General features: G+C 39.3%; 4 protein-coding genes and 1 non-coding gene across 5 annotated transcripts; 3 read left to right on the plus strand and 2 right to left on the minus strand.

Moving 5' to 3' along the window:
• Window positions 1-6,199: 6,199 nt before the first annotated feature.
• Window positions 6,200-18,930, plus strand: tcp1 (t-complex 1). Its single transcript, XM_061886417.1, has 12 exons — window positions 6,200-6,357; window positions 6,787-6,872; window positions 9,660-9,788; window positions 12,588-12,685; window positions 12,764-12,874; window positions 13,602-13,783; window positions 13,997-14,123; window positions 16,946-17,121; window positions 17,193-17,316; window positions 17,390-17,582; window positions 17,686-17,849; window positions 18,603-18,930. Exons 1-12 carry the CDS (start codon window positions 6,285-6,287, stop codon window positions 18,814-18,816), a joined length of 1,677 nt encoding a protein of 558 aa, XP_061742401.1. The 5' UTR covers window positions 6,200-6,284; the 3' UTR covers window positions 18,817-18,930.
• Window positions 6,557-6,694, plus strand: LOC133542629 (small nucleolar RNA SNORA29). The gene has a single exon (XR_009804202.1). It is a non-coding gene; the product is annotated as a small nucleolar RNA SNORA29 (small nucleolar RNA).
• acat2 (acetyl-CoA acetyltransferase 2) lies at window positions 18,918-28,773 on the minus strand. The gene is made up of 9 exons (XM_061886418.1): window positions 28,613-28,773; window positions 27,159-27,293; window positions 26,886-27,067; window positions 23,507-23,624; window positions 23,296-23,439; window positions 22,953-23,075; window positions 19,678-19,832; window positions 19,495-19,605; window positions 18,918-19,437 (listed from the first exon to the last, which is right to left on the minus strand). The coding sequence occupies exons 1-9, from the start codon at window positions 28,659-28,661 to the stop codon at window positions 19,267-19,269; spliced, it is 1,188 nt and encodes a 395-aa protein (XP_061742402.1). The 5' UTR covers window positions 28,662-28,773; the 3' UTR covers window positions 18,918-19,266.
• Window positions 28,774-29,041: 268 nt separating this feature from the next.
• Window positions 29,042-40,169, minus strand: wtap (WT1 associated protein). Its single transcript, XM_061886511.1, has 8 exons — window positions 39,963-40,169; window positions 39,469-39,504; window positions 39,317-39,372; window positions 36,324-36,382; window positions 36,128-36,246; window positions 31,839-32,017; window positions 30,219-30,373; window positions 29,042-30,150 (listed from the first exon to the last, which is right to left on the minus strand). The coding sequence occupies exons 2-8, from the start codon at window positions 39,496-39,498 to the stop codon at window positions 29,522-29,524; spliced, it is 1,227 nt and encodes a 408-aa protein (XP_061742495.1). The 5' UTR covers window positions 39,499-39,504; window positions 39,963-40,169; the 3' UTR covers window positions 29,042-29,521.
• Window positions 40,170-43,300: 3,131 nt separating this feature from the next.
• On the plus strand, window positions 43,301-53,224 carry sod2 (superoxide dismutase 2, mitochondrial). The gene is made up of 5 exons (XM_061885757.1): window positions 43,301-43,531; window positions 46,081-46,286; window positions 50,156-50,272; window positions 50,396-50,575; window positions 52,870-53,224. The coding sequence occupies exons 1-5, from the start codon at window positions 43,497-43,499 to the stop codon at window positions 53,013-53,015; spliced, it is 684 nt and encodes a 227-aa protein (XP_061741741.1). The 5' UTR covers window positions 43,301-43,496; the 3' UTR covers window positions 53,016-53,224.
• The last annotated feature ends 18,865 nt before the right edge of the window (window positions 53,225-72,089 follow it).

Raw genomic sequence — 72,089 nt, forward strand, 5'->3', positions numbered from 1 at the left:
AGCGTTTTCCTGCTCAAATGAGCGGACTGTTGAAAATAGGAATTGGGGGATTACTTTTCACAACTAAGATTTAACATTAACATACTATTGGTTGTATTTTGTAAAAATAATATTACCACAGAGTTAAGCAGGAGCAAAGAACTACACTATGTGTACGTGAAAATCACAAAGAAATCTTCTGGGGGAGGATGACCCCCCTACAGGTATGTGGTTTACAAACTTTCAGGCCCACCTAAAACAAAATTCACCAGCCGCCACTGATTATGATGCATTCTCATTTTATTGTAACCACAGATAAGTCTTCAAGTAACAATATTCAAATACTAACTTTTTTGGGTAAGACAGAATTTGGTTTTATTCTGAATCCAGTGAAACAGATTGGTGGTTTTAGCTGAAATAAAGACTTTCAGGTGTTTATATATGTTTAAGTATTTGGCAGACACTTTTATCCAAAGCAACATACATGAAAAATACATACAAAACAAACACTGTAAACATGATCATTTAAGGGAAGAATGTAATAGAAAATATCAATACAAAGTGTCAAGACAGAATAAACTCTCTGCTGTTGCAGCAACAGAGATAAAGTCTATAACAGTGGTTCTCAACCTTTTTTCAGTGATGTACCGCCTGTGAAAATTTTTTTAATTCAAGTACCCCCTAATGAGAGCAAAGCATTTTTTGGTTGAAAAAAGAGATAAAGAAGTAAAATACAGCACCATGTCATCAGTTTCTGATTCATTAAATTGTATAACAGTGCAAAATATTGCTCATTTGAAGTGGTCTTTCTTGAGCTATTTGAAAAAAAAGATGTAAAAATAACTAAAACCTTGTAATGTTTGTAGTTTTAATACCCGAACGAAACACTTTATGGCATAACTTTCCTCACTTAGTCTTCTGTTGTTTGAGAGCAGTTCTGCTTGGTTTTCCTGCAATTTGATTGGGTGAATGCTGTGTGACGAAAATAACGTGGATGTAATTTGATTGGCTGTCATCGCACACATGTTGACAAACACGCGTACACAATGGAAGATACGGAGCGCTCCTGAATAACTTTTTAATCGTTGGGTTTTGGGGAAAGTAGCAAGTCATGTCAAGTCAAAAGGCTCAAGTCCAAGTCAAGTCACAAGTCATTGATGTTAAAGTCTAAGTCGAGTTGCAAGTCTTTTTACATTTTGTCAAGTCGAGTCTAAAGTCAACAAATTCATGACTCGAGTCTGACTCGAGTCCAAGTCATGTGACTCGAGTCCACACCTCTGGTATGTTGTAATATGTATATGTGCTTTGCTATGGATGTTTTTTTCTCACTCCGAACTGGGCCCCCTTAGGAGCCCAGTCTGGATTGTATTTTTTTACTCATCCTTCCCCAGCGTTTACCTTTTTCCCATCTTTTACGGGGAGCCTTATGGCGACCCATCAGCGTTCTTGTTCTGTAACCCTGTACACTGTTTCTTTGTCTAATCTTGAACAGGGTCGTGCTGAAAACAAAGTTTCGTTGTTCTTGTTGCAATGACAATAAAGACCTACCTACCTACCTACCTACCTACCTACCTTACACGCAACAAGTGACGACTGCTTTTATATATATATATATGTATATATATATATATATATATATATATATATATATATATATGTTTATACTCGCTGGCTTTCGCGTTACACCTTTATTTATCCCTAGCTCTCATGCTAGTAACTTTTGTTTTGCCTTTTTGTGCCCTTGTGCCAGTGTTTCTGTTCATTGTCTGTTTATTGGTTTAATAAATCTTCTTTTCTTACCATTCGCTGTGTTATTGCCTGAATGCATCCTCGGAAGAACAAATCTGGCATCACTATGCCCAGCAAGCTTCACAGTAGATGGCCCATCCATCCATTTTTCTACCGCGTATTCCCTTCAGGGTCGCGGGGGGTGCTGGAGTCTATCTCAGCTACAATCGGGCGGAAGGCGGGATACAACCTGGAAAAGTCGCCACCTTATCGCAGGGCCAACACAGATAGACAGACAACAAACCGTAGATGGTGAAGTCCCTAAATTCGTTGCAATAGCTCGTTGAGCAATGTGGTCCTTGGGCTGTTCGACAATTTGCTCACGCATTTGTTCATCCTTTTTTGTGAATGACTGAACATTTCATGGAAGCTGCTTTTATACCTGATCATGGCACCCACCTGTTCCCAATTACACTGCTTTCCCGTGGGATGTTCCAAATAAGTGTTTGATGAGCATTCCTCAACTCTCTGTCTTTTTTGCCACTTGTGTCAGCTTTTTTGAAACATGTTGCAGGCAACAAATTCCAAATGAGCTATCATTTGCAGAAAATAACAATGTTTCTCAATTCAAACATTAAATATCTTGTCTTTGCTGTCCATTCAATGACTATAAGTTGAAAAGGATTTCCAAATCATTGTATTCTACTCCACTGGTTTTGGGGTTTGTATATATTAATTTTAAGGAGTCAGAGCTCTAAGAGCCATTTTTAAGTTAGATTTGTTTTAGATATTTTCAAAAGAACCACAATTGATTACTGGTAATGGTGGATTATTGTGACAATGGTATTCTAAGGCAGTGTTTTTCAACCTTTTTTGAGCCAATGCACATTTTTTGCATTGAAAACATCCGGAGACACACTACCAGCAGAAATCATTAAAAAATGAAACTCAGTTGACAGTAAAAAGTTGTTGTTGCAATTTTTAAATATGACTTTAAACCATAACCAAGCATGCATCACTATAGTTATTGCCTCAAAATAGGTGTACTGTCACCACGCCGTGACTTATTTGGGGTTTTTTGGTGTTTTCCTGTTTTTAGTGTTTTAGTTCTTTTCTTGCGCTCCTATTTTGGTAGCTTTTTCTCTTTTTTTTGGTATTTTCCTGTAGCAGTGTCATGTCTTCCTTTGAGCGATATTTCCCGCATCTACTTTGTTTTAGCAATCAAGAATATGTCAGTTGTTTTTATCCTTCTTTGTGGGGACATTGTTGATTGTCATGTCATGTTCGGATGTACATTGTGGGCGCCATCTTTGCTCTACAGTAAGTCTTTGCTGTCGTCCAGCATTCTGTTTTTGTTTACTTTGTAGCCAGTTCAGTTTTACTTTCGTTCTGCATAGCCTTCCCTAAGCTTCAATGTCTTTTCTTAGGGGCACTCACCTTTTGTTATTTTTTATTTAACCATTAGACACCTTTTTACCTTCACGCTGCCTCCCGCTGTTCCCGACATCTACAAAGCAATTAGCGATCGTTTGCTACCTACTGATAATGAAGAGTATTACATGGTTACTCTGCTGAGCTCTAGACAGTACAGGCACTAAACAACAACACATCATTTGCAGACTATAATTACTGGTTTGCAAAAAATGTTTTAACTCAAAGAGATGAAATTAGATCATCCCTCACGCCAGACCAGACTGTATCTCACGATACACTAGTGTGCCGCGGCACAGTGGTTGAAAAACACTGTTCTAGGGGTGTTTAAAAAAGTATGTGTATTTAGTGAAAATACTGCCAAAACGACTCATCTATTCACACCCCACAATCTGCAGGCAAAAAAAAAATTATTTCCCACAAAAACAAGCCCAACCTCTAAGTTAACCTGTAAGTTGTTCCCTCTCTTCTGTCTGACATTTGACTCTCCACGCTGCTTCTTCTTCCTTGGTATTTTTGGCCAAGGCACCATGCATAAATAACAGTTGCTCTGACAGTCTTAAATTGACTCAGCAGCACCACCTGTCGCAGCAGAGTGCATATTACACGTGCTCCGAGTGCAAATGTGGAATGTTATTGCCAACATTTTTCACTTGAAAAAAATTGTTTTTATATTTTTTTACTTGCAAATCACTTTTAACTTGCTGATATTTTTTAATTGTGAATAATTTGCCTGACTGATTTTTTTTTTCATTTATTTTACTTGCGAATGAAATGAGCGCAAGTAAAACTGTTGTATTTTATTGTAATTTTATTGTATGCATACTCGAAATAAACTGAAACTGACTAACTGACCAACTGATTTGTGTGTGTTTTGGGAGTTTTAGCAGTAATTTAATTCAATAAACGTACGCTAAAAACTGTGTATTATATTCAATGATTGTCAAGTATATAAAAATATCATGGAATACAATGATCAAATATCTAAGGGACTGCTGTGTTTTTCTTTGTGTTATGCTAAAATGTGCTGTTTTGTCAATACCGGCGTGTCTATTAGTGCAATGATTGATTAAGTATCTAAAGAAATACAGAATGTTTGACACAGCAGTGCTTTCCTTTGTTGGTAAATCTTTTACTCAGCTACACTACATAAGATAACAATCTATTTCTAACAAAACTTTTAAGAAGTCAGATGGAGCTTTAAAATAGGACTACAAATAGCCAAAATTATCAGCAAAAATAAGTTTTCTAACACAGTGTTTTTCAACCTTTTCTGAGCCAAGGCACATTTTTGGCATTGAAAAAATGCGGAGGCACACATCATTAAAAAACGAAACTCAGTTGACAGTAAAAAGTGGTTGTGGCAGTTGTTGGATATGACTTTAAGGCATAAGCAAGTATGCATTACTATAGCTCTTGTCTCAAAGTAGGTGTACATAGCTGTCACCACCTGTCACATCACAACCTGACTTATTTTCACTTTTTTGCTCTTTTCCTGTGTGAAGTCTTTTACTTCTTGTCTTGCGCTCCTATTCTGGTGGCTTTTTCTCTTTTTTTTTTTTGGTATTTTCCTGGAGCAGTTCCATGTCTTCCTTTGAGCAATATTTCCCGCATCTACTTTGTTTTAGCAATCAAGAATATTTCAGTTGTTTTTATCCTTCTTTTTGGGGACATTGTTGATTGTCATGTCATGTTCGGATGTACTTTGTGGACGCCATCTTTGCCCCACAGTAAGTCTTTGTTGTCGTCCAACATTCTGTTTTTGTTTACTTTGTAGCCAGTTTGGTTTTAGTTTCGTTCTGCATAGCCTTCCCTAAGCTTCAATGCCTTTTTTTAGCGGCACTCACCTCTTGTTTATTTTTGGTTTAAGCATTAGACACCTTTTTACCTCCACTGTGCCTACGACTGTTTTCGACATCTACAAAGCCATTCACAACCTGCTGCCACCTACTGATAATGAAAAGTATTACACGGTTACTCTGCCGAGCTCTAGACAGCAGCGACACTCAACAACAACACATCATTTGCAGACTATAATTACTGGTTTGCAAAAAATATTTTTAACACAAATAGGTGGAATTAGATCACGTCCCACGGCACACCAGACTGTATCTCACGGCACACTAGTGTGCCACGGCACAGCGGTTGAAAAACACTGTTCTAACAGACAAAATGGATCAACAGCTGCACGGCCTAGAGCAGTGGTTCTCAACCTTTTTTCAGTGATGTATCCCCTGTGGACATTTTTTTAATTCAAGTACCCCCTAACCAGAGAAAGGCATTTTTGGTTGAAAAAAAGAAACAAAGAAGTAAAATACAGCACTATGTCATCAGTTTCTGATTTATTAAATTGTATAACAGTGCAAATACTTGCTCATTTGTAGGGTTCTTTTTTGAAATATTTGAAAAATATATATATAAAAATAAGTAAAAACTTGTTGAAAAATAAACAAGTGATTCAATTATGAATAAAGATTTCTACACATATAAGTAATCATCAACTTAAAGTGCCCTCTTTGGGGATTGTAATAGAGATCCATCTGGATTCATGAACTTAATTCTAAACAATTCTTCCAAAAAAAAAAAAGAAATCTTTAACATCAATATTTATGGAACATGTCCGCAAAAAATCTAGCTGTCAACACTGAATATTGCTTTATTGCATTTCTTTTCACAGTTTATGTATTCAATAAATAAAGGATTTTTGAGTTGTTGCTATTTATAGAATATTTTTTTAAAAATCTCACGTACCCCCTGGCATACCTTAAAGTACCCCCTGGGGTACACGTACCCCCATTTGAGCAGTGAAACTGTTGCAGTCGACGACTGCAATTATACGTAACAACCAGCAGATGGTGCAATGTCAAATGTAGAAAACAAACGAAGAAGAATTGTATTTTTAAAAGAAATGTAGTTCTTCAAAAGTATACCAAATAAACATACGAGCGCTCTACTTAAGTGTTTGCTTTCATGCAGCCAAGTCGAATTGCAATTATGTATTTGAAAATAAAATAGAAACGCTTTCATTTTTGTATTTGGAAAGGCATGGTAGCTTTTGTGTTCTCGAATTTTCCGATGAACCGGCTTACCCACAATACATTGCGGCACATTTTCCTTTCTTCTTGCTGGTGCGCTGGTGGTCCAAAATGTCGCTATTAGAAGGTCCGTTAAACGTGTTCGGCCAGAGAACAACCGGCGAGTCTGTTCGCACTCAAAATGGTGAGGCTTTTGAGTGTTTTTCCTCAATATTTCCAATTCATATCTTATAACTGTCTGCGCACTGTAATGGCCGCCAACAGAGCCCGTTCCTTTTTTCCATGTATCGCACACGTGCGAGGCTAAATGCTAAAGCTCGCTTGCGTCGGTTTGTGTTTATTTAGAACAACACTGAGATATCCACCAAGTATTATCTTTTCCCAATCCCATTTCAGTGCCTTCCATCCGTGTTGCAATGAATGGATGGCTAATCTTATGGGATAGAAAAACTCTTGTCATGGTCTGAAGGTGTGGCTACATCTGTGTTTCCTCACCCAATAAAATGACAAATAATGGAACTACAATAATGGAAACTGTCTTCATTACTGAATGTGTATGATTTTGTTTGTATTGCCCGTTTAGTTTGACGTAATATTTTCTTTGTCATTCCAGTCATGGCCGCAGCATCGATTGCTAACATTGTCAAGAGCTCCCTTGGACCAGTGGGCCTTGATAAGATGTTAGTGGACGACATTGGGGTCAGTTGCAGTCATCACACACCCTTTTTTAGTATTTTATGTAGGAAATATTAGTTCAGTTTCAGTTCATTTCGAACAGGGATACGATACAATGATTACATTGTATCTAGGGTGACCATTTCCATGACACCAAAAAGGGGGACATTATGCGACATATCAATAAATGACTATGGCGTACATAGGACTCTGGTATACTCTTATTTATAGTACAGTTTTGAGTGGTTTAAAGATGATGTTTGTGTGGCTGAATCGGAAAAAATATTAAAGTCAAGTGTTTAACAGTATTTGTATTGATTCAATACATTGTGGTGTCCAAAAAGCGACCACTGAGATTAATCTTTTTAAGTGTAGAGGTCCACAAAGCATAACATGTGTGGACTTAAATGTAAACAATTAACAGGTAACATATATAATGAAAAAAAAAATGTTTTTTTACAAAAGCCTGAATAACCTTTTACATAAACAACAAAAGAGATTGTAACAAACTTGCAGCTTTCCCCTGACTACTTACGTCGACATCACATCGACAAAGTGTGCAGAAGCCGTGGGATGAGTCTCGGCTTCTTTTCGTTATAAATTCGTGCTCTTTTAGGGACGTTGTGGCGCAGTGGTAGAGTGGCCGTACGCAACCCGAAGGTCCCTGGTTCAATCCCCACCTAGTACCAACCTCGTCACGTCCGTTGGGTCCTGAGCAAGACACTTCACCCTTGCTCCTGATGGGTGCTGGTTGGCGCCTTGCATGGCAGTTCCCGTCATCAGTGTGTGAATGGGTAAATGTGGAAGTAGGGTGAAAGCGCTTTGAGTACCTTGAAGGTAGAAAAGCGCTATACAAGTACAACCCATTTATTTATTCATTTTATTATTTTATCCATTCAGAATTAAACAAGGTCTTGCGTTTTTGCATGATGCTAACTTTCTGTCAATGTCATGCCGTAGCAGCACATGGACCCTTGTTTACTTTTTTAACCAATGTTGTTAACCAAATAAGTGTCCGGCTTGATGCTGCGCCGGACGCCAGACAGGGCATTAAAAATCCGGACTGTCCGGCCTAAATCCGGACACCTGGTCACCCTAATTGTATCGTATCCTGCATTGCACGTCCAAAAAGGAGCAGGAAGAAGCAGTTTATATAATCCTGCCTAGGGTTGGGCGATATAGCCTTTTCTTAATATCTCAATATTTTAGGGCCATATCGCGATACACAATATATATCTCGATATTTTGCCTTAACTTTGAATTAACACTTGATACATATAATCACAGCAGTATGATGATTCTGTGTCTACATTGAAACATTCTTGTTCATACTGCATTATGTGCTCAATGTAAACTTTCATGCAGAGAAGGAAATCACAACTAAGTCAGTTGACCAAAACTGTATTTATTAAACAGTTATTAAGCAGTGGCACAAACATTCTTGTCATTTCCAAAACAGAAAGTGCAAGATTGTCAAAGACATTTTAAAAGGAGCTATTAGTGCACTTTTGTGCATGATGTCACTAAGATGACATATCAAAACAACACTAAATTAAAACACACTTTTTGTACAGAACGCCACTACAATAGTTTAAAACAAATAAAGTGCACTTTTGTGCATGATTTTATGGGCGTGCTGCACCGAATGGAGATGTTGAAATGCGGCGTAAGCACTCTTCATTCTCGTGCAGGTGACTTTTGAAATTATGCTACATATTAACAGTAATGCTACTTTTTCTAGCAACGCTTTAGCCCCACACTTGACAAATTCCGGTTGTCTGTTCGACATATTCCCATTTGAAGCCAAACTACCGCTAGACGATGGTCTCTCTGCTGTTTCTTGGGAATTAATTATTCCTTCATTTGTTACCAGATTCGCACCGTCTTTCTCTCGCATTACAACTCGCACCACAGCTAACGTTACCCATACTGCTACTTCTCTGCTCCGCAAGAGGGTATATGTATGTGGCGTATGACGTGACAGTATGTGACGTATGTAAGAAGGTGCGCTTGCTGTCTGTGAGAAGGAAACAGGAAAGATTGAGAAGAGCCTGTAGTGTAATGCCTGCAGCGTAAAGCAACTGTGTGAGAAAGTATACTCGAATATCACGATATAGTCGTTTTCTATATCGCACAGAGACAAACCCGCCAAATATCACCCAGCCCTATTCCTAACCCTTTTCATACCATAGCAATTTAATCCAATTTCCTTGTTCTCTGTACAGAACAGTGAACAAATACTATAACATAGTAAGCTTACAAATATTATATACATAATCTTTCTCTCAATTTTGTCATTAAAGGGGAAAAAAGGTTCAGGATGTTCATAATTCTTGTTCTGTGTACTTTGTGAACAGTATAGTTTGGGACAGCCTCTTTAACTAAATCATATTGGTGCTTTGTTTCATTTCTTTGGTTAATCGGTTCTATAATTTAATTCCACATACAGATATGCTATAGGTTTTAAGTGTTGTACGTGCATACATATGATTTAAATTAGATTTTCCTCTAAGGTTATATTTCTCTTTTGTTGACAAGATTTTTTTGTACATTCTTGATTAGCAGGTTATAGTTTGCTTTGTACATAATTTTAGCTGTTTGCAAATGCACCAAATCGTTGAATTTCAATAATTGTGATTTACTAAAGGGTTTGTATTTACTCTATATCCAACATGATATATTATTCTTATAGATCTTTTTTGTAACACAGTTAGTGAATGAAGTGCACATTTGTAGTTGTTTCCTCATATTTCTACACAATAAATCAGATATGGTAACACCAGTGATTAATTATGTTAATTGATCTGCTAGGACGTGACCATCACCAACGACGGCGCAACCATTCTGAAGTTGCTGGAAGTGGAGCATCCAGCTGCTAAGGTCCTCTGTGAGCTGGCTGACCTGCAGGACAAGGAGGTTGGGGACGGGACCACTTCGGTGGTGAGTGACCTCACGACAGCCATTCACACATTGTTCCTGTTTTACTACTGCACATCTGCCGATTACCGCGGTTGTGTGGTTATGCTAACAGGAGAGATAAACTGCTCCCCATCTGTGTCTGAAGAGGCCAAGCAGCCATTTTTCTGCTGCCTCTAATGAAAGGATGGAACAGTATATAACTGCAATGTGTAGTATTGGCTGGGCGATTACATGATTGCGTGATTGTTAGGGATGGGAATTGATAAGATTTTTCAGGTTCTGATTCCACATTTGATTATGCTCAACGATTAAGTTCCTTAACGGTTCTCTTATCAATTCTTGTTTGGAGAAAAAGGTGGATTAGCATTAATTTTTTTTTTTTTTAATTTAGAGGTGAGGTGACCTAACATTGAGGTAAGGTACGTAGTATAGAAGAAAGTGAAGTGAATTATATTTATATAGTGCTTTTTCTCTAGTGACTCAAAGCGCTTTACAAAGTGAAACCTAATATCTAATTTTTACATTTAAACCAGTGTGGGTGGCACTGGGAGCAGGTGGGTAAAGTGTCTTGCCCAAGAACTTATCGGCAGTGACTAGGATGGCGGAAGCAGGGATCGAACCTGCAACCCTCAAGTTGCTGGCACGGCTGCTCTACCAACCGAGCTGATAAGTTTTGTAAACAAATAATAAATTATCTGTGTTGGCGTCAGGAATTTTCAAAATGGGGTCCCAGGCACCCCATCAAGTCATAAAAATGGGGTCGCACTTTTTTGTAACCATATTGAAAACAAATGATAAATGTATGCTTATGTAAATGTACACAGTTATAAACATACATTCACTTTCTTCTTTCCTTCATGGATCTAAACTTTACTGCTGCCGGTAGTTTTTTTTCTATACTTTATTTTAATGAGTTAGAGGTGTATTTATTTCAGTATAAAAGTTTAAAATGTTTTTGCTTCAGTCATGAAATGATGATAATGGTGTGTCAGGGAACACATGCATATGGCAAATTTGATTTGATTATTCTCACCTGTATGTAGTGATGGGTTGATGAGGCGTCATGTAGCGTTTCGACACATTGATTTGACACATTTTAATTTTCCTGAATGAACTCTCCTGAAGGAATCAATAAAGTACTATCTATCTACATTGCAAAACTGTATTGATACTGTGTCAATACTCTGTCACTAAATACTGACATCTGCTGGACATTAAAAATCCCTACAGGCAACCTATGGACCGACTCAACTGACACTGATTTTATGACCTAGTATATACAATAATATAAACCAAGTCATTGTATTTCATTTAGGACTATTTCATATTTTCATTTAAATTAAGATAGTTTTTTCATCTTTTTTAGATACAGTCAATAAATAATGTGAACATGTATCATTAGATGGAAATCTAAGAGAACGTGTTGTGAATGAGGATACTTGTGGACTTGTTGAACAATTATGCGGCAAAAGCGTTGCTACAAAAAGTAGCAGCACTGCTAATTTGTAAAAGTCACCCGCTAGAGAATGAAGAGTGTTTCAAACTGAATGTCAACATCTTCCGGCGATGTCACACCCACAAAATGCCAAAGCGACCATTTCCAGATCATTATAATAATACAGTATGAACAAGAATGACAGGGATGTCGTGGTTTGTACAGCCCTTTGAGACACTAGTGATTTAGGGCTATATAAATAATCATTGATTGATTGAATAATGTGTTAATGTAGACACATTGAATCATCATTCTGGTGTGAATATATGCATTAGGTGTTCATTCAAGGGTAAGGCAAAATATTGCTATATCTATCGTGTATCGTGACATGGTCCAAAAATATTGAGATATTAATAAAAGGCCATATTGCCCAGCCAGAGAGAGAGAGAGAGAGAGGGGGGGAGAGACTTTGGACACGCCACCATGTATATACATTTATTCAATGTATATACATTTATTAGTGGCAATCTGGGGGAAAGCCTGCACTAGATGTGCAAAGTTGGTAAAGACATACCTTAAAAGAATTGCAGCAAAAGGTGGTTCCAAAAAATATTGACTAAGGGGCTGATTAGTTTTGCACAATGGCATTTTCACTATTTTATAAAAATAAAAAAAACAATCATGTTTAATTTTCTTTCACCCTTTTAATTGTACATCCATTTGTGTTGGTCTTTCACATAAAATTCCAATAAAATGTAGTTGTAATGTCACAAAATATAGAAAAGTTCATGGAGGGTGAACGCTTTTCCAACGTGCCGTTTATCAATGCATACCCACTATATGGTAACTTCTCTACGCAGCATTATTTTCATTAATAATGACTCCTCTCACCACCTAAAACATGCACCTGGAGATAGGTTGATTGGCCCTAGTGTGTGAATGCGAGTGTGAATGTTGTTTATCAGTGTTGGCATTGCGATGAGTGGGCGACTTGTCCAGGGTGTACGCCGCCTTCTGAATGCAGCTGAGATAGGCTCCAGCACCCCCCCGCGACCCTAAAAGGGACAAGCATTAGAAAAATGGATGGATTGATGGCCTCGAAACAGGTTTTGAACAGCAAGATTATACCTTTTGAATCAATATTGCTATAAAAAAAATAAGATCTTTGTCGATTATTTTACCCAGCTATACTCACCATCTGTAACTTTGATTTGTACCGCAGTCCGTTTAGGCAGCAAGCTAATTGGGCCTAATATATTTGCCCACCTGCTTCATTTCGCCGATGTAGTGAAATCCATTAGTCTTTTTACACTGTTTACAGTATGTAGCTGTTTGATTGACATAAATATAATTCCTAATTGATTAACCATATTTATCTCTGCCAGGTAATTCTTGCTGCAGAGTTGCTGAAGAGCGCGGATGAATTGGTCAAGCAGAAGATTCACCCCACGTCAGTCATCAGCGGATACCGCCTGGCTTGCAAGTAAGGTTTCCTTACTGAAATAGCAGTCTCATCTTTTGCTGACTCCATTCTCTGACAAATGTTCATTTTCTTGTTCAGAGAGGCGGTGCGCTACATCAATGAAAACCTCACCATCGGGACAGACGACCTGGGCAGGGAGTGTTTACTCAACGCCGCCAAGACCTCCATGTCCTCTAAGATCATTGGAGTGTATCCTTTCTGCTATGTCAGATATGAAGTAGGGATGGGCGATATGGCCTAAAATCTATATCACAATATATATTGCAGCCTCCTGTCAAGATATATGGTTTGGTATGTAAAATATAATAGATTTCAAAACAGGTTACCAAGGCTCTTAAATTCAATGCTGACATATGCAGTAACATTTGCATAATTTCTAGCTGTAATATTTTGTCAAAACTATTTATCTACTTGCAAATGTTAATATATGGTTACTTTCTGTTACATTGGTTTTATCTACACGTCTGTTAAAATATAATAAGAACTTATTGTTATGTTTTAATACTTCACATTATTTTTTTGGCGGTACTTCTAATTTGTGTATCAATACAATACCAGGTAGTTAAAAGGGTCATATTGGTACTGATAATTAACTTTGTTGACTTTCAAGAGCTCTATCTTGCGATTAGCAGTTAGCATATCATCCTACAGCAGTGTGTCATGTTTAGCTATTTCTTGTCTTCCAGGGATGATATTTGTAAGAGGCCGTTGATTTGCCACCATGAAGGCGAGGATTGTTGACTTAAAACATGCATTATCATGATATAACAACAGGCATTATCATGATATAACAATAGTATTAAAGTCTATTGTCGGCCAAATCTATATACCATAATTTATATCGCGCAACCCTACTTATAATGTGTTACCTACAGAGTTAATGAGTGATATTTGCAGCCTTAATCCGGTACCTCAGTGATGCAGACTTCTTCGCCAGCATGGTGGTGGATGCTGCCCTCGCTGTCAAGTTTGTGGACGCGAAGGGAATTGCCAAATATCCCATCAACTCTGTCAACGTGCTGAAAGCGCACGGTCGCAGCCAGAAAGAGAGTTTCTTGGTTAACGGCTATGCAGTGAACTGCACAGTCGGCTCGCAAGGTACGTCTGCTCTGAGTTGTCACCATTCCCATTTTTTTGCTGCTATATTCAATACAGTGACACATGCAGTGATACGCGTGGGATACATTAAAATTGTTTTCAGGGTGGCTAGCAACGTCTCTCGTGGCGTTTCTTTTCAGACAAGTTTGACACCCTTTGTCAAACTTTTATAGCAAACTCTTAAATGCGCAAACTTTTTCCTTCTGTGCGAAGGCATGGTAAAGCGTGTTGTCAACGCCAAGATCGCCTGCCTGGACTTCAGTCTGCAGAAGACCAAAATGAAGATGGGGGTCCAAGTCATCATCAATGACCCAGAAAAGCTTGACCAGATTCGACAAAGGTTTGATAAACTTTTTTGCTCTTTAGGAAATCATCCCATTTCAATTTGCTGTGTTACTTAACCAATAGTTACACAGTGATACGCGTGGGAAAAAGTAACCACAGCCCCTTAATTTCAAAGGCAACAGTGTTAATTGTTGGTCTACTTTGTGGGGCTGTAACATTATACTAACGTTGGCAGCAGATTAGCTGTCAAATACAACTGGTGTTGTGAGACTAGTTGACTTCCAAGTTCTAATTTTAAAACATTTTTCATCATTAAACCTTAGCTGTTTTATGTAACATTCTTTGTGCTGTCAAGTGATTAACATGAGCAATTATGATCCGTAATCTCACCTAAAAAAATGCAGAAAAACACCCACAACTTTAGGTATTTTCATTTAAATTAATTACGTTAAGATAGGTATTTAAACAAGAAAGTGACTTTATAAATAATTTCATCAATTATTTAGTCTGTTTTATTTACTAAAATCAGGTCAAGATTCAGTCCATATAAAGTTATTTAATAAAAAACAATTTTCTGAGCAGTAAGTATTAGTTGTTGAACTTGTTACTTTAACTATGTTTCAGATAATATAAGATAAAGGTAGAAAATGGATGGATGGAAATACAACTGACGATACATCAGTGCATCAGTGCTAGCTTGTTACCAATAGTTCAAGAACAAATTTAACAAATTTCGTTTTTTGATAAATTTGTCACAATTAGATGTTAAACTTTGTAAAAACGGATCAGAAGAAATGCTGGCTTCAATTGCCTTTCCTGTCCAACACAGCTTATTAGTTCACATACATAAATGTGTGACATTATCTTGTGTTTTAAAACTTATTTAACGATTGAACATGAAGTTATTTACAATCTAATTTTGTCCACTAGGATACATGTGTGTGATTTATGATGCGCACGGTGGTTAAATACCATTTGTATTCATGTAAGTTAGATTTCATTGTAAATATAATGTACACATCATTGTACATCTATCACTATATTGATGCATAGATAAGTTATAATAGTATAAAGTCAGCTTGATGCCAGGCATAACACCACTACGCCATAGCTCATGTAATGGGTAGGAAAAAAAACACTACTTTATAACTTAAGTAATGAGTTATACTATGTAAAAGTTTGAGTCACTAGAGAAAAGCACTATATACATATATTAGGAAAAAAACATTTCCTGACAACTGAGGCCTCTTTCGCTGTGTCTACATATTTGTGCCGCATGGCGATATTGTTGTCAGTTCAGGCTAGGCGATATGGACCAAAACTGATGTCCCGGTATTTTTAGGCCGAATGGCGATATACGATATATATATATATATATATATATATATACCGTTATCTAAACAAAACGTGCGACATGCTGAAGGTTGCCTAAGTGTGTTAAGGCTAGATAACCAGTGTTGAGTACTCAGATTATTTTTGTTGTAAGTGGTAACATAACTTGTTAATTTTTAAAATAATTAGTTAGCCTTTACTATTTCAAAGCCGTTTTCGTTACATTTGTTCATTGTTAGGTTTATAACCTCACGCTTGTGCGCGGGGATGGATTTCTCTTCTACTCGCTTACTGCAGTGAAGGCCACTGACTGTTCGGTTTGAACCTACTCCGCCACCCAGCTGCTATATTAGGTTAGTCCAAACTTGCTATTGGGAGAGGAACTTTCAAGCCAAGGAGTCTGCTAAACATTTGACACACCGAGCGAGCAACAAAGAGGAGCTGCTGGGCTAAGTTGCTAAAATAATAATTAGTGATGGTCGTCACATGGATAGATATAGGTTCTAATACAAATGGGTGTATGTGTGACTAAACATTGCATTACTCAGGAGTTGAGAGGTCGGCACTGGAGCCACTATATTCTTTCGAAAAGCTTGTGTTGCGTCAGAGAAGCCTATGTAAACTCGCAGGGGCGTAGTCGAGCCAAAGCCGCAGAGAAAAGCAAACGGCCACAACAAAAGCACATCAAAAGATGGCGGTATTGTCTCAAATACATATATCTCTTTCCAAAAAAAATACGGGTAAAACAGCTATATTGCCCAGCCCCACTGTCAGCCAAGCACAAGAAGCGGGTGACAAAACTTGCCTCATTACAGTAACGTTATAGGTTAAAAATTTGATTAACACGATTTAAAAATGTAACACGCTAAATATTAATCATTGTAATTAATTCGACACCCATAATCATTTTATTATTTTTCTAAACTACCATATAAGCTTAACTATTAATCCATCTAATTTTTACCGCTTGTCCCTTACGGGGTCGCAGGGGGTGCCGGAGCCTATCTCAGCGGGGTACACCCTGGACAAGTCACCATCTCATGCAGGGCCTTTATACTAAAACGGCAGTATATACTACCCGTGTAAATGTTTTCTTTTACTTTATATTCATAGCTGTATGTAGAAGTGGCTGGCTGCATCAGCTCTGCTCTTTAAATGTCTTCAATGGGCTGTTGTCTTTTTGTATCTCACCTTTTTTGTAAGGGGCGCCGGAAGTTGGCAGACCCGTCAGCGATCCTGCTCTGTTTTTCTGATTTTGAATGGGATTGTGCTGAAAATTTAAATTTCCCCTCTGGATTAATAAAATATTTGTGATTCTGATTCTCTTTGAGAATGATTGATGAACAACTAATGGAGCAGAACAAACAACTTTGCAGAGTGGAACTGTCACCTAGTGGTGTTTCGTAGATATTGCTAAAAGAAATTGTTATAACAAGACGTGCTTAAAATTGATCAGCAGGGAAGTATTGACCTTGCCTGTAAATGCAAATAACAATTTAGACATAAACCAATATAAACTATTAATATATTTAATGTTTGTCCCAGGGAGTCTGACATCACCAAGGAGAGGATCCAGAAGATTCTGGCGTCCGGGGCTAATGTGGTCTTGACCACCGGTGGCATTGATGACATGTGCCTCAAGTATTTTGTGGATGTTGGTGCCATGGCAGTAAGAAGAGTTCTCAAGAGGGACCTCAAACGCATCGCTAAGGCTACGGGTGGTAAGAAGAGGAAATCTGCTTTAGTTAGCTGTACATATTTAGTGATATGATGGTTTTTGTGTGTCCCAAAGCCACCCTCTGTCCATCTCTGACTAACTTGGAGGGAGAAGAGACATTTGAAGCCACGATGCTAGGCCAGGCTGAAGAGGTCGTCCAGGAACGCATCTGTGATGATGAGCTTATCCTTGTCAAGAAGTAATCCTTCTAGTCTATACTGCCACCCAGGAAGTGTGAACATCTAATGTTTCTAACCTGTTGGTATTTTTAGTACCAAAGCACGCACGTCAGCCTCCATCATTCTGCGCGGTGCTAACGACTTCATGTGTGATGAGATGGAGCGTTCCCTGCATGATGCACTCTGTGTGGTGAAGAGGGTGCTGGAATCTAAGTCTGTGGTCCCAGGAGGGGGCGCTGTGGAGGCAGCCTTGTCAATTTATCTGGAGAATTATGCTACTAGCATGGTAAGCACCAGGACAATCTTGATGTCTTTATATCTCTGGACTTGAACAAATTATATTACTGGACTTGATCAGACATATTTGCAAATGTCTTTTGTTTAATTAGGGTTCCCGAGAACAGTTGGCCATCGCAGAGTTTGCCCGGTCTCTCCTCGTCATCCCCAAAACACTGGCAGTGAATGCAGCGCAGGACTCTACCGACCTGGTGGCCAAGCTGCGGGCCTTCCACAACGAGGCTCAAGTTAATCCTGAACGTAAAAATCTCAAGTGGTGAGTGTCTTCATATTTCTAATACAACACAAACTTTGTTGGTCAGCCTTTGTCGTTTGACTGTTGTATTAAAACATGATGTCCAACACAACATATTTATGCATATACTGTAGTAGCTGTGGAAGTTTATTTGCTTAACTGCAGAGTAGGGGTGGGCGATATGGCCAAAAATCTATATTTCCGTTTATATTGCAATTTATATTGTGGTATATAACAAATACATCACTAAATATTTTTTGGTTTATAAATGATAATAGAAGCATTTCAAAACCGGTTAAAAAGCCTCTAATTTGGCTGCTGGTGTATGTGGTAACATATTGTGCCAATTCCAATACCAATTAGTGGGTAGTATTGGCTATACCAGTACTCATACTTGAATTCATATTATCCCCATGTCAATAGTGTAAAATTACCAAACAAAAATAAAAAACACGTGTTTGTGATAATATTGATCTACTACATATAGGTGTGTATTATACTTGGTATTGTTTCTGTTGCTGCGTCAATCTGCCTCTTCAGTTTAGGATGAGCATGGCTTTTTGCATCCTACAGTGTGTAATGTAGCATGTATATCTATTACTGGTTTCCAGTGATCATTGCAGCCATGTTTAATGTGAGGCATGTAAAGATTCACAGTCCCCTGACAGCACCATCATTTTTTTCTTGGTGACCTGAGTGAGTGAGTGTTTGCATTGTTCGTGTGGGCTCAACTGGCCTCAGTTAGTGATGTATATTTTACCAATTGTCTGGCAGGATCGGTCTCGACTTGTTAAACGGCAAGCCCAGGGACAACCGCCAGGCTGGTGTGTATGAGCCCACCATGGTCAAGACAAAGAGTCTTAAATTTGCCACAGAAGCAGCCATCACCATCCTGCGTATTGATGACCTCATCAAACTGTTCCCTGAGCAGAAGGAGGGCGGCCAGTCGTACAGAGATGCTGTGCAGTCAGGATCTCTAGAGGGTTAGAGCTAACAGGTCAATCTTGTTCATACATTTATGGTCGCTTCAATGTAGGCTTCGCACTTTGCCTGTGTACTTGTCTCTCTACCCCCACTTAATAAAACTCCTTGACTGCTTTAAGTTTTATTGCTTCATTTCAGGCTATTTACAGGGCATTGTACAATAGAGACAGTGCTAACTGCATGGCACAGGAATCAATGAGGAGATCTCTTGATTTTTAAAGGTAAGAACAGACCGTAAAATATATTTTTTGTGTAAGTAAGCGCAGGGTGGAGACTTGATGCAGCCCCTCTTTTAAAGTAGGAGACATCTATCTATTCTACTGTTTGACAAATGCATTAAGTCACAGTTGCGTAGTGCACATTGACAAAAACAAGGTCACTGTTGTCAGGTGAACGTAGCAATATTTGGCACACCTCAGGTGCAAAGAATTGAAATGACCTAATTAAAGATCTGTCAGACCCTCTCCACACACATGGCTATGCCCATCCCTCCTCCGATGCACAGTGACGCCACTCCCTTCCTGCCCCCCGTCCTCTGCAGGGTGTGAAGAAGTGTCACCAGCACTCTGCAGCCAGACATTCCCACAGGGTGACCCAATGAGATAGCACCCCCGTTTACATTCACCTAAAACAGAAATACATGTTAATATAATTTGTGGACTTTGACACCGTCAGCTTTTACCTTTTCTTCTCTTAGTCCAAGTTCCTTAGCCACAGCAATGAACTGGGCAGCGAAGGCTTCGTTGATCTCAAACAGATCTACCTGGTCTAGTTCCCATCCTGCTTTTTCAATCTGTCAGAACAAGTTTGAAGAATGTCCCGGTCCAAACACATTTGCCGTTTTGGAGTGCATCAAAAATCTCACCGCTTTCCTGATGGCAGGTATTGGTGCAGTTCCCATGATGGCTGGATCGATACCAGCTTGGGCCCACGACACAATCCTGGCCATGGGTTTTATGCCTCGCTTCGAGGCTTCTGATAGACTCATGAGCACAGTGGCGGCTGCTCCATCGTTAATACCTAAGTATTACAACGTGTTAAATCAAAACATAATACACTACATTCTTTCAAGACTTCTTTTGGCCCCAATCATTCCCATTATAATTGCTAATTTTAAAGACTCATCCTGGAATTTGACTTTGCTTTCTTCCCATGCCAACTGAATTAATGTCAATTTGAAAAATATTTTAGGTAATTATGCCTCCTAACCACCAATGGTAAAATTCTAAGAGCTTGTAGCATAAATGAGTTAAACTTATTAAACAAAGGGTCCCCAATACTGTAGCTGTCAGCTTTAGTAGCCGAAGCTGACAGCTACATCCAGGCGTATAAAGACTCTCCATAACGATCCCATCAACAAACTGTGTTTGTGAGTCACAGTGAGTTTAAGACCTGAACTGTATGATCATATGTGTGTGTGTTTGTATGCACGTTTCACTGGAGGTGGATACAAATGTGTCATTTGTACAAAGAAAAATAAAATGGAATGTGAATAGAAAAATATCTTTACCAACATTGGTAATAAGGAAATTGAACGTAGAAGTACTGATATTATTTATAGTAGTGAATTGTGTAATAATAATTATACCCAACTAGACTTTTATGACAATATCATTTATAACTGTAAATTAAATGAGTTTGGCAGTGATATAGATCCAGATTGCAATCTTTACAATAATATTACCAGAAATTGTGAGTACTACACAGATGAACAATTTAAATGTGTGAATACGGACAAATCATTTACTGTAATACACTTCAATAGCCGAAGCTTGTTTAAAAATCTCGACAATATTAATGAATATTTGAGCCAGTTAAAAAAAATTAGTGTTGCATTCTCAGAGACTTGGCTCGACGATAAGTGCTGTGAAATGAGATTGGATGGTTATGAATTATTCACCACAGAGTTGAAAGAAGGGGAGGAGGAGTTGCACTTTTTGTAAATCAAGATTTAAAATGTTGGAAGATTGACAGCAAATCTACTGCTATTGCTGGAGTATTTGAATGTATAACTGTAGAAATCGAAGTAGAAAAATAAAAAAAAATAAACGTCAGTTGTGTCTATAGAACACCTGGATCATTTCTGGATACATTCAATGAAAAACTTGATTATTTATTTAGTAAGTCAAATAAAATCCATATTGTGTGCGGTGATTTTAATATTAATCTTATGAATCCCATGGACAGTACCAAAACAACAGATTTTATGACAGGATTGTACAGTAATAATTTATTTCCCCTTATAACAAAACCAACCCGAATAACCGTAGACTTTGCCACACTGATCGATAACATTTTCACCAATCAACCGGAGAATCAAATAACAGCAGGATTACTATTTAATGACATAAGTGATCATCTACCTGTATTCAGCATTTTCCACGATTTCTTTGATAGGAGAAAAGATAAAAAAGCTGTCCAATATAGATTTATTAGACATCAAACACACGAAACTATGGCAGCATTCAAGTCTGAGTTATGTGCCCAAGACTGGAGGGAGGTTTATACCTCCACAGACCCGGACGAGGCATATGAAACTTTTCTTAATATTTTCATAAAACTGTACGATAAGCACTGTCCAATTAAAAAACACAAACCGTGGATCACAAGAGGAATACTGAAGTCTTGCAAAAAGAAAAATTATCTTTACAGAAGACATTTAAAGAACAGAACCAAAGAAACTGAACACAAATATAAAACGTACAAAAATAAGTTAACACAAATAATAAAGCACTGCAAGCGAACATATTTCTGTAACCTATTAGAACAACATAAAAATAGCATCCAGGGTACGTGGAAAGTTTTAAATGGCATCATTAAAAAAAAAAACATGACACAAGGAACATCCTAGAAAATAATCTAACTATAAATGACCCTAAAGGGATAACTGACGCTTTTAACAACTTTTTTGTAAATGTTGGACCTAATCTAGCAAATTAAATTGTACAACCTGAAAACAGTGCAAAATTTAATGAACAAACCATTCAAAACCATTTAGAATTGTTTTTTATTTCCCCCGTTAATGAAAGTGAAATCAAAACAATTGTAAATTCTCAGGAAAACAAGAAGTCAACAGACTGCTGTGACTTGGACTTTTCTCTGATCAATATATATATATATAATATATATATGCGCAAAAAAAGTTGGGACATTAAAATGTCCTTACCTGAGGCGTTCCGAGGGGTGACAGTGCCACTGCTGTCCTTGATGAAACGATATGTGTATTTGTATTGAACCGTTTCGGTACGGGGGTTTCGGTTCGGTTTGGAGGTGTACCGAACGAGTTTCCACATGGACATATTAAGTAGAGTACCGCACGTTGTGTAAAAAATACACACTGAGGCACAACACACGACATGCTAGCAACTACTGGGCTACGAGAGACTGACCATACGTCCTCTTTTCACCGGACATGTCCTATTTTGAGGAGCTGTCCGGGCGGAGTTTCTTAAATGTCCCCAAGTGCCCGGCATTTTGACTTAGGGTTGCGTGTATTTTCAATGTATGTTCAGGGTTAAGAAGGGGTTAAAAACAAAACAAATTGTGTGCGCAGCAACATTCTTGAGGGAGGGGCAGAGACAGAGAGAGTGAGAGAGTTATGATAAACGCGCATGTGTCGCCAGGCTATATGCTTTTTATCCATATATTTATCAGATTTCATTTTTTATTATCTAAAGCAGGGGTGTCAAAAGCGTGCCCCGGAGGCCATTTGCAGCCCACAGCAAATGTCTTAAAGGCCCATGGCACATTCTAAAAATACTATTAAAATAAATAAAAACATAACAAAAGTTAAATAAAAAAGCTTTAATGTTAAATGTAATTTAGAAAAAGTTACAATGTTGACTAATAAAACATAGCTGTTTTTTTTTATTTATTTCAAACTGTCATTGCTCAAAACATATTTAATCAAAACCAATGCTATTATGAACTATTGACCTATCCAAGGTTCCGATTACTTCACATCAAATATTCCACTAAGAAAAATTGTTTTGGTAAAATAGTTTGCAAATTTGGTAAATAAATAACCAACAAATATATATTTTGTTGTTTTCTTACTGTACTATATATATATATATATATATATATATATATATATATATATGCGCAAAAAAAGTTGGGACATTAAAATAATGTCCTTACCTGAGGCGTTCCCAGAGGTGACAGTGCCACTGCTGTCCTTGATGAAACACGGCTTGAGCTTGGACATGCTCTCAAAGTTACTGCCATGGCGAGGAAACTCATCCACTGTCACCTCCACAGGACCTAAAGAGGAAAGAAAAAGAAAGTTGTCAATCACCACAACGTATGCCACCAGGTATGTTTTGGATTTTTTTGTGGGCCAAAATATAATGAATGTTATCGGTCTTCCAGACAGTTAATAGTAACAGCCACCGTAAATAATATACAGTACATGAATGACTAAAATGAATCCACCACAAGCTCCAGAAGTGCCCCACTACTGAGGAGCAGTGGGAGCGTGTACCTTTCCGTGACGGAACCACCACCGGAACAATCTCTTGCTGGAAGTATCCTGCTTTCTGTGCAGCCTCTACTTTGATCTGCGAGCCCAGCGCAAACATGTCCTGCGCCTCTCGACTGATGCCCCACTGCTTGGCCACATTTTCCGCTGAGGAAAATAAATAAATCATTGAAAGGTTTAATGAATTCCATTTTTCATCACAACAATCGCACACCTGTGATGCCCATGTGGTAGCCATGGAAGGCGTCCGTCAGGGCGTCGGCCACCATAGAGTCCTGGAGGGAGGCGTCGCCCATTCTTACTCCTGCTCTCATGTGGAGCATGTGAGGAGCCTGAGAATAAATACTTTATTTTGTATATTGAAATCAAGAATTATTTCATTTATATAAGTACCATTTATCTATAAATATGTTTTTGTGTCAGATATACCAAACAATCTAGGGGCATGTACTGTATATTAAAAAGGGAAACTGAAAATGTATGACGAATAAAAATAGCACAGGTTCAACAGAACTGTTCAAATATTTATTGTTGGTGGGCAGAATTCAAGGAGAACAAGAATGTTTATGTCTAGAGAATTTTTGTTACAGACTTTTAAGACCAAATAACGTGCATTTGTATTCATTTTGCATATGACAGTACGTAAATGCTAGTCATTAGAGGTGGGAATCGTTAGGGCACCTCACAATTTGGTTCAACACGATTTTCATAATATATTTTTTTGGTCTATAGTTTAATGATAATAATAATAGTGGATTAGATTTATATCGCGCTTTTCAATTGTTAGATACTCAAAGCGCTCACAGAGAAGTGGGAACCCATCATTCATTCACACCTGGTGGTGGTGAGCTAAATTTGTAGCCACTGCTGCCCTGGGGTAGACTGACGGAAGCGTGGCTGCCAGTTTGCGCCTACGGCCCCTCCAACCACCACAAATCATTCATTCATCATTCATTCACCAGTGTGAGCGGCACCGGGGGCAAGGGTGAAGTGTCCTTCCCAAGGACACAACGGCAGAGATTTGGATGTCAATACAGTAGGTGGGAAGCGAACCTGCACGGCCGCTCTACCCACTACGCCATGCCGCCCCCTAATAAAACCTTTTCAAAACAGACTGCGGGTTACAAAAGCTCCTCCAGGCTGCTGACTTACATATTCAGCGATTGCCTAAAAAGTGTCTTTTAAATATATATTTTTAAAACGTTATTTTCAACATTCACATAATGTAATTTTAATAAAAGATAATACAACAACCCTAACCCAAACCCCGATTTACAATACTTGGAAATTGAGAGCAGTTAAGATGTACAAAACTTAATTCAGCACTAAAGAAGAAAAAAAATTATAAACGCAACAGTATCAGTAATAGTTTAATCCAAAAAATTTTCATTAGTCGTCTGAAATTTTTTGAATGGATATAGGATCGGAATAAATAAAAAGCACGATTTGATTGTGAAAGAGCTCACCTACTATTCACAGAAGAGTAAAATGCGCTCTCTAGTGGCTATTTCACAGTACACACGGAAAGGTGGTGGCAGCAATAAAGGTGCTTTTTGAGCTCTGCTCAATGCCACCAAGCTTAAAGGCCTACTGAAACCCACTACTACCCACCAGGCAGTCTGATAGTTTATATATCAATGATGAAATATTAGCATTGCAACACATGCCAATACGGCCTTTTTAGTTTACTAAATTGCAATTTTAAATTTCCCATGACTTTTTTCTTGAAAACGTCGCGTAATGATGACGTGTACGCGTGACGTCACGGGCTGTTATGAATATGAGCGCTGCGTACACACACAACTAAAAGTCGTGTGCTTTAACGGCATAATTACACAGTATTTTGGACATTTGTGTTGCTGAATCTTTTGCAATTTGTTCAATTAATATTGGAGAAGTCAAAGTAGAAAGACGGAGTTGGGAAGCTTCAGCCTTTAGCCACACAAACACACAGTGATTCCTTGTTTAAAATTCACGGAGGTGAAACTTTACTATGGATCACAGCGGACATGGATCCCGACTACATGTTGACCAGCAAGTTTCGGTGAGAAAATTGTGGTTAAAAAGTCGCCACTTACCGGATATCAGCTGAGCTTCTGCCTCCCCGTACAGCTGCCGCCGACTTCCCCTGAGACACTGCGCGTCAACACCCGGCCGTGGACGCACACTTCTGACAATCAGGTACTGTTAAACTCACTAAAATACTAGCAACACAATAGAAAGATAAGGGATTTCCCAGAATTATCCTAGTAAATGTCTCTAAAAACATATGAATCCGTCTCAATGCAACGCGATTGCAATCGCGTTTAGTTTTTTTTTAACTTTTTTATTTATTTATTTTTTTTTTTTTTTCCTAGTCCGTCGCTATCAATATCCTCAAACACGAATCTTTCATCCTTGCTCAAATTAATGGGGAAATTGTCGTTTTAGAGGCCTGAATGGCACTTTTTGTTGGAGGCTCCCATTAAAATCAATGTCAATAAATGAGGAGCCCTCAACATGTGACGTCATCGTCTGCGACTTCCGGTAGAGGCAGGGCTTTTCTCCAGTTGCGAACTTTATCGTGGCTGTTCTCTACTAAATCCTTTCAGCAAAAATATGGCAATATCGCAAAACGATCAAGTATGACACATAGAATAGACCTGCTATCCCCGTTTAAATAAGAAAATCTAATTTCAGTAGGCCTTTAAATGTGATCATCCTTATTTATATATATTCATATTTAATATTTGTTAACATTACCACATTTTTGGGGGCGAGTTAATGAATTATTTGCTTCTTTGTCGCTGTTTCTACTAGGGTTGTACGGTATACCGGTATTAGTACAGTACCGCAATATTAATGAACCATATTCAGTACTACACCACCTTTAAAAATGTATGTTTATAAATTCAGGAAATATGTCCCTGGATACACGAGGACTTGAATTATTTCCGATGTATGATCCTGTAACTACTTGGTATCGGATTGATACCCAAATTTGTGGAATCGTCCAAAACTAATGTAAAGTATCCAACAACAGAAGAATAAGTGATTATTACAGTATAACCAAAGTGTAGATAGAACATGTTAAAAGACAAAGTAAGCAGATATTAACAGTAAATGAACAAGTAGATTAATATTTAATTTTCTACCACTTGTCCTTAACAATGTGGACAAAATAATAAAATGGAAAATGACACAATATGTAACTGCGTACATCAGCAGCTAAATTAGGAGCCTTTGTTTGCTTACTTACTACTAAAACACAAGTTGTCTTGTATGTTCCCTATTTTATTTAAGGACAAACTTGCAATAAGAAACATATGGTAAATGTACCTAAAGTTTTTTTGTTACAATAAAGCCAATATTGCATTTTTTTGTGGCCCCCCTTATTTAGAAAAGTATTAAAGTACCGAAAAGTATCAAAAAACATTTTGGTACCAGTGCCAAAATATTGGTATTAGTTTTAACAATATATCAATTTATGCTATATTACTTGTAAAATGTATAAAATATATTCATAAAATATCTGAGGTTTCATAACTTCATCATATATTCTATATTGTAATGAATTAAATTGCCCTCAAAAGAGAAAGGTCAGGCGGTCTTACCCTGCTCATACTTTCCATGCCGCCCGCCACCACCACAGTGGACTCCCCAGTCTGGATGGACTGAGCCGCCAGACAAACCGCTTTCAGCCCGGAGCCACACACCATCTGGCAACTCCACGCTGGCACCGAATAGGGGATGCCTGCTCCGACACTGGCCTGACGCGCCGGGTTCTGACCATGACCTGGCACACACAAGATCAAATGAAAAACAAATACAAGTGATATCATTTTTATATTTATTTGTGAGGTGTTGGACATCCATATCAACATTACCTGCCGTCAGGACATGGCCCAGGATGACTTCGGACACGTGTTCCGGCATCACCTCCGCCCGCTTTAGGACATTTTTAATCACCACTGAACACAGGTCCTGCAATGGTACTGTAGACAGAGAACCATTGAAGGACCCTGGGGAGAAAAAGAAGACCAACACATAAACAAACTATTCACACGTACAACTGTGGACAATTTAGAGACTCCAATTAACATAACATGCATTTATTTTTCGTTAAATTTGGAAATAATTTATTTGATTAATCACAGAGAAAATATTCAAAAATTAAAGCTGCAAGCAGCGATAGACGGGACCGCTTTGGCTGCTGCCCCCGCGACCCAAACCCGGAAAAGCGTTAGAAGATGGATGGATAGTAGCTACTATTAGCAAACAGGTAGACTTACCAACTCGGGGTAATATCTTAACATCGACAGACTGGCAAAAAATGACATTTTTTCGGAACATTTTGTTTTGAAGGGGTTTTTGCCAACTTCCTGTTGATTTTTGCTGAAGGATGTTAATTATTAAAATGCAGGTGTAAGTGAGATCTACAAAGAGGTTTTTGTTTCACGTCTCTCCGACATTCCGACCGGAAGTTAAAATCAGTTTTGTCTGTGTTTTTTTCCTAGGAGCAGTTTTGTCTGTGTTTTATTCTTAGGGGGCGCTAGAGCGCAATTTTGAGTTTTGGGGTTTGATTTTTTTATTAGATCGCAATTTTTGCCAGTCCTGATGTTTGTGTCCAGTTTGGTGAGTTTTGAAGCATTTTAGAAAATATTCAAAAATTACACTGGCGATCACTTTTCGTTACGCAACACTTCTAATATGGTGCATATAGTGAGCAGCCAATCAAATAAGGGCTCCTTGCGTGAGACGAGGTCAACCAACCAATCACAGCGCTCGAACAAGTCCAGGACAAAAACGCCGACCAATAGGAGATAAGCATGGGGAAACGTCATGAAATCACTCAATAACTCACATCGGCTGATATCAGATAGCTAATTTCCAATAGTTCTAAGCACGTCTTACATGATTTAACTTGTCTATAGAATGGGTACGTCATCGAAAAAAAAGGAGAGAACGGCGAACCAAAGTTTAGCTGTCAAAAAGACGAAGTAGAATCTTGAAATGAGAAGCTAATCAAATTTGCAAAGTGGGCTCACTTTGGTGGTGCGACGAACATTAGCCCTCGACCTACACTGACAGAAGTAAACCAATAGGAAGCCAGCATGCTAGAATTTCATTAAAGTACTGACTGGTGATTCAATTACGATTTCTTATTCTTACTAGCTCACTACCAAAATAACTATTTCCAAATAAAAAAATTACAGGTAAAAAAAAAGACGTCATGTGAACGATGAACCACAGTTCAGCGAGATTGACGCGGAAAAAAGCTGCAAACAAATGAAGTTGTTTTTTCTGAATGAACATGGTGTTAAATATGTATACACTTTACCAATTGGTGTCCGCGCAGCAGAAACGATGACAACAGGATTTGAGTTCATGTTCGCTGATATTCCGCTGCTGCAGCTGGTTGTTGTTGTTGTTGCTCCTGATGATGATGATCATTTCCTGCTGTGTGGAAAGTACTGCAGGTCCTGTTTCACTCACTCGCTCACTCACTCACTCACTGGTTGCTAGAGTGTAACACGCTAGCGCCACCTTGTGTCCCGGAGGAACAACTTGCAATGTTTAAAAGCGTTATGCTGTATTCATGTTATGTTTACACTTTTAACCTAGTTGAGAAAATTAAGATAAAATGTTAATTTCATTAATTCGTGAGGCTAAACAGTATTAAGATAAAATAATACGAGGAATTTTGATTTTTAATAAAAACTATCAATAATGTATTCATTGTTTTGAGTTGATCAAGAGTAATACATGGTTTTGATTTAGTATTAAAAATCTTTATTGGTATTTGGTCAGTACATGAAAAAGACTGAGTCAGAATGTGAACATCTCTTATAAACTACTCACAGAATCTTTCCAACTGAACTTTTTAAAGAAATTTAAAATTGAAAAAAAAATAAGCACAGGCCAATATCTAAGTGAGATGTAATTCTGTGACTTGAGCAACTTAATAAGTTACAACAGCAGATGGTCAGTGGCTGACTCAAATCAAGAGCAGAATGAAAGGTAGTTTTCAAATTATACACCACTTCAATGGATGTCGAACATCAACCGTACCCCAAGTTGTCCCCTGCCGAGCAACACTAAGGTGACAGAGCTTTGACAAGAAGCAAAAAGGGGAAAGGGTAGGTAAACTAAACGACAGCAGCGCTGCGTTACACACTAAGCGGTTGTCGTCTTGTTCTGTGTTCCGTATAAAAAGAAAAGAAAAAGAACATATGTTTTTCAGAGTACATTACAAAACCGCAGCGTCGCTCGTGGAGGAGTCCAGGCCGTTTTGAGCGTGCCGTGAAGTCCTGGTGCCCTTGGTGACCTGGGCGGCCTTTTCCTCGTGCAGGTCAGCGGTGGAGTCCGTGTCGTTCGAGTGCTGAGTCAATGAGGTCTCGCTGCCCGTCGGAGAATCCACACTCTCGTACCCTGCGCTCAAACCCATGGGTCCTCCAGCCCTCTTGGCTCCGCTCTGACTCCCTGACGCCTCCCCGGAGTGGTTGGACAGTTTGGTCTCGGCTTCACCGGGGCTGGACGCCATGGGGGACATGACAAAGTCTTCGTCGGTGCTGCTGACCTCCCGGTACAGGCCGGGTGTGGCGGCCTCGCTTCTCTGGGACGAGCCCCCCTTGCTGGGCCCGTTGGACACCCTCCCAGACTCTCTTGTCAGGTCGGACGGGGCGTCTGCGTGCTCGGGGAGTTGGGCCGCCGTCTCAGAGTCGGCAGGTGAGGTCCTGCTGGGTCCCGGTGCGGCCGAAGCCCCCGGGGTCTGGGTGAGCTGCTGGCGGGTGTCTTTGAGCTGCTGCTGCAGGACCAGGATGGTGCTCTGCATCCCTTCCACTTCCTCGTCCAGCTGGATGATAAAGTCATTCAGCTCTGGGGTGGGGGGGCACTCAGAAAGTCAAAAGCAGTTCAGCGGAGAAACAAAAAGCTTGCGTTCTCACCGTCTTGACTGCTCTTCAGCTCCTCGCTGTACTTCTTCTGCAGGGCCAACTCCGCCTCCAACTGGGCCACGCGCCCCTGGGACTGCTGCCTACCCAACTCCTGGTTTTCCTGAATCAGCATGCGACACTTGGCCATCAGCTTCTTCCCAGTTTGGCTGCAAAGGAAACAAGTCTAACATCACATGATGAACCAGGAGACAAACACGGGAGGCAAAGAGACAGATGATTCTAAAGACTCTTGTCCACAATCAAATGTCACCAGCATAGAAAATATGTTTCCAAAAGTAAGCTATGTATTCTATGGTGCCAGGACCTCAACACTGGCGACGATGGGATGCAGCTTTCAATACATTGTGTCAAGTAGTCAACAAAAACTCAACCAAGTAGCAACTAAATCACACAAATGTCACAATATTTTACTTTAAACCTGATGTTAAAAAAGCCAACTTTGAGCACAGAGAAACAATTCAAAGGTTAGTGAGCTACTTTCTAGAGTGAATACTAAAAAAAGAAAAAAGACTGGAACGTTATTTGACCACATTTCGCAACTTGACTTCAGACACTAGAATATTAAAACGGTGCATCTGGACACTCACCAAGTAGTAAATGTTTACACCTGTAGTTGTTACAAAGGTGAGGAAGTGAGTTCCTATCCATTAAGGAGCAGTGAGATGACTAAAGAAATCCCCGTAAGCATGAGCGATGGCGTAAACAACATGGGTACCATGAGGTTAAAGCTCACAAATAAAGACAGGAATACAAGTGATACATTGGTCATCAACTTGGGAGAAAACATTGCATTGACAGCTTGCAAACAGGACTCATGTGGACGTACAGCAGTGGGTTTGCTACAGAATGTGTGTCAGGAAACGCGCTGCTGTACGTGTCTGCTAATTCAGAGCAAAAAAAAGAAAGAAAAAAAAAAAAGTCAAATGAGAGGCCGATGAAAAGAAAACAAGTCACAAAATTAAACAAACACAAAACATGGAAATACACTCTACCGTGAGCAGGCAGGTGGACTCTCGCGCTTCAATCAAGTCCTTTTCTGGACGAGGATGTGGCCCCGCCCACAGTTCTAGTGACCCTCCCATGAAGTCTTACTTTTAAATCCTAGAACTGTCCTCGCATCTAGACTGTCCAACACGTGTCACGTATGTGTGGCATAATCCACAGCTTACGAGTACGACAATTGTCTTTAAAATTGTTCCAATTGAAGTTCTAGGCTAGCCGCCCCATATTTTAGCGGTTTGCTCGGAGGGCATATCCGGGTTGTAAAGAGGGCCGAGCGGGGGTCGACCGCCTCTTCAGGAACAGTCCAGACTCCTTCAGGCCGTTGGACGGCGGTTGGGGTACACAGAGCTGAGACAAGTGTCACCTGACCATGCTGTCTTTTTCTTTTTCTTTTTTTTTTTTTTTTTTTAGTGTATGTGACGTGCGGCTGCCGCAGTACAGTACAAAAACATGATGTTTTTTTGGTAGTCTGACTCGTTTTTTGTCAGCTTTCCCCCCACCATAGTTCCTGCAGTGAGAGTGAGGGTGGTGGTGGGGGGGCGTGAGGAAGTTCTTGACTTCTATTGGGGAGGTGGCGGTGGGGCGGGTGTTATTTTTGATTGTCTTTACCTATCAGGTGTAAATTTCCAGGCACTCAGTTCATTTTGGGCCTGCTCCAGTTTGTCTTTAGTCTGTTCCAGTTCACCCTTCATTTTGAGGAAAAACAAGTTGATGGCCGGGTCCACCATGGATGAGCGCAGTTGGGCCGCACTTGGCTGCTGGACTTGCTTGAGGTACTGGATGTGCGTCTGTCGAATGAAACAAAGGAGTGTTAATAAGCAGCAAGGAGGAGGGTTTTCAAAGGGAGTGTGGGAGATCAGAAGACTCTAGGGGATAAGGACAAAAATAATTTTTTTAAAAGCTTCTAAACTTACATAAATCTATGTCAAAAGTATTAATGTTTAATTTCTTAACACGTTTGAGGTAAGAAAAGTGATGATCTAATAAGATTTAATTAGTTAACACATGGCAGCATGTTTTTTTAGTTGCAATATTACAATATACATCGTAGCAGGACATAAAAATGTCTATCGTGCGATATAACTAGGTCTGATTGATTCACAAGATTTCCCATGACTTTCTAAAGAACCCAATGAATACAAAGTACAAAAAATACACCGTAGCAAGAGGAGAAAAAAAACATCAATTGATTATTTCTCAAAACGTCTGCAACAAAAAAACTTTTGCTGCAGCAAAACTCTTGTGGACTTATAACTCAATTTGCAAAGAAGTGTACATTGTCTTTAACATCAGTACACACCAACAAGGATCCCAGGATATTTCATTGAAAAGCCTGCGTTTATCCAATTAATAAAACTATGTAGCTAGCTCAACGATTTAACTCTTTATTTGCAAACAATTTTACTACTACTACTACTTTTTTGTTTACAGAATTATTTAATTCAAGACAGAAGTTTTAGGTATTTATCTGATTGATGTTTTTTACTATATAATTATGGATGAAAATCAAAAACCGACCCGCAGTGTATCAATTGCCAATTTGTCTAGCGGTCTCTCTTAACGGTTCTTCTTCTTTATGCAACATGTGTAGTGATGTCAAATCGCAAAATGGCAGGGCCCGGTCGGAACAAACACCAACATTCTACAGGAAAAATGGCAATAGCACTACTTGTAGTATTCATACAGAAACATTTGAACACACAACATGCAATAATTACAAATGAAAGTTACATTTTTGAACCGCCCTTATCTCATCCCAGCGGCAGTAATGCTAACATGTCATCTGAATACAACAGGTATAGGTCAGCGGCTATCATGTTAGTACTATTTGTTAGATTGCAAAAAATGACACCTTATTTATATGAGCATGATAAAAAAACAGATTCTGACTGGTTCCGACGCCGGCAGTTCACGCTCCAGTTCACGTCTAATCTGCTAGATAAATGTCCCCTAGAAGCGACTAACTTTGTGGTCAAACACTGGCATCTGTTTAACACAGTGATACTCCTAATTTTTGGTAGTTGAATGTGTAATTGTAGTCTGAGAAAAGTTAAATGCTTTCCCCGACCAGATTTTCTTTCAGACATTATATAAGTGCAACTCAAAAATGTTTGAGTATTGTATAAAAGTCAATTCATGTCAGCAATTAACTTCAAATGTGAAACAAATATACTGTATGATATTCACTCATTACATTCAAAGTGAGGTATTTCAAGCCTTTATTATAATTTTGATGATCTTGGCTTTAGTGTAGCCAATCAACCTATCCCCAGCTGCATGTCTTTGGAGGTGCGAGGTACCTGGGCAGAACCCAAGCAGTCATGGAGAGAACATGCAAACTCCACACAGAAAAAGTCTGAGCCCAGCCATTGAACCCAGGGCCTTCGTATCGTGAGGCACATGCACTGACTCTTGTGCTATACATTTATTTTTTTAAAGTACCCTTTTTTTCCTTTCTAAGCTACATAGGTATGTGATCTTACTGTAGACTTTGCAAAACACACTTTACCTCTAAACTGAACAAAATTGAGGCTAATCCAACTTCCCCCCCCCCCTCTTTCTTTCCAAATAAGAATTGATAAGAGAACCATTAAGGAACTGAATCGTTATATATACATTTATTTTGCTATCTATTGATTTATTGGAGTACATTTTTTGCAAGGTGCAATGCAACATTTGTATTTACAAAATAATTTTACAAGACAGATATTTTTATATTTGCACTTTATCTCAATGTTAGAGATTATTATTTATTTGCATGTGATGTACAACGCTACAATTTTGTTTACAGAAGTATTTTATTCAAGCAGAAGTATTGCCTCAAGAGGAATCTCTTATTTTAGTTATTTGGAAATTATTGCACAAAAAGCACAAATTATATCTGGCCTAAAAAGAAAATTATACACACTAGAATTCTATTAGGTGTTAGATACAGTGTATGCAGCTTAACTTCAGGCTAGTTTTTGATCAAAATAAAGGAAAACTTTTTTGACTTATCTATCTAGGGAAAAAATTGTAAAACAATTTGTTTGCAAAAAAAAAAATGGGAAGATTTAATTTTTAGGCCATATCACCCATGTCACTGAAGTATTAAGGAGTTGGACTATCTAGGGATAGCTGCAGTGTGCTCAAACAACCCCCAGGGACCATCTGCGAGCAGATAATACTGTATAATCTCTTTTTTTGGATTTATCAGGTTCATTCTTCACTCGCACTTAAAAGTGAATATTGAGGCAAAATTAAATTGGTAACATCTTTTAACTTGCTCGAAGATGAGCTAACAAGCGAATTGTTTTGGTTTTCTAATTGCCTCCCCGTCCTGCAACTTTTAGTAAAGAGGAATAACAAGTACCTGCGGCTGAGGTGAGCGTTCCACAAATTTGTTTTAGATTGTATTTTCATTGATATTTCATTATAAATTGCAGAAGTTATTTGAGGCAAAATGTTATGTATTGTGGAAATTTCACATGCTTAAAAATAAAAAAAATGTTGGGTTGCTTTTGTATGCCATATCGCGATATTGTTATATACTTATACTTCCCTTATTGCCATTCAATTTGAACTTTAGAGTACAGATAAAAATGAAATTTTGTTACATGAGCTTGTTTTAGTGATGGATAAAAGTGCAACAAGGTGCAGATATAAATAGGTTTACTGAACAGATAAATATACTGCACTTTTGCATATGCATCCACGTATACGGATGTATGTTTTATTGTCTTTATAGTCCAGCGAGTTTATCCCTTTTTGGGGGAATTGAGGGGATTATTACAATGCGTTCAAGAGTCTTATGGTCTGAGGGAAAAAGCTGTGGTTATAGTGAACCATCCATCCATCAATTTTCTACCGGTTGTCCCTTTCGGGGTTGCGGGGCCTGCTGGAGCCTATCTCAACTGAATTCGGGCGGAAGGCGGGGTACACCCCGGACAAGTCACCACCTCATCACAGGACCAACACAAATAGGCAGACAACATTCACACTCACATTCACACACAAAGGCCAATTTAGTGTTGCTAATCAACCTATCCCCAGGTGCATGTCTTTTGGGAGGAAGCCGGAGTACCCGGAGGGAACCCATGCAGTCACGGAGAACATGCAAACTCCATATAGAATGATCCCAACCATACATACAGCATATATCAGGAGTTATGCTGAGATTCATGGTCATACATTTGAATGTTCCATTGTTTTCTTCCATGTTGACATATTTGAAATTATTGCATCTTCCGACCGTAAACACTTATGCATAGACATGACTGAAATTATTTTATTTACAACAATCTTATGTACGAGACATGCTAACTAGGACATGATTTATATGTATATTGCTATTGATAAGAGTATAAGGGCAGTGGTTCTCAAATGGGGGTACGCGTACTCCTGGGGATACTTGAAGGTATGCAAAGGGGTACGTGAGATTTTTTTTTTAAATATTCTAAAAGTAGCAACATTTCAAAAATCCTTTATGAATATATTTATTTATTAATACTTTTAACAAAATATGAATGCAAGCTTATAAACTGTGGAAAAAAATACAACAATGCAATATTCAGTGTTGACAGCTAGAGGGCACTTTAAGTTGATGATTACTTCTATGTGTAGAAATCTTTATTTATAATTGAATCACTTGGTTATTTTTCAACAAGTTGTTAGTTATTTTTATTTAAAAAAATTCTAAATAGTTCAAGAAAGACCACTACAAATGAGCAATATTTTGCACTGTTATACAAATTAATAAATCAGAAACTGATGACATAGTGCTATATTTTACTTCTTTATCTCTTTTTTTCAAACAAAAATGCTTTGCTCTGATTAGGGGGTACTTGAATTAAAAAAATGTTCACAGGGGGTACATCACTGAAAAAAAGTTGAGAATTACTGGTATAGGGTATACATACAGTGCATTCCTGTTCCTTCGTGGCAAGTCGCATGACCAAGATGTTCTCCCTGCGGGCCGAATCCTGCTGTTGCTGCTTGAGCTTCTCCTCTGATTCCTTCAGGCCTGGTACATCATTGGCTGAGAGATTAAACAAAAAACAGCTTTAAACTATATTTTACAATTACGACAACATTACTTTCATGCATCATACTTACAACACAACTCTGCATATTTCGCCTCCAGGACCTGCACATATGCGTCGTGCTGTTTCCACCTACAAGGAGAACACATGAAGTGAAGTGATTTAGTGAATTATATTTATATAGCGCTTTTTCTCTAGTGACTCAGAGTGCTTTACATAGTGAAACCCAATATCTAAGTTACATTCAAACCAGTGTGGGTGGCACTGGGAGCAGGTGGGTAAAGTGTCTTGCCCAAGGACACAATGGCAGTGACAAGGATGGCGGAAGCAGGAATCGAACCTGCAACCCTCAAGTTGCTGGCACGGCCGCTCTACCAACCGAGCTAAACCGCCCATGAGACAAACGACTTCTTAATAGTGTTGTGTCGTTCGAGAACAATTCGTTCAAACGAACAAATCTTTTGAGTGAACGTACTGAACCGAATCACTCCATGAACTGATTTGTTCCTTTCTCAGTTCAGTTGACCTCTGCCGCGACCATGACGGTATGAGTGGAACTGGCGCATTCTGTGACTAACTGAACCCTCAACGAACGACGCAGCCAGCTACTCATAATGGGGGCGGGGGGAGGGACTGAGCGAACGATTCGTTCACCGCAGATTAACGACATGAATCACTCAGTGAACGACAACGCTCTCGCTCTCTGCTCTGCTTGCCCCAATGCCGCGAGTGATTCTCCTCCCGTCGTGGGGATATTTTTGATGCCTTTATTCTTCAAGCTAACGGCTAATGTTGACTCAAGCCACATGAAAAACACACACACGCGCCCCGTCCCCATTATCTCAACACATACATTTTTTTATTGCATATTTAAGTTGATATTTTCATTTTTATATTTTTAAATGTAAGCTACAGAAATTTTAGTTTTTATGTTGGCATTCTGGCATTTGGTTTAATATTTGTTTTGTTTTATTTAAGGTAGTCTATTTATTTTCTTTTGTTTGCACATTTAAGTTGATATTTTCTTTGTTATATTTTTAAACGTAGGCTATAGAACATTTAGTTTTTATGTTGGCATTTCTGGTTCTTAATTTATTTGTTTTATTTTGAATGTATTTATTTTCTTTTTCTTTGCATATTTAATTTTACATTTTCTTTGCTACAGAACATTTAGTTTTTATGTTGGCATTTGTTTAGGGTTTCTTAATTTAATAATTGCTTTTGCAGAGAGCGATTCACGTCTGTCGCCCTCTGGCCCACAGAACTGTAGTTGAGTGATTCAGGCTCGCTTCACGAACCTACAAGAACTGACTGGTTGTTGCTGAGGACGTGAATCACGTTCGCACTACACTCATTCAGAATCAGGACTTGCGATTCGCAAACCTACTGACACAGAGAACTGACTGTGTCGCGGAGGAGGACGTCACATTGAGGCTCTCGTTCAGTCACTGTGCACGTCGTTCATTGGGTGCTGAGGCCTTGTGTCATTCGCGAACTGGCACACACAGAGATCTGCCGCTGGGGAAGCTATTACTGACTGACTCATGATTCGCCGACCCGCACACAGAACTGCTGCCGCAGAAGTGATTCGGTGAACGCGCGAACTGGCACACACAGAGATTTGCCGCTGGGGAAGCTGTTACTGACTGACTTATGATTTGCCGACCCGCACACAGAACTGCAGCTGCAGAAGTGATTCGGTGAACGAATTTTATGAACGAATCAATTTATCCACGTCCCCTCCAAGGTTCTTATAGTCATCATTGTCACCGACGTCCCACTGGGTGTGAGTTTTCTTTGCCCTTATGTGGGCCTACCGAGGATGTCGTAGTGGTTTGTGCAGCCCTTTGAGACACTAGTGATTTAGGGCTATATAAGTAAACATTGATTGATTGATTGATAAGTGAACTGATTCTAGTGATTCAGTACAGTCAAAAGAACTGCTGATCCCATCACTACTTCTTAAAGGCCTACTGAAACCCACTACTACCCACCACGCAGTCTGATAGTTTATATATCAATGATGAAATATTAACATTGCAACACATGCCAATACGGCCTTTTTAGTTTACTAAATTACAATTTTAAATTTCCCGGGAGTTTCGTCTTCGAAACATTGTGTAATGATGACGTGTACGCAAGACGTCACGGGTTTTTAGAAAGTATGAGCGCTGTGCGCACACACAGCTAAAAGTCGTCTGCTTTAACGGCATAATTATACAGTTTTTTGGACATCTGTGTTGCTGAATATTTTGAAATTTGTTCAATTAATATTGGAGAAGTCAAAGTAGAAAGACGGAGTTGGGAAGCTTTAGCCTTTAGCCACACAAACACACGGTGATTCCTTGTTTAAAATTCACGGAGGTGAAACTTTACTATGGATCACAGCGGACATGGATCCCGACTACATGTCAACCAGCAGGTTTCGGTGAGAAAATTGTGGTTAAAAAGTCAGTTCTTACCGGAGAAAAGCTGAGCTTGTGCCGTCCATAGCTGCCGTCGACTCCCCTGAGACACTGCGCGTCAAGACACCCTTCCGACTACCAGGTAATATTAAACTCACTAAAACACTAGCAACACAATAGAAAGATAAGGGATTTCCCAGAATTAACCTAGTAAATGTGTCTAAAAACATCGGAATCCGTCCCAATATAATCGCATTTTTTTTCTTACTTCTTGTCCGTCGCTATCAATATCCTCAAACACAAATCTTTCATTCTCGCTTAAATTAATGGGGAAATTGTCGTTTTCTCGGTCCGAATAGCACTTTTTGTTGGAGGCTCCTATTAGAAACAATGTGAATATGTGAGGAGCCCTCAACGGGTGACGTCATCGCCTGCGACTCCCGGTAGAGGCAGGGCATTTCTCTTAGTACCGAAAGTTGCGAACTTTATCGTGGATGTTCTCTACTAAATCCTTTCAGCAAAAATATAGCAATATCGCGAAATAATAGAATATGACACATAGAATGGACCTGCTATCCCCGTTTAAATAAGAAAATCTAATTTCAGTAGGCCTTTAAACCCACAAACACAACATATATATTCTCAGTGGTTTGACATTTACCTTGTGCACAGCTCCTCTCTGGTCAAAGTTTTCATGTCAGATTCACTGAGACGAACCTGTATGATGTGTCAACAGAGGACAGTAAATCGTGAGCACAACATTCCTCCTCTGGACTGAAAAGGATAGGAAAACAGCAAATAACACCGGCTCACCTTTTTGGGTAAAGGCTCCTCGTTGGTCATTGTGAACTGCAGGAGGAAAAACAACAGACTTGTGGTTTGCAGGCCAATATTGACAAAATCACTGCTTCACGTAACTTGCACTCAGCGTAAGACCACTCGGATAAATGTGCATTGGGATTTCAATATAACGTTTGTAATCGGTCGTTAATATGTACGAAATACGGAATGGAGCATTCGTGCCTCGCGACAGCTAGCTGCTAATGGCGAACAAGCTAATGTTAACACTACCCCGCTAAGTACGTACTGTACTGCTTCTGTTGCCAAAATTACACCAATAGTATCAAATTAATGCGGTATGACTTTCAATATTCGTGCATTTTAAGGCCAGGAAGAGCGCAAATCGTGTGTCTGTTTTTGGCACCTTGTTACCACAAAATGGCGGTGAAGGAAATGACTGCTCCTTTGCCTCAAACTAGCGGGCTCGTCTTGACGCCAACATAACAGGCCCTCGTCAGTGTGCTTACCAGCCCGCCTTTCTGTCGGTGGTCTCCCGGTGTTCGGAGAGGAAACAATTCCCTGCGTTCGGTGTCTGGTGGTGAAGTTAACGTAAGGTTTATATTTGGTCCGCGCGCACGGTGTCGGTTAGCATCATCTTGTTCGGCGAGGGAAGGACAGAATGGCAGGCGGCGGGTGGCGGTGCGCTGCTCGACCTGCTGCGGACCAATAGATCGTGTATGTGAGAAACAATGACTCACTCCGCTACAATTTAGAAATCACTACTAAGCCAACAGCAATCGTATTAATACGTTTCTAAATATTATTTACAGTAAATACATATCATATATTGTTATTTAGAAATGTAAGATATCTTAGTTTGGCATGTGTCTGCGTTTCCACTTGAGCGATAAACGTCGGGGATATCCCCTTCTTAATATACGATCTTTTTTCAACTATTTTCTGACGTCACTAAACAGTTGTGATTAAATTGTCAAATTAATGTTTCTTTATAATACGACATACAGTTTTACCAATCACATTTTCTGCTACATGCTTAATTTGTTAAGACAACTGCAATCATGTTAATCCATCCATCCATTTCCTACCGCTTATTCCCTTTTGGGGTCGCGGGGGGCGCTGGCGCCTATCTCAGCTACAATCGGGCGGAAGGCGGGCTACACACTGGACAATTAAGTCGCCACCTCATCGCAGGGCCAACACAGATAGACAGACAACATTCACACTCACATTCACACACTAGGGCCAATTTAGTGTCGCCAATCAACCTGTGTGTGTGTGTGTATATATATATATATATATATATATATATATATATATATATATATATATATATATATATATATATATATATATATATATATATATATATATATATATATATATATATATATATATATATATATATATATATATATATATATATATATATATATATAATTTACAGTAGGCTTCACGGTGGCAGAGGGGTTAGTGCGTCGGCCTCACAATACAAAGGTCCTGGGTTCAATCCCAGGCTCGGGATCTTTCTGTGTGGAGTTTGCATGTTCTCCCCTTGAATGCGTGGGTTCCCCACCTCCAAAGACATGCACCTGGGGATAGGTTGATTGGCAACACTAATGGCCCTAGTGAATGTGAGTGTGAATGTTGTCTGTCTATCTGTGTTGGCCCTGCGATGAGGTGGCGACTTGTCCAGGGTGTACACCGCCTTCCGACCGATTGTAGCTGAGATTGGCGCCAAAAGGGAATAAGCGGTAGAAATGGATGGATGGATTATTTACAGTAATTACATGTCACATATTGTTATTTAGAAATTTGAGGTATCTTAGTTTGGCATTTGTCTGCGTTTCAACTTGAGCAATAAACGTCGGGGATATCGCCTTCTTCATATACGATCTTTTTTCAACTCTTTTCTGACGTCACTAAACATCCATCCATCCATCCATTTTCTACCGCTTATTCCCTTTTGGGGTCGTGCGGGGCGCTGGCGCCTATTTCAGCTACAATCGGGCGGAAGGCGGGCTACACCCTGAACAAGTCACCACCTCATCGCAGGGCCAGCAGTTGTGATTAAATTGTCAAAGTAATGTTTCTTGATAATACGACATAAAGTTTTACCAATCACATTTTCTGCTGCATGCTAATTTGTTAAGACAACTGCAATCATGTTAATGTATTTCAAAAATATCATTTACAGTAGGCTTCACGGTGGCAGAGGGTTTAGTGCGTCTGCCTCACAATACGAAGGTCTTGCAGTCCTGGGTTCAATCCCAGGCTCGGGATCTGTCTGTGGGGAGTTTGCATGTTCTCCCCGTGAGTGCGTGGGTTCCCTCCGGGTACTCCGGCTTCCTCCCACTTACAAAGACATGCACCTGGGAATAGGATAATTGGCAACACTAAAATGGCCCTAGTGAATGTAAGTGTGAATGTTGTCTGTCCATCTGTGTTGGCCCTGCGATGAGGTAGCGACTTGTCCACGGTGTACACCACCTTCCGCCCGATTGAGATAGGCACCAGTGCCCCCGCGACCCCAAAGGGAATAAGCGGTAGAAAATGGATGGATGGATGGATTTCGCGTTTACAGTCCGTGTACTTTCAGTTCAATCTATTTCCTATTTTTAAATCTAAAAAAAACTAAAAACAAACTCTAATTATTAACACTTGTTTTAAAACGACAATTGGACTCTTTCTGAACAATTTTGTTAGCGTCATGCTTAAAAAAAACATGCTTAAACGCAAAGGAAAAGCTGAAATACGGCTTCCGGTTCAATTTGTGAGTCAGTCTAGGTAGGGGATGGAGTTTTTAAAGGCAATTTTAGGGGAGGGGAGAAACAACAATGAAATGTAACAAGGCTCTAATGGAATATCTTAAAATCACAGGTTTAATACTTAAAGTGTAAGTTCCCCCGGCCCCCTTTTGTTATGTGTTGTTTTGTGTAAATACATATTTGATTTGTATATACCAACATAGTCCAGTAACTTAAATACCGGTACTCACCCTGAAGATACACACTCCAGTACAGTAGGCTGCGGTATGCACCCATAACCTTAGTCGCGAACCGCCATAAAATGAATACCAATTGATTGACCACTAAATGGTAACACCCGAATAAGTTTTTCAACTTGTTTAAGTCGGGGTCCACGTAAATCAATTCATGGTAACTTGTAATTACTCAGATAAACACGCAAGTTTGCATTTTGGATAAACATTAATTGGATTTTTGTATTTATCTGGAAATATAATAATCCAGAAAAGGAAAACAGCACAAAATAAAATGTTATGGCAATATTTTAATGAAAATAACCCCTTTTTTGTTGGTTTTCAAATCTGCCATATATAGTAAAAATATAAAAACGGCCCCAACTTTGCTTTTTGACTTTCGTTTCAGAATTGGAAATAGAAGGAACGGATCCTGTACACGGACCTTCAGCATGTTTTCGCATCCTTGTTCATCAGGAGTCTTATTGTCATTAAAAAAAAGTGTTATTAAATAGTTGTTCAACTTTTGTTTCAGAAATGAAAGTAGAAAAAATGGCCCGAAATTAGTTTTTTGATTTGCATTTAGAATTTAAGATTTTTTTTATCCATAAAAGGAAAACTGTACAAAATCAAATTTGAGTGTAATATTTTAGTAAAAAAAATCTAACTGTTTTTGTTTGTTTTAAAAATCTGCCATATAAAATTAAAATAGAAAAATGGTCCTAAGGTATTTTCTTTTTTTTTTTTTTTTTTGGTTGAGAATTGGAAATAGAATGACGGAGCACTCTTGCTGCTGCATGCTGCATTTATCGGGGCTATTCGGTGGGATTAAATACAAAGCAAAAACTTGCGTAAATAGATATTTTTTATTTTAACAATACAATACGCTGTTTGGATATGACTTAATATCCTCATATAGAGAGACAAAATCCATGCACAACTACGAACACCCCTCCATGTGGTAATAATGGTACGGACGCATGAACTGTCAAGTTGAAATAGTCCACTTCAAGGGCAGTAGTCATTCAGCAGAAAGAATCAACTCTGCGTCGTTAACACCACCATGAACATGCTTTGCAGAGTTGGTCAGATACGCAGGTAAATCTAAAACAAGTCTGGACTGTGCACACATTTTATTTTCGCCACATTCGTTTAGCCCTAGCTAGCTAACTTAGCTAGATGCTAACCTAACGCAGCCATTCGGCTATGTTCGTTTGTGGCACACACCTCGTATTTATTGGGCACATATGGTTGTATTCGGACAACATTTGCGAATATTCACAGTTCAATTTGATTTTGTTTTCTTGTAAATCGAGTAACTTTTTGACATAATTAATGTCAATGTATATACTCTGTTGACTATTAACTTGTGTGATGTATTATGCCGATAGTATATATTTATACCATGAATTGATTGACGTGGACCCCGACTTAAACAAGTTGAAAAACGTATTCGGGTGTTACCATTTAGTGGTCAATTGTACGGAATATGTACTCTACAATCTACTAATAAAAGTCTCAATCAATCAAACGTGTCTTGTGTAAGACACGAGACGTACATCTCAGGGAGTTGGGTCGATCAAAATATAGATATTACAGATACCTGGATAGTAGCGGGTCGATAGCGTGATGAGGTGAATATTTCCCAGTTATCAATTTTTTTAACAAACATTAGTGTGTTTTCAAATATATTATTTGTATGTCACTTTGTTTACACTCTAATGGAATATTGATACTTAATAGACACAAGGAGATGGGATGTGGAACAGCATTTAAATCAGGGGTCTCAAACTCAACTTACCTGGGGACTACTGGATGCAGAGTCTGGGTGAGGCTGGGCCGCGAGAAAAGTTTTCTTGCATACTCCTCAGCATGTCTCGATGTGTAATGTCATTTCAAATCCCCTGTGCTCAACAAAGAAATATTGCATCCCCCACTTTTCCTGGAATTGTCTTTGCACATCACTAACCTTTCTCTTCACTGCAGGCTTTGAAAAAGACATGTTTGGGGTTGTGGAATATATTTGTAATTAGCTAACGCACGGAGAATAATGTTATTTCCGCTATGTGTGTCGTTCCGCTTTTCTTTCCTACAGCAACAGGGGGGTCGCCGTATAACAGGAAAGTACCGGGATAGCGAGTGCAAAAAAGTGACGGCTTCCGGAGTGTTATCCCGCGTCATATAGAAATATATGTAGTATTCATCGTGTGAGGCAATGCAAATTAAACAATAAAAAAAAAAAAGTGTGGAGTTTGCATGTTCTCCCCGTGAATGCGTGGGTTCCCTCCGGGTACTCCGGCTTCCTCCCACTTCCAAAGACATGCACCTGGGGATAGGTTGATTGGCAACACTAAATTGGCCCTAGTGTGTGAATGTGAGTGTGAATGTTGTCTGTCTATCTGTGTTGGCCTTGCGATGAGGTGGCGACTTGTCCAGGGTGTACTCCGCCTTCCGCCCGATTGTAGCTGAGATAGGCGCCAGCGCCCCCCGCGACCCCGAAAGGGAATAAGCGGTAGAAAATGGATGGATGGAAGGGTTTGATTTGGTCCAGGTTATCGAGGACTGTTATTACTGACGGACAGGTGTCGCAGTGTGACTACAGCAGGGCGGGTAAGAAATCCCTTGTCTCCATGGCAACGTTTCCGTTGCTTTCACTCATTTGCCGCTTTTCCACTAACACAGGGGTAGGCAAGCCAGAACGTTGAAAGAGCCATTTTGGACCCAAATAACACAATGCTGTCAAGTGCCATTCATATAAAACTTGCGGGCCAAAGTAACATTGAACTTTCAGACTAAGGTGGGGGCTGCAAAATAACGTCTCACGGGCCGCAATTGGCCCGCGGGCCGCGTGTCTGATTTAAATTATAGTCAATCGTTTCATTTTTTAAAAGTATTTTTGTAATTGTTTTCAGAGAGTATGCATGATACATTATTCACAAGGAATTGCACCAGATTTAGCTGACAGCAAATTTTCAGCTATAGTCCTTAATTTGATACCACCTAACATAGAATACACGTGGGGGAAAACTACTAAAAACAATGCTTTCATGCTTTTTAGATATTTTGTGATGCTACACACTTGCATCTAATAAAAGGGAATAGTTATATTATTTTTGTTGCATTGTTATATTGTGTGTGCGTGTATATATGTATATACATATTTAAATGTGTTAAATTGTTCAAAAATAAGTGTGTTTGTCTGAAATAGTTGCCCTGTGTCGTATTCTGATCAGTCAAAACAAAGGCAAAAGTCACAAAATAATTTAAAGATCTTGAAAAAAAATGTCAAATTAAAATATATCGGAGATACCCGCCCACCTCAAATATCGGAAAAATATTCTCAGTGCTTCACTTTTCCAGCATTTTCTCATGTTACAACTTTATTCCAAAATGAAATACGTTCATTTTTGTCCTCAAAATTCTATACACAACACCCCACAAGTAATTGTTTTTAGAGATTTATGCAAATTGATTCAAAATGAAAGACTAAGAAATAACATGTACATAAGTATTCACAGCTTTTGCCATGAAGCTCAAAAGTTAGTTCAGGTGCATCCTGTTTCAACTGATAATTCTACCGCTTAATTAGTCCACCTGTGTTAAAGCCAGTTGGGATCTCACTTTAAGTTCTCCCTACTTTCTTCAAGGGGCGCTGCCGGTTTCAGCCAAGCAATACAGCAGGTAGCTGCGTCCAGGCAGAAGCACTCGCTTCCTGACCTAACCTATGACTATGGTGCCCTGGAGCCTTATATCAATGCAGAGATCATGCAGTTGCACCACAGCAAGCACCACGCCACATATGTCAACAACCTCAACGTGACCGAGGAGAAGTATCAAGAAGCACTTGCCAAAGGTATGAAACCTTCCGTGTCATTTCCAGAGGACGATGAATGCTAAAATACACACTAGAGGAGGATTTGCTAATCCCTAACTGGTTAGTAAACTAGAGCCTTTTCAGAAAATCTTGTTGTTTTTAGTATTCTTTACAAAATCAGGGAATAAGTCCCTGAGTACTTTCACAATTTAGTATTTTGGCTTAAAAAAAATAACTTTAAAAGGTAACGCTATAAACACTGAAGGGCGGCGCTTTAAAACATTGGTAGCTAGCTGCTAACATCCTTCTACAGTGCCACAGCTACTTCTAAATCACAAATTCTCACCTCCATGGTGACAAATAAAGTATGTTTCCTTACAAATATCATCACTGCAGTACGAGGAATAGCTTAACATGCTTCACTCCACACAAGGGATCACCCTAAATGTATTTATTGTGGCGGTGTGCCGCGGCAACATTAGCTGCCACACTTAAAAAATGAGGAGCTTTTTTACGTGAAAACAAAATGAAGGGATATAATGTACTGTAGCGTCCAGAAGAAGACACACAAGGTCCGACACTGTTTTTAATCTTTTATTGCCAATTTCCTCAAGTATTTCCTCTGTCTCACCCCTAGATCCACAGCACTTTCACGTTTTGTCAACATAGTGTGTTCAGACCATGGGAAACATAAACACCCTTACATACAAATGTTATATTGTAACACCGGCAGGTAGTTACAATATAAATGGATATGTATAGTTTATTAGTTGTGCACTACTGACCAGAGATGAACCAAAAATGTAGCCGCTGTAAAAGGACTTTGATCACTGGAAAAGCCCTGCTGAAACTGAATGTTGTGATGACATAAGCTAGGGGTCGGGAACCTTTTTGGCTGAGAGAGCCATTTAAGACAAATATTTTAAAATGTATTTCCGTGAGAGCCATTTAATATTCTTTAAAACTGAATACAACTAAATGTCTGCATTTTTTAATAAGACCAACATTTATAGAGTGTAATATGTCACAAACTCGCATGGCAGCAGTAGTGGCGACCCGAAGATGCAGGAACGAGGAGAGCGAGGAGCAGGTGGGATGCTTTTAATACCATCAACAGAAGCGAATGAAGCAGTCTTGCATGTACAGCTCTAAACAATAGTCAATCTTCGATCCCTGGGGAGCGCGTGAGACAAGCATAAATAGAAACATGCTGATTGGCAGCGGCTGTGGACCGGCTGCCAATCAACAGCAGGTGAGGGAAACAAACACAGCGCCTAGTGGGACAAGCAGGAAATGGAAACAAAATAAGAGCACTGATGGGAGGTAATTACAAAACAAAGAAGCACAAACAGAAATTGACAGATCTTCACAAAATAAGTCTGTTATTCTTTTTAATAACATTTTTACTCGGAAGCTCACTGATGATGAATAAAATACTTCTTACCATTAATGCCACTTCTTGAAAAGGTGCGGTAGAAAACAGATGGATGGATTAAAATGTATGAGAATGTTTTATATTTTGAACATCATTTTTAACTGTGATTACCAGCGGAATTATTCATCGCTTATCATTTTAAGCAATGTCAGCTAAGGTTTATCTGAGAGCCAGATGCAGTCATCAAAAGAGCCACATCTGGCTCAAGAGCCATAGGTTCCCTACTCCTGACATAAGCCATTCTGTGTACGCACAGGGTTGTCTGGGCAAAGACGTTATGTCCGTGCTGTGGACGTACTTTAATGTATCCGAGATATACCCGCGGACAGCAATCTGCAAAATTCAAGATGACCGTTGCGGCTTTTAAGGAGAGGAAGGCTACCAGCAGCTCCAAGCAAGTGTGCCATCCAGCTGGCTGCAGTACTCGCTTTTTGTCGCGATCATGGAGCGACAGAAGTAAAGAGTCTCTAAACAACAGTACAGTCTACAATAAAACCAGAAATAGATGTTGGATTTGTACATTGTACATTTAGCAGCAGCAATTAAAAAATAAAGCAAAATGTTATCTAAGAGAAAATATATGTAAACAATTTAATTAACAGATTTGTTTTAAATGTTTGTATAATTTGTTTGCCTTTGTAAAGAAATTATAAGCATTTTAGCAAATTAAATGAGGACGTCATATTGACCACACCCCCACCGCCACAGATATCTTTACATTACAGGGGAAACACTGCACACTTTAGGAGATACTATAGCTAACTTTTAACCGCAAGCTTGCGCAACCCCGCTCCCCCACCCCTCCTTCCCCCATCTCCCGAATTTGGAGGTCTCAAGGTTGGCAAGTATGCCAATCAAAACTCTTTAATGGTGTACGTTGAAAGAGGTGTGGGGGTCAGTTATGAACGAGAGCCATTTGGAGGATTTTCCTTGCGAGATAAGGAACCAGAATATGTGGATTTAACATGTTCCACATGGTAATATTTTTTCACCTGGGAGAAAGTGAACAGGACAAATGGCATTTTTATTGCTATATTGCCATCAGCAGTCAAGTCATCGATCGGGACATCGACACAACTGTAAGTCAAATCTATTTATTTGCTGTTATTGGTATTGTGCCAAAAACCTATTCTATGCCAAAAATGTAGTCACGCCACGTGAGGCGTACCCCTTTTACAGGCTTTTTTGGTCCACAACTGATTACTACATGAAATACAATCATTTGTGGTTATGTTATAAGGATATGTGTTTGAAATCATTTAAGTCTTTATCGTGTCCGAAAAATGACAAGAGTTAGCCATTTCTTTGGCGTTAATGAGCTTGTCAATGGCTATTACTGATCTGATGTTGTTGTGCTAAAACCTCTTTCTTGTTTAGTATACCTACATACAATAACTGCTCTTTGTTCATGCACATAAGTATTAATCAAGTGTTTGGATGTATTCATTCAAAAGAGTTACATATATGATAATGAAGTACATACTGCACTGTTTACGTGTTCAAGTAGCCTTTTAAAAAGCTGAAATCAACCCCAACCAACATCTTAGCCATTCAAAGTAATATTTTGATATTGACATGTCATCTGTCAATATCAATGTCCTAAGGTTATTCTAGTGTTGTATGCACAGATGACGTGTCAATATCAAAATTACTTTAAATGCCTTTTTGACAACCAAGAATACATTGATTTAACGAATACATCCAAACACTGTATTAGTATGTATTATGTGCATGAACAAACAACAGTTTGTGTGCCGTTTTTAAACAAGAGGTTTTAGCACATCATCGGCCCCACAACAGTCCTTTCAAATTAATACCATAGAAATGGCCAACTTTTAACATTTTTTGAATATGAGAAAGGTTTGAATAATTTCAAACACATATCTTTATGATAACCACGAATATAAAGCGTTTTTTACACGTTATCAGTTGTGGACAGACAAAGTTCCGGCATTGCAGCTTTAACAAGAGTGCACGCAGAGGGAATCCATTGAATAAATATTGTGGCCCGCTAGATCAGGTAAAAAAACATGTGAGAGTCTCACATATTTGCAACAGATTCCTAAAAACACTAAAGTGCTGTCACAGAAGTGATCTTTGACTATCTTTTTTGCAGAAGTCTCTTTAAAACAGCAGAGTTCTCCTATAACCTCTAACAAAATAAATGGGCCAACATCAAATGACTACTGAAGAGGACGCTGGTTCTCAGGAATATGCAAAACAAGACTAACAGTGAAGGGAGAAGTCTGGCACCCCAGTCCTCAGCTACAATTTAGTTAAATATACCTGCCTTATGGTAAATGGAGTGTACTACTTGGTTGCAAGCAGTAAAGGTTGATTCAATCTCAACTACTTTTACTTTTTTTTCCTGTAACAAAAGAAAAACAAACATTTAAAAAAAAAAAACACTTAATGCCGTATATTTGCATTTATCTTTACTTACCATTGTATTTTTTTTCCTGGTCTATTTTAGGAGATGTTACCACACAAGTTTCCCTTCAGCCTGCTCTCAAGTTCAATGGCGGAGGTCACATTAACCACACTATCTTCTGGACGAACCTCTCTCCCAATGGTGGGGGTGAGCCACAAGGTAACCCATCCTCCAATTGTCTCATTACGGATCGAAGGTGTTACCTCCCAATATTTCCTTAAGTCACTGTGTGTGTGTGTGTGTGTGTGTGTGCGCGCGTGTGTGTGTGTGTGCTCTTTATAGGGGAGCTGATGGAGGCCATCAAGAGGGACTTTGGCTCCTTCCAGAACATGAAGGAGAGAATGTCCGCTGCCACGGTGGCGGTGCAAGGCTCGGGCTGGGGGTGGCTGGGCTTTGACAAGCAGAGCGGAAGACTTGGCATCGCGGCCTGTGCCAACCAGGATCCTCTACAGGGGACCACAGGTCAGTTGTCGCTCTAGATCAGGGGCCACATGGAGGAAAATGTATTCCCAAGTAGGACAGGCTGCTAAAATCATGGCCAAATAACTTAAAAATACAGACAACTTGAGATTGTTCTTGTTTACTTTTGCCAAAAATAGAACAGGCACATTTTGGAAATATACATATTGCAATTAATTTTATTGACCAAAAATTTAAAGTGTTTTCCGGACATAGAGCGCACTGCCGATGAATGGTCTAATTATGATCTTTTTTCATACATTAGGCGCACCGGATTATAAGGCGCATTAAAGGAGTCCATCCATCCATCCATTTCCTACCGCTTATTCCCCTTTGGGATTGCAGGGGGCGCTGATGCCTATCTCAGCTACAATTGGGCGGAAGGCAGGGTACACCCTGGACCAGCCGCCACCTCATCCTAGGGCATGGGTAGGGAACCTATGGCTCTCGAGCCAGATGTGGCTCTTTTGATGACTGCATCTGGCTCTCCGATAAATCCTAACTGACATTGCTTAACACGACTATTAATAATTCCGCTGGTAATCACAGTGTTAAAAAATAACGTTCTAAATATAAAACATTCTCATGCATTTTCTACCGCACCTGTTCAAGGAGTCACATTAATGGTAAGAAGTATTTTAATTATTATTGGTTAGCTTCAGAAGAACAATGTCATTTAAAACAACAAGATACTTATACTCTAAAAATGTTGGTCTTACTTAAAAATGCACGCATTTAGTTGTATTCAGTGTTAAAAAATATTATGTGGCTCTCACGGAAATACATTTGAAAATATTTGGCTTCCATGGCTCTCTCAGCCAAAAAGGTTCCCGACCCCTGTCCTAGGGCATTAAAGGAGACATATTTTTTTTTTTTCTTTTGGTCTACATAACATGTAATGGTGCTTCTTTGGTCAAAATGTTGCATAGATCAGTGGAACCCAACCACCTCCTTGTCATCTTTGTTGTAGCGTGCAAAGACGGGCGTGTAAGAAGTGTCAAAAGATGGAGCTAACTGTTTTAATAGCGGTCCGACCGGAACTCTTAACAACTAAAGTTCCTTGGGTAAATAATGTTAACTCACTATACCGGTTTTATCGCTTTCATGGCGAATTTACTGACAGATCTAAGTAAGAACTTTACACTTTTTTTATATTCGAAATGGCAACAGCGGCAGATGAATGTCACATAACAAGAAGGAGCTTATCAAGTACGGAGTCGTCGCGGACTACAAAGGCGGACACGTGCAATTTTTCAGGATTTATGCAGAGCCCAAATACAGATCAGCAGGTATTAGAAGGTAAGAAAAGTTGCTTTTGCATAATATTGCAAAACAAAACACCAGATAATATGTATTACCTTATACACACAGCATAATAATACTCGACAATCCATCAAGCAGTGCGGCTTCATAGTTTACCAAAGTCGTACTAAAACATTTTGATAGATTTTTGAGCGCTGTGTGTAATGTTCTATATTTTCAGCGGAACGTATAAAATGTTGGTGTTGTTTACTTTAGACCCATCATAGTGCAGTCTAAACGTACTGTATCTCTTATGTTTGACTACCATCTACTGGTCACATTTATTACACCATGTAACAAAGAAAATAGCCTCAAAGTGGGTAATCTCAACCGAAATTATTACTTACATCAGGCGCACCGGTTACAAGGCGCACTGTCGGGTTTTGAGGGGGAAAAAGATTTTAAGTGCGCCTCATAGTCCGGAAAATACGGTAGTTGAAAATTCAGAGGAAAAAGATGGTACACTTTGTCTCAGTGTATCTACAAAACCATTAAAGTGTAAGTCACAGCCTCTCAGGGATTGAACAAAGTAAATAATAAATAAATAGAACTCTTCTAGGTATTAAATACCTCATTTGTCGTTTCCACGTATTAATCGTGTGTTCACTCAACAAAACACACAAACGGATGTAGAAACTAGAGGGTTGAATTATACTCTGCGTCCACTTTTTTCTTTTATGACCAAGACATTTTGGGAAAATGAGAATGCTGAAGCACAAAGGGTCGAAGCAGAAGACGTAAAACAGCAGATTTGAACATTTCATCTGGGTCGAGGGGCTGTGTACCTCCGAAAAACGATCACTTGCCTAGCAGAATTGCTATTGTGACATCTAGTGGACATATTCAGAACAACAGTTTCTTTCATGTAAACATTGCAGCTCTATTTATACTTGGCCAACTCAACCCGCTGGTCGTACGTTTGACACCCCCACACAAGCTTTTTACTTGCGGTTGTCTTTTGTCAGCTGCATAACTGACTTTCATTTTCAACTCAGGTCTGGTACCCCTTCTCGGCATCGACGTATGGGAGCACGCCTACTACCTTCAGTACAAAAACGTCCGGCCAGACTACGTTAAGGCCATCTGGAATGTCATCAACTGGGAGAATGTGAGCGAGCGTCTCCAGACTGCCAAGAAATAGACTCAGCCGATCCATAACACTGGCCTTCACCCCAAAGTAATAATTTGTAAAGTTTTGCATTAACACCCTGAAGTGTTTATTTTCAAGTAGCACGCGGTCAAAACGCACACATACTGGCTGCTGTACCTGCTATGATGTAATCAGGGACATGTCGCAGTTGATGTAATCCATGTTTTCCGATGTCTGATAATAAAATTATATGACTTGAATTGGAACTAGTTATGCTTTTTTAACCTGACAGGAAGTTCTACTTTTCATCTACTGCAGGGGTCTTCAACATTGTCCATGTCAAGGACCCCTAAACAGATGGGGCAGGGAGCCCCTACTTATATCTAGTAAAAAAAAGTTATTTATATTAAACTGCTCATAAAGATACCTTGTTATTGTGCAATACTAAGACATTCGAATAGCACCAGTGCCACTAATTGCTGGCGTGACTTAGTCATATCTGCAGCTTCAGCTCGACCCTTCTCTAGGACAGACGTACAATCACAGGAAATAGAAACTAGAATAAGAGCGCTGCACAGAACCCAGTAAGAACAAAATCAAAATAGTCATGAAGTTAATGACGTCTCGTCAGCTAATTGCTATCTGTCAACTAGAGTGCTAACTGCTAGCTATCTTAAATGCTAACAGGAATACATTAGTATAGTTGTTTTAAAACTATAAATAAGTAGGGTGTCATGGCCCCTGCCATTTATAAACAATACTACAGAGTGTTGAATCAATGGTACTTCATATTAGTGTATTTTAAAACATTGGTGGAAAAATAATGTATATGAGCATATTCTTAATGACCTAAACAACCACTTTGCAAGGTTTGAGGCACTTAACACCACTCCAGCGAGGAAATCCATCCCTCGCCTTGATAAGCAGCCGCTCAACCTGGACACAGCAGATGTCTGGAAAACCCTGAGGAGAGTGAACCCCCGGAACGCGGCAGGACCTGATGACATTCTGGGCAAGGTGCTTAAGGGATGTGCAGACCAGCTGGCTGGGGTTCTCACAGACATCTTCAACACCTCACTGACCCAGGCTGTGGTACCATCATGTTTTAAGACGGCCACAATCATTCCAGTGCCTAAAAAACCCACAATCTCTTCCCTCAATGATTATCACCCCGTGGCACTCACCCTCATAATGAAGTGCATTGAGAGGCTGGTAAAGGAATACATTGTCTCCAGACTTCCCCCCACATTCGACCCATACCAGTTTGCTTACTGCCCTAACCGCTCCACAGAGGACGTAATTTACCCTGCACTCCACCTGAGCTTAGAACATCTGGAAGGAAAGGACACACGTGCGGATGTTGTTTCTGGACTTCAGCTTGGCGTTCAACACCATCATCCCGCAGCACTTTGTGAGCAAACTGGCCCCCCTTGGATTCAGTACCCCCTATGCAACTGGCTGCTTGACTTCCTCACAGACAGACCCAAGTCTGAGAGTGGGGGACAACACCTCCAGTGCCATCTCCCTGAGCACCGGCTCCCCACAAGGCAGCATCCTGAGTCCGCTGCTGTTCACCTTAATGACCCATGACTGCTGCGCCAGGTCCTATACTAACCACATTGTGAAGTATGCGAACAACACAACAGTAGTGGTCCTCAGCCGTGACAACAACGACATGGACTACAGGAAGGAGGTGAAACATCTAGTTGACTGGTGCAGAACCAACAACTTGGTACTGAACTTCGACAAGACCAAGGCGATCATCTTCAGGAAGCACCAGCTACACTCTTCATCAACGGCACAGCAGTGGGGATGGTAAGCAGCACCAAGTTCCTGAGGGTGCAGATAACTGACTATGACCTGATCCCTACACACCGGAGCTCTTGTAAAAAGAACTCAGCAGCGCATGCACTTTTTGTGTCTAATAAAAAACCCAGCTCTCTCCCCCCATTCTCACCAAATTCTACAGAGGCACTATAGAGAGCCTACTGGACAACAGCATCTCTGTCTGGACTGGAACTTCCAGTGCCTCAGACTGGAAATCTCTCCAGAGAGTGATGAGGACAGTGGAAAAGATAATCAGGATTCCTCTTCCTCCTATCCAGGAGATCGCAAAAAAACGTTGCCTGACCAGGGCTCAGAAAATCTGCATGGACTCCTCCCACCCCCACAAGGACTATTTTCACTGCTGGACTCTAAAAAGAGGTTCTGCAGCCTCCGTAGCAGAACCTCCAGATTTTGTATGTAATTTTAAGGAAAATCTTATTTTTTAATATTTATGTGTATTTTTATATTCAAGTTGAAATATATGTGTAGCCTGTTATATAAAGGTTTATGCTCATACTAACAATTTAACATTTTTGTCTGTAATATGACACAGGTTGGTGACTGCAAGACATACTTGATCAACAGCCAACAGCCATACAAGTCACACTGACTGTGGCTGTACAAACAAATTTAACACTGTTACAAATACGCGCCACATTGTGAACCCACATCAAACAAGAATGACAAACACATTTCGGGAGAACATCTTCACCGTAACACAAAATAAACACAAAAGGACAAATACCCACAATGCCATGCAGCGCTACTCTTCCGGGCTACACCCCCGGGCTACACCCCCGCAACCACCAAACCCAGCCCACCTCAACCGACACACGGAGGGGGGCGGTGATGTGGGGTGGTGGCGGAAAAGTAGCGCTGCATGGCATTCTGTGTATTTGTTCTTTTGTGTTTTTGTGTTACGGTGAAGATGTTCTCCCGAAATGTGTTTGTCATTCTTGTTTGATGTGGGTTCACAGTGTGGCGCATATTTGTAACTGTTAAATTTGTTTGTACAGCCACCATCAGTGTGATCTGTATGGCTGTTGATCAAGTCTGTCTTGCAGACAATATTGTAAGACCAACGAAACATTGCACAACATGCCTCTCAGTCTGCACGCTGCTTGTTTGGTGAATGAGCGAACGCGACGAAAGGTTGCCGAGGACGACGAAGGCAGTGCTGTCACGGCACCCCCTAAAAATACTTGTCCGGTCGATATTGGGACAATCCTTCGCGAGGGTCACAGGAAGTCTCTCGTTAAAATCGGGAGGATTGGCATGTATGTTGCTAGGTCGGGATAGCCATTCAAAGAAGGTGAATCCACTTATCACGTAGTTTCGGCATCCAGTGGCCCCCAGGTAAATTGAGTTTGATACCCCTGATCTTAACGATTCAGAAAAAAATCTGTAAAATAATGGTATTTTTTTCTGTGGAACTGCCACCATTGTCACTACATTAAAGTTGGTTGATCGTAATAATTAGGAAAAATTCTGTAGAATAAAGGTATTTTTCTGCAAAACTGTTTGCATCGTCACTTTATTAAAGTTGGTTGTTCTTAATAAATCCGCAAAACGTTTCATGAACATTTCTGTAGATATGTTTTTGATCATTATTTGGTTTACAGTGTTTAATTTTATGGTTTTCGTTTGGCAGCCGTAGCTGCCAGTAGATAACCGTTTTTTTTTTACACATTTTTTTTTTACATTATCTATTTATTCATATCTGTACCTTATTGATTTTTTAACCCTGCACTACAATGAGCTAATGCAACAACATTTTGTTCTTATCTGTACTGTAAAGTTCAAATTTGAATGACAATAAAAAATAAGTCTAAGTCTATCACTGCCCTGAAGAACGTCAATGTACCCCCTGTTGAAGACCTCTGATCTACTGTATATGTTCAGTTGTGATATTCACACAAATTGCTACTTTTGGCTGATAATATTCTAATGTGTTTGGTTCCGATAAAACTGCTACTTTAGAAATATTCAGCAAAATCTCTTAAATAATACATCCCTTTACAATCTTGGCATAAATATAAAGCACAAACTGAAACCAGAAAATATTTATCTGTTTAACATATTTAGAATGACTGCAATTAAATGGATAGACTTAGAAAAAGACCATAGCACCCGATATAAAATCCGAGACAACAGCCCTGACAGATAATGTAAATGGATTGGGTTATCCTTGCCATGCAAGGCGCTAACCACGACCCATCAGGAGCAAGGGTGAAGTGTCTTGCTCAAGGACATAACAGATGTGACTAGGCTGGTAGAAGCTGGGGATCAAACCAGGGACCCTCAGGTTGCTGGCACGGCCACTCTCCCAACCGCGCCACGCCGTCCCAAATGAAAAAATTAACATTTAGTATTAAGAGAAAAAAATGGACATGCCAATTAAATTATATACATAAGATTTGAGTAATATAATCATTGATAAAGATAAATGTAGGTCAATATTGCATATGTTATAATGTATGTATGTATGTATGTATATATGATATACAATATAAGCATAGGTACGCACACCAGCTCTACTTAAATGAAATAATTAGTAGGATATGTTGTACAATTAGAATGAGTGATTATCTATATATTTATGCATAAGAGTATACTGTAAAGATGACAGTGTTGTTTATTTCTTTGACCACCATGATTTATTTCTTCTTTTTGTATGTATGGCATTCACTGCCTTTTTTTTTTTTACTTTAAAAAAGAGGGTTGAACAACAAATTGTATAATTTAGTGAAATCAATGCAATAAAGTAGTAAAAAAAAGGAAAAAAAACAGACCACCAATGAAAAGTATAGTCATTTTTAAACGCATTTAGATTTTTTTGTATTACAATACGGGGGTCGGCAACCCGCAGCTCTGGAGCCGCATGCGGCTCTTTAGCGCCACTTTGGTGGCTCTGTGGAGCTTTTTCAAAAATGTACGAAAAATAGAAAGATATGAGGGGAAAAAATATAAAACATTTATATTTTTGATATAATATAGTTTCTGTCGGAGGACAAACATGACACAAACCTCCCTAATTGTTATAAAGCACACTGTTTTTATTAAACATGCTTCACCGATTCGAGTATTTGGCGAACGCCGTTTTGTCCTACTAATTTTGGCAGTCCTTGAACTCACCATAGTTTGTTTATATTTATAACTTTCTCCGACTTTCTAAGACGTGTTTTATGCCACTTCTTTTTCCGTCTCATTTGTCCACCAAACTTTTAACGTTGTGCATGAATGCACAAAGGTGAGTTTTGTTGACGTTATTGACTTGTGTGGAGTGTTAATCAGGGGGCATATTTGGTCACTGCATGACTGCAAGCTAATCGATGCTAACATGCTATTTAGTCTAGCTATATGAACATATTACATCATTATGCCTCATTTTTAGTTTTATTTGAGCTCATTTGGTTTCCTTTAAGTCCTCTTAAAGGACACTATCTGTATGTAATATGGCTTTTATTTTTTTGCGGCTCCAGACATATTTGTGTATTTTTGGTCCAATATGGCTCTTTCAACATTTTAGGTTGCCGACCCCTTTAATAGACATCCATCCATCCATTTTCTAACGCTTATTCCCCTTTGGGGTCACGGGGGGGCGCTGGCGCCTATCTCAGCTACAATCGGGCGGAAGGCGGGGTACACCCTGGACAAGTCGCCACCTCATCGCAGGGCCAACACAGATAGACAGACAACATTCACACACTAGGGCCAATTTAGTGTTGCCAATCAACCTATCCCCAGGTGCATGTCTTTGGAAGTGAGAGGAAGCCGGAGTACCCGGAGGGAACCCACGCATTCACGGGGAGAACATGCAAACTCCACACAGAAAGATCCCGAGCCTGGATTTGAACCCAGGACTGCAGGAACTTCGTAATGTGAGGCAGACACACTAACCCCTCTGCCACCGTGAAGCCCCTTTAATAGACAAGAGTTGCTTATTTGCCAAATTAAGTTGTGTATTAAAATATTTGGTCACAAGAGGGCAGTGCTGGCGAAGGTGACTGAGTAGTAGCAGTAGTACTTGCCTCTAGTATTATTGCTCACTGTATAGGCTACTAAATATTGGGAAAATGCATGAAACAAAATAGAAAAAAAAAAAAAGGGAACTTCCTAAATATTTTTCAAATATTTAAAATATGTTTGCATAACCTTTTCACCATACCTCAACAAACTGTTTATGTGTGTGTGTCCCATTCCGTCCGGTTCATTACACCTATGGAAAAAGGTATCAATCAAGGACAGGCCCAGCTATACAAATGGCTCCCAGCTGGTTTCTCGTGTGTGTTCACTGACTCCGTCCGACTGATGGTTTTGCCAGTGGGAATGTCACATTCCAAAGATCTTGAGGTCGGTTTCAAAATGTGGATGCAGCAAGTGAGCACGTGTTCGCCACATTGTGAAATGCACCTTGAAGAATATTGTAATATGAATCATGAATATACACACTTGATTGTATGCATGAATCATAAAAAGTCTATATTTGTGTGTCAGCAGAGAGGACGGGGGTCACATGGTTTCTGGCTGCTTTTGAACTGACTCCAATTACTCAAAGTATTGAAAAAAAAAAGGCATCTAAAATGACAAATGTGGTCGTTTATTCTATAGTTGATGGTTTGCCTAAACGTGGCCAAGTTTTGCTTTAAAAATATGGGCGTGGCTGATTGATTTCCCTTTTCCACCACCAAAAAAATGGGCGTCTCTCAAGATTAAGTTTCTGCACAGGGAAAATATTGAAGAAATTTCTCAGTCACCGAGTTCAATCCAACGCTGTAATGTGCCTCTCCTCCCTTTTCTTCCTGTTTTTCTCAGTGCTTTGTGTCTTAATGGTTTTATAATAGCCTATTTGGGCACGTGTGTTATTTTTGATTGACCTCATGCCCATTGTGGGTATGTGCCAACCCCTTGCCTCTACTTTACATTCATTGCGTTAGTGCACACAAAAGCTGCAAAATCAATGTTGATTCTCATTTAAAACATACAATTTCGGGAGAAAAATATACAAAACAGAAAGTCAGATCATTTTTTTTGTATTTTGCAAGTTTGACCATTGAATTGTGGCTGTGTAATGCAGTTTGAGTCGTGACATATTTAAGGAAATTGATCTGTTCCAAAGTCCATCTGTCACCATCATAAAGCCTTTTTTGACTGTCAAACAAGTGTAAAAATAAGTTAACCACTCGTTGTAAAATGTGCCTCGATACAAATTATTTAGAAAAAATAGTAGCTATAACCAACACTAAACTTATTGCAGATTTGTGCTCTCGAATTTTTTGGCACAATAATTCATTAAATTAATCTTATGATGCGAACACGTTTGTTACTGGATATTTTTAATGTACGCTTTTTCCTTGGAGACTTTGCATGTGTAAGTGATATGCAACGATAAGTGTTTATATTGACAAATGTGTTTTAGACCGCCATATGGTTCAATAGAGGACACTTATTACATATATATAGCTTAAATTTGGCCAGGGGCATGCTTAGCTGTTGTGTAGCTGCCAGCTCCGAATAGCGTGTGGCCTACCATGATTGCCTTTTGTAAAAGACTTGACCAAAATACACGAAAATACTAACCTTGTGTGTTTTATTGGACAACCTTTAGAAGTTTACTGGCTGTTCAGCTTTGCACAAGTAAACATGCTGCAGGACTGTATTAAGTTAAGTACCAATAATTGTCACACACACACTAGGTGTGGTGAAATTTGTCCTGTACATTTGACCCATCCCTTTGATCACCCCCAGGGAAGTGAGGGGAGCAGTGGGTAGCAGCGGTGCCGCGCCTGGGAATCATTTATGGTGATTTAACCCCCAATTCCAACCTTTGATGCGGAGTGCCAAGCGTGGAGGCAATGGGTCCCATTTTTTTTTAGTCTTTGGTATGACTCGGCCGGGGTTTGAACTCACAACCTACCGATCTCAGGGCGGACACTCTGCTTGTATCAGACATTTTAGATGCTAGCCGATACCGTCCGATACTTTTTTTTTTTTCTGACATCGGATCGGGTCAGCCCTAGTAATAACACGGTGTGGCGTGACAGAAGATGCTTAGTGGAGGATGTGGTTGTTATCTCACCACCAGAAGGTGCTGTTTCTCAAATTCTGGTTTGGAAAATCACGGAATGGGGATCAGAGCTCACTTACATAGTCTTCTTTAGAGTAAAATTTTTTTTAGTTTTTCATGACAAATTGTAAATATCGAGCTCCTCGGTATTTGTCTTTGAGGCGTTTACACAATAAGATTATAACAAAACAATTTTTATCCTTAAAAAGTGTGATGGTAAAGCTATAGTTTAGATGTATTATCTATAGCAGGGGCGTCCAAACGTTTTGACTGGGGGGCCACTTTGGGCTGACAAAATTTGGCCAGGGGCATGCAAAGTAACTATATATATGATTACATATTATAATAATATAATGATACATATTTAATGATTATTACATTTGATTATTAAGAGTATGTGAAAATTCGACAACTACCTTGTTTATTTCCGTGATGACCTCCTTAAAGTTTTTTGATCAATCAGAAATATCAAGCAGCTAAAATACGCCAAACATGGATACGTTTGGAAAGAGTCTTTGGCATTTTTCCCATTGTTCCTTGTAATGGATTTAAATGGGCGTTGTCTTGAATTTTTTATGCTGATTGGACTTTTTAAAAAATGATATTGAAAAAGTTCAATGAGCAGGTTGTGTTTTGTCTACCCATGTTTGTTGGATTTTTGTGATGGTTTAATTTTTCTTCTGCACCATGACCAGGGAAGGTTGTTTGGATTGGGTAATATAAATAAGTGTTGTGTTCTTACATTTCAATCAATCAATCAATGTTTACTTATATAGCCCTAAATCACTAATGTCTCAAAGGGCTGCACAAACCACAACACAAACCACTACGACATCCTCGGTAGGCCCACATAAGGGCAACAAAAACTCACACCCAGTGGGACGTCGGTGACAATGATGACTATGAGAACCTTGGAAAGGACGAAAGCAATGGATGTCGAGCGGGCTGCTGATTTGAGTTACTTGTGTCAGCCATCAAATGTTGATAAAGTAACAGATTGCTGACTATTTGGCTATTTTATGAAAACACTGTGCTGTGTGGGCAACATTTGGCCTGATCTATAACTGACGAGCTGTTACCCCGTTGTTAGCCTTAATGCTATAAATAAAAGGTTAAATTGGGGTTGTTTGTCAAGTTTTTATACTCATATTTTCATACAGATCACAAATACAGTATAGGCTCGCCAAAATCTGTTTGCCTGTTTGTTCATGTTCCTTGCTCATTTTGTGTTAAGATCAGGGCTGTCAAAAATAACGAGTTAACTCATGTGATTAATCAGAAAAAAAAAACATGGCATTAATCATGTATAGTCGCAGATTAATCACACAATTGTTTTTTTTTTTTTAAATATACACAAGTCGTTTACCTGAACCGCAGAGGGTTACCTGAAAGGCAACGCTGGTTGTTACACGTTCAATGATCAGGTCAATTCATACGCCAGTGTAAATATGAGTCGGCAAATGTCACATTCAAAATAAACCCTAACTGGACTTTAGATAAAACAATTACCAAGTTTTGAGCAAAAAATAAATAAATAAATAATGAAATATAACATACATTTTTAAAAAATATTTCTGGAGCTGTTTTAAGTGAATTCAAATCATGCAAGCGGGCAAAAACCTGTGATTAATCAGGATTAATCCAAATTCAAAAGTGCAATTAATCAGATTTTTTTTTTAATCATCATGACAGCACAAGCGAAGATACATAAATAATGTTTTTTTTCAACTTGGCAATGGTTTTCAACGTTCCTATTTAATCATGCCGACACAGATTCTTATGATTAAATACAATTTTGACAACTATCTCCATAAAGCGGTTAGTCACGTTGTCTTTGATAGTTTATTATATTTGATAGTTTATTACCTCTTTGTTACAAAGAGTAGGAAAATGAGATGATACGTTTCAAGCCAACACTTAAATCTTCCATTTAACGTAGGAATGTCTATTAAAATATGTTTTGATGGCGGGCAATTCTCACTGGAGTATAATGTGGGACCCCTACTTTAAGAAACTGCTGCCTCTTCTGGAACAAGCGTGGCCCAGCAGCCACAAATAAAGACACAAATAAAAGTGACAAAACTTAAACATTTTGTGTAACTTTTAGGCACATGTCGCGTTTTAAACAGTAACGAGCAGTGAAGCCAACACAACATGGCTTAAATATCTGATGTGTGGTTACCATGGCAATCACATATGCACCATGAACAGTGATTTAGGAGCTCTAAGGTAGTGACAATTATTGTCTGGATTGAGTAGTGGCCTATGTACTGTACTGTAGAAAGTGTATTTTATGTGACACTTATGAGCTCGGGCTTCACGGTGGCAGAGGGGTTAGTGTGTCTGCCTCACAATACGAAGTTCCTGCAGTCCTGGGTTCAAATCCATGCTCGGGATCTTTCTGTGTGGAGTTTGCATGTTCTCCCCGTGAATGCGTGGGTTCCCTCCGGGTACTCCGGCTTCCTCCCACTTCCAAAGACATGCACCTGGGGATAGGTTGATTGGCAACACTAAATTGGCCCTATTGTGTGAATGTGAGTGTGAATGTTGTCTGTCTATCTGTGTTGGCCCTGCGATGAGGTGGCGACTTGTCCAGGGTGTACCCCGCCTTCCGCCCGATTGTAGCTGAGATAGGCGCCAGCGCCCCCCGCGACCCCGAAAGGGAATAAGCGGTAGAAAATGGATGGATGGATGGACTTATGAGCTCGAAACTCTGTCAGAGAGAGAGGGAAGAGTTGTTTTTGAAGAGGGTGTAACCATGGTTGCTTTAGTCCTTGCAGTTATGTAACACTTAAGGATGTCTTTCAGACAGCGTAATAAAACTCTGCAGACTTGGGGTCACTTGAGTTTACACCGGACTCATGTAAGGACTGAGATTAATGTTAACCACACATTTACATTTAATATTAAGGGAGTTTGAAAATGATTGTAACCCCGACACTTGACCTGTATACCGTGTGTTGTTTCTGGGTTATTCGTTTGGATAAACGGGTTTGTTGAATTTGGAGCTACTGTAAGACTCTTTAAATGTAATCATGGTAGCGGATGGATTTTTCTTGTCAAAGTTCAGCAGGCGTGTCAGCCCTGCCAGCACACAGCAGCTCTTGGCCGAAGGCTAAGGGATCTGTCATGGAAAAGAGGCTACAAAGAAGTGGAGAGCAACTGGACGAGACGCAAAAAAAAAAAAAAAATAGCAATAAAGCACAGTCCAATGCAGGCTTACTGTTGCGGAAGACGCTGGCTTTGAAACCAACTGTGTCACCTGGCGACTTTTAGAAATAATTAGCTTCCGTGACATTCTCTTATATCAAAATGTTTTCCTTATTTACTTCCAGGTGTACTTAAAAGTTTCACTCAGGATCATAGGCGCTGATCTACATTTCTGCCAGTGTGTGCTAGGTGTGTGTGTTCCAATATTTCGGAACCGGCACCAAAAATATTTTGGTACTTTTCGGAACTTTTCTTAATAAAGGGGACCACAAAAAAAGTAATTATTGGCTTTATGTTAACATAAAAAACTTAGGGTACATTAAGCATATGTTTATTATTGCAAGTTTGTCTTCAAATCAAATACTGAACATACTAGACAATTTGTCTTTTAGTAGTAAGTAAACAAAGGTTCCTGATTTAGTGCGCTGACGTATGCAGTAACATATTGTGTCATTTATCATTCTATTATTTTGTCAACATTATTAAGGACAATTGGTAGAACATTAATTATTAATCTACTTGTTCATTTACTGTTAAAATTTGCTCACTTTCTCTTCTATCATGTTTTATCTACACTTCTGTTAAAATGTAATAATCACTTATTATTCTGTTGTTTGGATATCAATCCGATAACAAGTAGTTACAGAATCATACATTGGTCATATTCAAAGTCCTCATGTGTCCAGGGACATATTTCCAGAGTTCATAAACATAATATAAAAAAAGACAAAAAAGAAAGATGATTTTGTGATGTTAAAAAATCTCGATGTAATCATAGTAATATTGACTAGATACATTGTTGTACATGGTATTACTACAGTGGATGTTAGGTGTAGATCCACCAATGGTGTTTGTTTATGTTGTAACGTCCCGGAAGAGTGAGAGCTACAGGGAATTCTGGGAATTTTTTCTGTAGTGTTTGTTGTGTTTCAGTGCAAATATTCTTCTAAAATGTGTTTGTCGTTGTTGTTTAGTGGGGTTTCACTATATGGCACATGTTTATGGCAGTGTTGGGATTGTTCATACTGCCACCCTTAGTCTGACATGTATGGCTGTTTAGTAAGTATGACCTTCTTTGGCTTGTGTGCAGTGTGTTCAAGGTCAAGATGGATGCATCATTAGTTCATTATCGGGGACAATTAAATATTGGTTAGACTTTGGTAATTATAGACTATATGATTTTGTGACTTTTAAAATATGTAGAACGGACCAAATTCGCCACAAAATAAACATGTATTTTTCCAAAATTATTTTTAAGATTGAAAGTTGTCATCAATCCCACGTGGGTGCCGGGCCCCGAAGCACCCATGGGATCGGCGCTTATGGTCAGGATGATGGGGAGAATAGCAAGAAAAACAACAAGGGAGGTACAATATTCCAACTAGTGGCCTCCACTCTAAAAGACACATTATTTCAATGAACCCTTTTTGTAACCTTAAGATGGACTAAACACACTTACTCTCAGGATCCAAAATGGACCCGTTTATAAAAGTGACATCAGTCAGCAATACATTTTACTTTAAATGTTTGAAATCTTTTAAAATATATTGATTTACAGTTTTATTTTTTATATATATTTTTAAGCGATCGGCTCTGTTTACTCGGGGGAGGGGGGAAGGGGGGGACATTTTCAAAGCAAAGTCTGTGTAGTCACCACCATGTTTCTCAAGCCAAACAGTTTAAAATGCCTTAAATGCATTAATACATTTAAACTGTATTACTAACCGTCATTATACCGTTCACCGTTACATCCCTGTCATAAGTATTCAGCTCCTTTGCTGTGACACTCATATTAAACTCACATGCTGTCCATTTCTTCTGATCTTCCTTGAGATGGTTGTGCTCCTTTATTGGAGTCCAGTTGTGTTTAATAAATTGATTGGACTTGATCAGGAAAGGCACACACCTGACTATATAAGACCTTACAGCTCACTGTGCATGTCAGAGCGAGTGAAAATCATGAGGTCTAAGGGACTGCCCAAGGAGTTCAGAGAGAGAATGTGGCAAGGCACCGATCTGGCCAAGGTTACAAAATAATTTATTGAGCACTCAATGTTCCTAAGAGCACATTGGCCTTCAATGGAGTTTGGGATGACCACAACTCTTCCTAGACCTGGCCCTCCAGTCAAACTGACCAATCGTGGGAGAAGAACCTTGGTGAGAGAGGTAAAGAAGAACCCAAAGATCACTGTGGCTGAGCACCAGAGATGCAGTAGGGAGATGGGAGAAAGGTCCACAAAGTCTTCTATCACTGCAGCTGTCCACCAGGCGGGGCTTTATGGCAGAGTGGCAAGACATAAGAAAGCCTGCATAATTTGCCAAAAAACACAAGAAGAACTCCCAGACTATGAGACATAAGATTTTCTGGTGTGATGAGACCAAGATTGAACTTTTTGGGGTTAATTCTAAGCGGTTTGTGTAGAGAAAACCAGACACTACTCAACGCCTACCCAATAAAATCCCAACAGTGAAAGATGGTGGCGGCAGCACCATGCTATGGGGTAGTTTTTCCAGCAACAGGGACCGGATGACTTCTTGCCAAATACAGATGTATCCTGGAAGAAAACCTCTTCCAGAGTGCTCAGGACCTCAGACACAGCTAAAATAGCAAAGGAGTGGCTTTGGAACAACTCTGTCACCATTCTTGACTGGCCCAGCCAGAGCCCTGACCTAAACCCAATTGAGCATCTCTGGAGAAACCTAAACATGGCTGTCCACAAACATTCACCATCCAACCTAACATAACTACAGAGGATCTGTAAGGAAGAATGGCAGAGGAACCCCAAATCCAGGTGTGAAAAACTTGGTCCTCCTACACACCATAATACCCGTATGTTGAAGCACAGAACGTCTGGCTACGGTTGCCATAATGCTCCAACAATCCAAACAGTGCAGATTCGTTGCTTAACGAAGTCCATCCATCAATCCATCCATTTTCTACCGCTTATTCCCTTTTGGGTCGTACTAAAAAAATTCAAAGTGTCGGTGTTACTTGCTTAGCGCTACTTGCTATCATCATTTATTGAACAGGCGTCAACCTGCAGTCCACACGTATTATGTTTGACTGCCATCTTCTGGTCACACTTACAAAAACAGTGAAGTTGACAGATTGTGTAAAAGGTACATAAAAACAGAAAACGATGTTTAAAAGTTTTCTGTGGTCGACCAATCCACATTTCAAATTGTTTTTGGAAACTGTGGATGTCGTGTCCTCCGGACCAAATATTAAAAAAACCATCTGGACTTCTCTAAGTGCAATGTTGAAAAGCCAGCATTTGTGATGGTATGGGGGTGTATTAGTGCCCAAGGCATGGATAACTTACACATCTGTGAAGGTACCATTAATGCTGAAAGGTACATACAGGTTTTGGAGCGACATACTGTATGTTGCCATTCAAGCGACGTCTTTTTCATGGACGCCCCTGCTTATTTCAGCAAGACAATGCCAAGCCACATCCTGTACATGTTAAAACAGCGTGGCTTTGTAGTAAAAGAGTGTGGATATTAGACTGGCCTGCCTTTACTCCAGACCTGTCTCCCATTGAAAATGTGTGGCGCATTATGAAGCATAGAATATGGCAATGGAGACCCCGGACTGAACAACTTAAGCTGTACATCAAGCTTCACCTTATTTGGAGCTTCAAAATTTTGTTTCCTCAGTTCCCAGAGTGTTGTTAAAAGGAAAGACCATGTAACACGGGGGTAAAAATGCCTCTGTGCCAACTTTTTTGCAATGTGTTGCTGCCATTAAATTCTACGTTAATGATTATTTGCAAAACAAAAACAAAAAAGTTTCTCAGTTCCAACGTCTTGGTTTGCAGTCTATTCAATTGAAAATAAGTTGAAAAGGATTTGCAAATCATTGTATTCTGTTTTTATTAACCATTTACACAATGTGCCATCCTCACTGGTTTTGGGTTTTGTAATTTTACACCATGTTTCACAACCAGAATAAATACAAAGAAAATGAAAGGATTGTAAATGCACCTTATATTCCAAAAAATACAGTATTTTATGCCTGGTTAAGTTTTTTTCTAACCGAGTTAAAAAAAAATCTGATTTCCCTTTTGGCCTTCAAAAATAATTATGGAATGGCCAAAGAATCTTTATCTGCACTTTGACCAACCGTGATGCAACAGCGGCAAGGATGAATACAGTATGAGATGACAAAATTCAAATAAATTACAAATTATTATCAGTCAGAATGAATAAATAATAAAAATAATGGTTGACGAACAAAAATGCTTCACACAAGTAAAAGGGCGTTTTGACAAGTGAAATCTGCAGATTATTATGTTTATTTTAGGAAGCATAGGCAATTTTAATATATTCTATACGATGAACACATTTGTCTAACATAGTATGTGCTAGCTGCTAGAAACTTCAGTTCGGTACATGTTACCAATTAATAAGGGACAGGAGATATGCATCAACATGATAAACGTACACAGTGCATGCAGCACGCTGCCCAACGGTTGGCTTGCAGGAATAATAGCTAGCTATATTGTTAGGTCATTAACGAGAACAGCGCTACAAACTGAAACTTTAATACTGCACTTTAGCCAGTGAGGGATTTTAAATCTACTAAAAATTAAACACTTACCTCTGTTGAAACTCTTACTGTTTCACTTTCATTACAATAGCTGTAACAGTGCACACAATGGGGAAAAGTTTGGTGCATAGCTTTTTTTTAAAATTATTATTAGTTCCAAGCATGAGCTATCTAAAATACAATTAATTATTGATGATGTATCTTATTATATACATTATACTTTTTTGGGGGTCACCGACAGTATTAAGCTATTTTACCTTTTTTTTAATGCATACAGTGGGGCAAAAAAGTATTTAGTCAGCCACCGACTGTGCAAGTTCTCCCACTTAAAATGATAACAGAGGTCTGTAATTTTCATCATAGGTACACTTCAACCGTGAGGGACAGAATGTGAAAAAAAAAAATACAGGAATTCACATTGTAGGAATTTTAAAGAATTTGTTTGTAAATTATGGTGGAAAATAAGTATTTGGGCAACCATTCAAAGCTCTCACTGATGGAAAGAGGTTTTGGCTCGAAATGTCACAATACATGGCCTCATTCATTCTTTCCTTAACACGGATCAATCGGCCAGGTCCACTTAGCGGAAAAACAGCCCCAAAGCATGATGTTTCCACCCCCATGCTTCACAGTAGGTGTGGTGTTCTTGGGATGCAACTCAGCATTCGTCTTCCTCCAAACACGACGAGTTGAGTTTATACCAAAATGGATACATGGATGATACAGCAGAGGATTGGGAGATTGTCATGTTGTCAGATGAAACGAAAATAGAACTTTTTGGTATAAACTCAACTCGTCGTGTTTGGAGGAAGAAGAATACTAAGTTGCATCCCAAGAACACCATACCTACTGTGAAGCATGGGGGTGGAAACATCATGTTTTGGGGCTGTTATTCTGCTAAGGAGACAGGACAATTGATCCGTGTTAAGGAAAGAATGAATGGGGCCATGTAACGTGAGATTTTGAGCCAAAACCTCCTTCCATCAGTGAGAGCTTTGAATGGTTGACCAATTACTTATTTTCCACCATAATTTACAAATATTTTTTCTAAAATTCCTACAATGTGAATTCCTGGATTTTCTTTTCACATTCCTGTCTCTCACAGTTGAAGTGTACCTATGATGAAAATTACAGACCTCTGTCATTATTTTAAGTGGGAGAACTTGCACAATCGGTGGCTGACTAAATACTTTTTTGCCCCACTGTATAATGTTACATCTTCGGGAGCGCATGGCTGCAATTGTTGTGTTCCTCACCAACGCAGGAAGCAAGCAGGAGTAGTTTGCAGGTAAGATTCAAGTTCTTTTAATAAATTAAACGCAGGAACAAAAAATACAACACTGCGGACGCTGGTAAGCGTGGAGCTAAACAAAAAACAAAATGTCCCCAAGGGTGAAACACGAGGAATGCTAGTGTGTACAAACTTACTAGCAAGGAGAAAAAACAGGAGAACGTAACTGTTGCTTTCAGCAAACGTTGAACAAGCAACTACTGCTGGGTGACAGGACAAAATAAAGGGGAGTGAGTAACCTAAACACCTGGTGGGAACACTAATTGCTAAACTAAGACATGTGAGGAGAATCAGTGCCCATGGAAACCAACAGAAAACAAGGAAAGAGGGTGCAACCTGGAAACAGACCAAAACAGAAACATTACCATACATGAATCATGCCATGACCCGGGTAACAGATCATGGCATATCAAAATGGCTCCTTCAATTCTTCTGCCAACTATTAAAATTATTTTTATTTGAGAATTGTAAGTATTGGATGGCTTTTTTTTTTGTTTCATTTTAAAAATCATTAAGACACCTGAGCAGTTTTAACGTCTTGGAATTTGACCCTTAATACCGAGGTACGTACCCAACCTGTCAGGATCTCACATGAGTTATTAGATCCATGTATTTTGTTTTTTTCCCCCTCTATTTTCCATCACTTTAGTCTGGACTCTGGATCCCTCACCTGTCCCTGATTGGCAATCAGGACACACCTGTCGCTGGTTGCATATCAGGTTGTTTACTAAACCATCCCTGTCCTCTGGACTGGGCCGGATAATTTTTGCTTGGTGCTTTGTACCTCCATGCTGCGTAGCTTTCTCTATGCTCCCTGTGCGATATTTTCGTTTGGTCACAAAATACATTTTTACCTTCTCTTTGCCTGCTGTCTCTGCATCCTTGGGTCGCGACCAACACAACCGTGAAACAACACATGATACAAACATAAAGATGTAGTACTGTTACACTTCTAACAAATGCCTTGTACGAAACAATATCCAATATTTGTTTTTATAATTTAAATTTTAGTTTCACAATATTAGTATTTTTGGTCAATATTGCTGCTTTAATGACCCAAGAATCTTCAAAGCCAAAAATTAATCTGATCCCGATGCACAGTAGGCTTCACTGATCATATCAAGATCCCGTTTTTTGAAATCTGAACTTTGTTGGATCCAAGCTGACAGACAAAGTGGTGAGATCATTCTTGAAAGAACAAATGGTGCAAAAATCCTTCAGAATTTTTTCATTATTGTGGTCTGCTCTGTTTCATTGTCTGTCTAAACATATGTCCACATGGAAAAGCTGGAGTTGAAATCAGCATGGAAAAGATGACTGGGTCAAAACAGAAGGTATTGTGGAAAATGAGGGTTCAGGGTATTACGTTTCAATGACAATAATTGAATCTTCAGAGAATATACAACCATAGGATGTATGGTATGGTTGTAGAGAGGAAGGAGTTACAGGTTCCAATTTGATGAGGGATCAATATCCACACTGCCAGGGGATTTTTTTCCATGCTGTATTTCAAATCAGATGTAATATTGGCAGTGAAAGGTGACTACTAAGCTTCAGAAAAAGTATTAGCCAACATCACACCCGCTTATTGGCATTCCTCCCCTTTGTTGACTCTTAAGTCCTCTCATTAGATTCAGATCCACCATCTGAGTCCCCTTCTCTTTCTGTTCTTTCATTACCAACAACTCCAACAGTCAGTTTTGAATGGTAGTATTGTTATGACTTAAAAATGTTATTTGTGAGTTATGTAATTTCAGTCAGTCAACAATCATATTGTGCCAGTCGGGTTTTTAGAACATTCATCTGTTCTAAAATGTACTTTTCATCTAGATCAGGGGTGTCAAACTTACTTTAGATGGGGAGTTACATGGAGGAAAATCTACTCCCAAGTGGGCCGGACTGGTAAAATCATGGCACAATAACTTAAAAATAAAGACAACTTCAGATTGTTTTATTTGTTTAAAAATAGAACGAGCTGTCAGGTTCAAACACTGATGACATCTATTAATAAGACAAGAAGCAAGGAATCATGCAGAGACAGAGTTAAATAGAGCTCATGAGGAGACATGTGTTTTGCCTGTACTCTAGTTACAGATCCAAACTACGTTTTAAAAAAAAGCCCGCGTGCCTCCTCTATTTATTAGGAAAGTCCCAATTACATCACTGTCGCTAAGGGAA

This window comes from Nerophis ophidion, linkage group LG24, assembly GCF_033978795.1.
Source record: "Nerophis ophidion isolate RoL-2023_Sa linkage group LG24, RoL_Noph_v1.0, whole genome shotgun sequence".
NCBI classification, from domain to species: Eukaryota; Metazoa; Chordata; class Actinopteri; order Syngnathiformes; family Syngnathidae; genus Nerophis; species Nerophis ophidion.

Coding starts and splice junctions, on each gene's coding strand:
- tcp1 (XM_061886417.1), top strand. CDS start 6,285: ATGTCGCTATTAGAAGGTCCGTTAAACGTGTTCGGCCAGAGAACAACC. Junction 14,124..16,945: donor CTTGACCAGATTCGACAAAG/GTTTGATAAACT, acceptor TGTTTGTCCCAG/GGAGTCTGACATCACCAAGG. Junction 17,583..17,685: donor AGAATTATGCTACTAGCATG/GTAAGCACCAGG, acceptor TTGTTTAATTAG/GGTTCCCGAGAACAGTTGGC.
- acat2 (XM_061886418.1), bottom strand. CDS start 28,661: ATGAACTCAAATCCTGTTGTCATCGTTTCTGCTGCGCGGACACCAATT. Junction 19,833..22,952: donor CACCTCTGGGAACGCCTCAG/GTAAGGACATTA, acceptor TGTAATACTTAG/GTATTAACGATGGAGCAGCC. Junction 19,606..19,677: donor TACCTGCCATCAGGAAAGCG/GTGAGATTTTTG, acceptor TTGTTCTGACAG/ATTGAAAAAGCAGGATGGGA.
- wtap (XM_061886511.1), bottom strand. CDS start 39,498: ATGACCAACGAGGAGCCTTTACCCAAAAAG. Junction 36,383..39,316: donor AGAGAGGAGCTGTGCACAAG/GTAAATGTCAAA, acceptor TTCTCCTTGTAG/GTGGAAACAGCACGACGCAT. Junction 36,247..36,323: donor GAAATATGCAGAGTTGTGTT/GTAAGTATGATG, acceptor TTAATCTCTCAG/CCAATGATGTACCAGGCCTG.
- sod2 (XM_061885757.1), top strand. CDS start 43,497: ATGAACATGCTTTGCAGAGTTGGTCAGATACGCAG. Junction 43,532..46,080: donor AGAGTTGGTCAGATACGCAG/GTAAATCTAAAA, acceptor ACTTTCTTCAAG/GGGCGCTGCCGGTTTCAGCC. Junction 46,287..50,155: donor TCAAGAAGCACTTGCCAAAG/GTATGAAACCTT, acceptor GGTCTATTTTAG/GAGATGTTACCACACAAGTT.